The sequence below is a fragment of the Eucalyptus grandis genome, chromosome 7 (assembly GCF_016545825.1).
Source record: "Eucalyptus grandis isolate ANBG69807.140 chromosome 7, ASM1654582v1, whole genome shotgun sequence".
Taxonomy (NCBI): Eukaryota; Viridiplantae; Streptophyta; class Magnoliopsida; order Myrtales; family Myrtaceae; genus Eucalyptus; species Eucalyptus grandis.
Genome location: NC_052618.1, coordinates 37,096,662 through 37,167,022, shown reverse-complemented (window position 1 = coordinate 37,167,022; position 70,361 = coordinate 37,096,662). Strand labels below are relative to the sequence as shown.

General features: G+C 38.6%; 7 protein-coding genes across 13 annotated transcripts; 2 read left to right on the top strand and 5 right to left on the bottom strand.

Annotated features, from left to right (window-relative positions):
* Window positions 1-14,129: 14,129 nt before the first annotated feature.
* On the bottom strand, window positions 14,130-15,175 carry LOC104453430 (ubiquitin-conjugating enzyme E2 5B). Its single transcript, XM_010067980.3, has 4 exons — window positions 15,000-15,175; window positions 14,756-14,883; window positions 14,558-14,662; window positions 14,130-14,472 (listed from the first exon to the last, which is right to left on the bottom strand). The coding sequence occupies exons 1-4, from the start codon at window positions 15,067-15,069 to the stop codon at window positions 14,329-14,331; spliced, it is 447 nt and encodes a 148-aa protein (XP_010066282.1). The 5' UTR covers window positions 15,070-15,175; the 3' UTR covers window positions 14,130-14,328.
* A 1,068-nt stretch (window positions 15,176-16,243) lies between these two features.
* LOC104453429 (rac-like GTP-binding protein 5) lies at window positions 16,244-20,908 on the bottom strand. The gene is made up of 7 exons (XM_010067977.3): window positions 20,673-20,908; window positions 19,355-19,442; window positions 19,147-19,256; window positions 18,976-19,039; window positions 16,988-17,052; window positions 16,811-16,876; window positions 16,244-16,714 (listed from the first exon to the last, which is right to left on the bottom strand). The coding sequence occupies exons 1-7, from the start codon at window positions 20,769-20,771 to the stop codon at window positions 16,610-16,612; spliced, it is 597 nt and encodes a 198-aa protein (XP_010066279.2). The 5' UTR covers window positions 20,772-20,908; the 3' UTR covers window positions 16,244-16,609.
* A 17,490-nt stretch (window positions 20,909-38,398) lies between these two features.
* On the top strand, window positions 38,399-43,799 carry LOC104418530 (transmembrane 9 superfamily member 4). Of its 5 annotated transcripts, none has more exons than XR_005553200.1 (8): window positions 38,399-38,451; window positions 40,087-40,137; window positions 40,223-42,316; window positions 42,408-42,538; window positions 42,604-42,669; window positions 42,735-42,927; window positions 43,025-43,147; window positions 43,230-43,799. XR_005553200.1 is itself a non-coding variant. In XM_039318054.1 (3 exons), exons 2-3 carry the CDS (start codon window positions 40,123-40,125, stop codon window positions 43,677-43,679), a joined length of 465 nt encoding a protein of 154 aa, XP_039173988.1. In that variant the 5' UTR covers window positions 38,434-38,451; window positions 40,087-40,122; the 3' UTR covers window positions 43,680-43,799. The 5 variants fall into 5 exon arrangements, 2 of the variants coding, with proteins under 2 accessions (XP_039173988.1, XP_039173987.1); XR_005553201.1 differs by lacking the exon at window positions 38,399-38,451 and adding an exon at window positions 38,537-38,601 and having other exon boundaries at window positions 42,610-42,669; XR_005553199.1 differs by lacking the exon at window positions 38,399-38,451 and adding an exon at window positions 38,537-38,601.
* A 329-nt stretch (window positions 43,800-44,128) lies between these two features.
* Window positions 44,129-45,629, top strand: LOC120285919 (signal recognition particle 54 kDa protein 3-like). 2 transcript variants are annotated; one of them, XM_039318055.1, is made up of 4 exons: window positions 44,129-44,183; window positions 44,255-44,335; window positions 44,578-44,822; window positions 44,942-45,629. In XM_039318055.1, the coding sequence occupies exons 3-4, from the start codon at window positions 44,699-44,701 to the stop codon at window positions 45,268-45,270; spliced, it is 453 nt and encodes a 150-aa protein (XP_039173989.1). In that variant the 5' UTR covers window positions 44,129-44,183; window positions 44,255-44,335; window positions 44,578-44,698; the 3' UTR covers window positions 45,271-45,629. The 2 variants fall into 2 exon arrangements, with proteins under 2 accessions (XP_039173989.1, XP_039173990.1); XM_039318056.1 differs by having other exon boundaries at window positions 44,152-44,335.
* Window positions 45,630-46,576: 947 nt separating this feature from the next.
* Window positions 46,577-50,720, bottom strand: LOC104420411 (zinc finger BED domain-containing protein DAYSLEEPER-like). Its single transcript, XM_039317150.1, is given in 4 exon segments — window positions 46,577-47,634; window positions 47,637-49,138; window positions 49,799-49,895; window positions 50,121-50,720. Coding segments are annotated over 2 exon segments (2,379 nt in total). The 5' UTR covers window positions 49,123-49,138; window positions 49,799-49,895; window positions 50,121-50,720; the 3' UTR covers window positions 46,577-46,741.
* A 123-nt stretch (window positions 50,721-50,843) lies between these two features.
* On the bottom strand, window positions 50,844-55,030 carry LOC104453427 (receptor-like protein EIX1). Of its 2 annotated transcripts, none has more exons than XM_010067975.3 (2): window positions 51,875-55,030; window positions 50,844-51,788 (listed from the first exon to the last, which is right to left on the bottom strand). In XM_010067975.3, exon 1 carries the CDS (start codon window positions 54,723-54,725, stop codon window positions 51,885-51,887), a length of 2,841 nt encoding a protein of 946 aa, XP_010066277.2. In that variant the 5' UTR covers window positions 54,726-55,030; the 3' UTR covers window positions 50,844-51,788; window positions 51,875-51,884. The 2 variants fall into 2 exon arrangements, with proteins under 2 accessions (XP_010066277.2, XP_010066276.2); XM_010067974.3 differs by having other exon boundaries at window positions 50,844-51,760; window positions 51,875-55,029.
* Window positions 55,031-67,196: 12,166 nt separating this feature from the next.
* On the bottom strand, window positions 67,197-68,533 carry LOC104453425 (putative EG45-like domain containing protein 1). Its single transcript, XM_018876842.2, has 3 exons — window positions 68,146-68,533; window positions 67,702-68,018; window positions 67,197-67,373 (listed from the first exon to the last, which is right to left on the bottom strand). Exons 1-3 carry the CDS (start codon window positions 68,161-68,163, stop codon window positions 67,367-67,369), a joined length of 342 nt encoding a protein of 113 aa, XP_018732387.2. The 5' UTR covers window positions 68,164-68,533; the 3' UTR covers window positions 67,197-67,366.
* Between the last annotated feature and the right edge of the window lie 1,828 nt (window positions 68,534-70,361).

Genomic DNA, 70,361 nt, shown 5'->3' with positions numbered 1-70,361 from the left:
ACGGGGTGCGGACCCCGACACATATATCTAAATATCTGAGAAAGGCGATGACTTATTAAATTATTGGATCACCTGATGATTTTTGGTTCTTACGAACTGCAAGTTGAAAGTATAACTAAAGATATCTTTCTAACACTGCAAACGGGGCTGTCCGTACTTCAAAAATAATATTATTTTATCGTCAAGAAAAGATAATTGGAATACTGAATTCCTCAGCAGGGCAGGTACATATACTCTTTCTTTATGTCAGATGTCATGGTAAATGGCATAATCATCTTTCCGAGGAGAAAGTGGGCATGCTCCTGCTCAAGATTCTGCCGTGTGCAATGCTTCAGGGTCGGCTTATAAAGACGAGACGGGGGGTTTAAATAAGAGAGAGAGGTCAGTGCGTAGAATTACGAGAACACCTAGGCGCGTAAAACGTGAGTAATAATCTAATCCTCTCTAGAGTCCCCCCGCTATGAAAGTCTGACCTGATGTCCGTGACAGCGACTTCAATGGACCGTTTCAATGCCCTGAATCGCTGGGCAGCGGCACATAATGGAGCCACAACTGAAAAAAAACAAGAAAAGATGCCCAAATGAAAAAGGCCAAAATGGAAAAGGAAGAAAAGAAGGACAGATCCCCCGATTTCACCTTCATCTTTGGGGACTGTCCGATCGAGTTAATGAGAGGAAAAGTCGTACGTGCGTCTTTATGTTCACAAGACTTTTAGTTGCCTAGTCTGTCCCCTGCTTTGTCCTCGCTTGGGGCGGCAAGTCCTCATCTGCTTGTACTGATCTGGAACTTGTCCGCCACCGCAAGCAATGAAATTACACTGAGGACCGACGAATGTGGAGTGGAGTGGAGTACAAAAAATAAATCTTTCGATTCCATCGTTATCTCGGAGAGAGACCAGGTCACATGGTGATCGTGCAGACGTGCATTGTGTTCCATGAAAAAAATCCATAAAGCGACGGTCCATGGGATGGCGCCCCACAGGCTTGTCGCTATGCTTTTAATCCCTTCCTATTATTATTGAGGGTTTTTATAGAGGGAGTGTCAGCACGATTGCGGGTAGATGAGCAGATGTATGTGGCAGTGCCGTGGATTACGTATCATGCTTTGTCAGTTTGTTGGCTGATTTATAAAACGTAAATATTCTTCACATGCACTCACTGAATATCTTTCTAAATCTTACCATTTGTACTAGCAAAATAAAAAAAGAATTTTATTGTGAACCAATATTAGTTTAAAGATACGGCTTGATCGCACTCGAGAGGTGGAAAAATCTTTTGTATACACTAGGACCATATGGTTCCATTCCATCTTAGCTGTTGAAGGCATATGTTAGACTCACGTGACCTAATGTTTGAGATGAAATGAGTTCACATGTATTGTATATATGCAAAAATTCTTGGGTGGTATTTCGATTCTATCTTGTTAAAGAGTTCACATAGTCTTGCGATAGCACTTCCATCGTGCAAACTAAGCTGAAGAATTGATACTCATTCCTAATCCCGCTCGATTCAATTCCCATAAAGTACCTATTCCGTTCTTGCCTTATTCCATTCCGCAAACCAAACGATGCTTTATATTTGAAATGCTATAATATCTTTCAGAGGATTCTCAGTGCTTGACTTCTTCAGGACAAGATACGTACCTTAAAAGAAACCGGATTAGAGATAGTGTTGGAAAAATATGGCTTCGAAATATGGATGTCAAGACTGTTTTCTTAAATGGAGACTTAAATGAGGAGATTTACATGGAACAACCGGAGGGTTTTGTTCTTCTTCCGGAAATGAAAGTGATATCACGCCTCAAAGTCCAAGTTGTTTTACTCGATCCGATTTCATTGTTCAACCCATTTTGAAGCCATATTTTTCCAACAATTTTAAGGATTTATTTGTCCCACAACGTTACTAATGATCACTGAAAAAAATTGTGGTCATTTTTCAAGATACAACAAAGTCTCGGATGAGAATACTATATAACAATTCTAGTATTTCTCCAAGGCTTCTCTAGGAAACAACTGAAAAATTGGCTACAGTTTTTTTTTTAGAAAGAAGACTCGAAAAATGACCACAATTTTTTTTCTATTGAAAATTGACAAGTATATATATGAAACGGTCTTACAACTTTTCATGACTTGCCAAAGAATGAAAAACACGTCCTTTAGAAAAATTGTTCGGATAAACAAATGCGACTCTTCGAAGAAGTCGAAAAACGAACAATTGCAACATTTCGGGAAAAGTTAAAACTAAATAAATAATTTTCCAAAGGTTGTCTTGAAAATACACAAACAAAATTCGGAATTTCTTTTTTTTTTAAATAAAAAAATAAAATGAAAATAAAATGCAACCTTTGAATTTATTAAAAATTAATAACATAAAAAATAAAAATAAAATAAAGGGATTAGCGCTAATTAAACCGTGGGCGCGCAGGCGTGTTAAGTGCCAAATAATCGCGCACCCGCACGTGGGTATGATGGGGTTTAGCCTCATCCAATCATTCATTTAACTATAAAAAGGAAATCCCACATTTTTAAATTGGTCCACTTCCTCCCACTTTTTCGATGTGGGATAAAGAAAAAAGACACTCATTTTGTTTTAACAAACAAAACTCCAACAGATAGTCAATTATGCTACTTGGTGCTAATATACCCAAGTCATGTGAACTGTGTCGTTGTCTGGTGTGATCTTCAAATATTAATTTCCCCGTAAATAATAACAAAAGTGCAAAAACAATAGAAGAGAGAAAATAAAAAAGGTTCGGATTTGCTTCCCGTGCGATTACCTACTTCGACTGGGTGCAAGGCATGCATAGTCTGCTTTTCACCAGTCGGCCTATGTCGGTGAGTCACGTTATCTTCTTTGCAGTGCGTCGAGCGTTGCCTTGGTTTTTGTCTCGTTAGGCTTGCATTTTCCAGTTTAACGTTTTCCTTTTCCTTTAATGAAAAAGCCACCCCAGAACGCCTGCCTTTATAAAAGATCTTTTTGACTTGCTCTGCCTTCCCGGAAACTCACTTCCAAAGGCAATGGCACAGATTAACATAGACATCACCTTACCTGTAATCAGTTAAACGCGTGATGTTCATAACTTGAAATCATCTAATAGAAAATATGTTTCGTCATTCAGGGACAGGGGAAAATATAAACTTGTATTAGTCGCAATCATTCTTAATGCGTACCACTTAAATAGGGACATGATCGGGAAAAACTCTATTCTAGATCCGATGTCTAAGGCCCAAATAAAATCACGATCATTATTCTTGTGAGACTAATTGGTACCTCCAACATTAGACTTTTATAATCAACTGTTGTGATAGACTCCGTTCAATGCGCTTGGTGGTTGTAAGAAATCTGAAATAACGAATAATATTCAGATCTTTAAATGTGTGCAGCTGAGATGTAGACTATAAACAATTCCCGCGTTTCCTAAAACCTAACTAAGACACGCCAGTCTCCTATAAACCATCATCGTATCGGGCACGCCAATCGTTCGACAATGAATATAATAGAAAACAACACGTCGGGGTTTGAATTTTCGCGAGACTGTGCGTATGTTCATGCATGGCGCTGATCGATGCGGTGCATGCGTACCGATGGGGTCTTTGTCTGGCGTTGGTGCGTGAATAAAGTTGATGTGGATATGCTTACTGATGTATTGTCAGAAATTTCAAGGCCTTTGAAAACTGATCGCTCCGGGCTCTCGCATGTGAATGCGTGACTCCATGTAATTAAAGACAAGTCTAGATCGACAGAGGCGCGACAAGCCACGAATTTCATGCCGGTGCCGACGAAGCAAGGAAGTTTGAGAGATGTACACGCATTGACCTTTCATTATAAGAGATGGACCAGTCAAGATAGTAATTTTCTTAATTCATATGAGTGTTAAATGTTGTCATAAACATGTTAGTTATATTAAGTAAATAGATTATAAATGAGTTTGAACATAATAATAGTGTTAAATGGGTCACAAATGGATTTACAACTTATTTGGACCCAATGACCTCTATGACTCTCTCTTCGTTCTTTATTGTCTTCGCTTGATCTCGTGCTCATTCATTCTGCACTTTCATCTTAGTTTGAGTATCATTTTTGTAGATTTCGTTAAATATAAAAGTATATTTTAGTATTTAGTCAAGTTGAATGTGTGTTGAGTATAGGTCAAGTTAAATATGAGTTACTAGATCTATATTGAATTTAAACGGGTTAAATGGGTCTATTTGGGTTGATCTATTTTTGAACCGACCCAACCCATCTGTTAGACTGTTCTAATAAAAGAGAGCAAATAGCCTTGGTGCCTTAGTCTTATTAAAAAAAAAAAAAAGGAAATAGAAAGAGAAATTGTGTAATTTTTTTTCTTTTTTGTTTTTTTAGCCAAAGGGGTTTATTAATGTGAAAGAAAGCTATGTCACTTGGCAATGTATGAGAAGGGTTTCATATCACTTCTATTAGCTTTACTCTATTCGGATATTCTATGTTCCACATTTCACTTTCCCTCTAGAAATCCGAGAATAAGAACTACAATTTAAGCTTCGAAAAGTTATAGAAAAGTTATGTGCGTAATTCTACTAGTTAATATGTCGAATATATTGAAGAATCTCAACCTCCTCGAAACGAATAAAAGTCAAAGTGCTAGTTCCGCTAAATTAGCAAAAGTCTCGGGTCAGAAAGCAAAAAGTCGACTCAATTGCCGTACCCAAATTACTCTTGGACTTTGCAAAAGCTTAGACCAAGAGCCAAGGCCCATAAATTTCGTACCAAAAGTCTAGAAGGAGAATGAATGATAATGCCCCAAAAGTCTTGAGAGAATAGCGTGCTTTTGCTACGATCATTTTGCACGGCTAAGGAGAGGACTAACCCTACCCACAAGGCAAACCATGGACAAGTGTGAATAGAGCTAATTCACGTTCTTCATCGCCTCCCCCTTCCTCCTCCTTCGTCCGCACGCATTCTCTAACTTAAGCATCGTTGAGTTCCCTAGGGCTTACGCTTCATGAAGTTCCCTAGAGAAAAAAACCAACTTTGATTCTTGCCGTGCAGGTTTCCAAGATTTTGGCCGATGGCATCCGGACTACGAGTCCAACCCGTTTTGGATCTGCACATCATTCAATCTCTTCATGCTAATCAATCAAATTAAGAACGAAATGAATATTGGTGTTACGAAAAAGTTTGCCTTTAATGATTGAGAATTTCATTGGTCGCTTGAGAGAAAAGTGTCTAAAAAGTCCAAAATCTATTGTATTTATGTCAATTTAATCCTAAATCTTTTGACGTAATGTCAATTCAGTCTTTCCAATAATTTTGGCTCGATATTGCTGATATGGACACCGGCCAACCTACGTGGTACAATCATTGCTAATGTGAACAATTCTTAATAATATTTTAATATTTTTTTAATTCTTTTTTTCACTTTCTTGTTTTTTGCCAATGATAGGCCATTGGCCATGGCAAGGTGGGCTAGCCTCACTTGGGCAAGGGTCGCCATCACTCCCCACAAGTGAGGCTTGATCGAGCGTGACTTGGGTGAAGGCGATGCCTTTGCTTGGACAAGGGTTGGCCTCACCCCTCACCCAGCCCAACGAGGGTTTCCCTCGTCAGATTGGGCAAAGCTAGCCTTTGCCCAAGCTAGGGTCGGCCTCGCCAAATTTGGCAAGAGGAGCCCTGGCTGGGGCTTGCCCTCGTCTACTCGGCCAGGCGACAACAACCCTCACCTAGGCAAGGCCATCGCGCCCTTGCCATGGTTAGTGGTAGGTCACTAGCAAAAGGAAAAAGAAATGGACACAAAGAAAGAAAAAAGAAAAAAAATCAGAAAAAAAAAAAATTAAAAAATAAAGATATTGTTAAAAAAATTGTCCATGTTAGAGTCGGTCATGCCATGATCGGCCAACATCGATCTCTCAATAATATCTAGCAAAACTTAGCCGAAATGACTAAATTGACAAAATTAAGAGATTTACGACTAATTTGTCACAAATACAATAATGTTATAACTTTTCTGACACTTTTTTCCCAGTTTTGGCAGCCCAAGTTTTTGTCCACGGATGTTGGTTGGAATAGCTTGGTCGCATAAACTTCTGGCGACGGAATTTTGACGCCGAAACTGACTTTGTTGCCATCACTGACTAGCGGTTCAGATCCTGAAGATCCGCAATTAAATGGTTTAGCTAAACGTCATCTTGATCGAGAGACCTTACGTTACGATGGGAAACATTTCGAGTCTAACACGTGATTAATATTCATTGCGAAGATTTTCTTTAGTCAAACAAGCCATTGTAGAATAATTTCGAATCGTGAATAATGAAAATGCCCATTAAAGATAAGCTCCAAATTAAACAAAACTTAAAAGACAGCAAGAAACTTTTCAGGCTTTATTCGCAAGAAGACCTTGTGTTTTCTTGTGTACTTTTTCTTTGGGTTCGAGGATGAAGATGTTGTCAATTGCAAGACGTTCTCTGGGTTCGGGGATGAAGATCTTCTTGCTAATGAAGCGTGAAAACTTTCTTGTTGTCTTTTAATTTTGTTTAATATTAGAGTTTATCGTCAAAGGGCATTTTCATTATTCACGGTTCGAAATGACTTTAGGATGGCTTATTTGACTAAAGAAAATCTTCGCAATGAATGTTAGTCGCTTGTTAGCCTAGAAATGTTCCCGATCATGACATAAAATTTTATCCGTCCTAAATATGACCTTAAACTACTTCGTTGGAGGTCTCATGCAGACCTCGACATCCCTCTAACGTTAAACATCTAAAGAATATTTCCTCCTCCTAGGAAAGACAAATATATAAGGGATTTTGGGGTTGAGGCATGCAAGCACCAGCACGTAAAAATAAGGAACGTAATTCTATTAGCCCGTCAACGTTATATTCGTTGGACAGGTGGGGCAGCCTCAGTGGAATACTCGGGCTCTTGCTCTGTGATGGGGAACCCTCTAACCACCGAGGATCCACAGAGTACACTAGTTAGAGGGTTTAGATGCCCAAAGAAAAAGTGCACGTTGGGTTTGAGGATGAAGATGGTGTCAATAAGGTAGATTTCAATTTACTTACCTTTCTTGATAGAAAAAGAAATGGAATTTTGGGAAAATGTTTTCTTGTATACTATATTGTATACAAGTACATCGACCAATTTGTAATGTAAGAACAAAAGAATAAAATAGGAAAATTAATATACATGAATCACCATTTCCTATTTACTGTACTAATTAGAATCGGCTAGAATCAATCACAATTAGAATCAACTCCAAGATCTTGGATCTTATTTCCAGTACTCCCCCTCAACCTGGTGGCCTATATATGTCAAGGACACCAAGCTTACTTAATGAGAACTTGTGTTGTCTCTGGCATAAAGATTTAGTGAAGATATCTGCAGGTTGTTCCACTGTTCCAATTCCCTTTGTCATGGGAACTCCTTCCTTGATTTTGTCCCAAGTGAAATGACAATCAACTTTTATGCGTTTTGTTCACATGAAAAACTGGATTTGTTGCTAATTTAAGTGCAACATTATTATCACAGAACAATTCACTTGGTCCACTGACTTGTACTCCTAGGTTTGAAAGTAGTCCTTGTATCCAGACAATTTCATAGGTAGTTTTCACCATAGTTCAATATTCTGATTCAGCTTATGATAATGACATGTTAGACTGTTTTTTTTTTTTTTTTTTTGTCTTCCACAAAATCAATGACTTTTCCAATTCTATATAAAAACCAGTGATGTATCTCATAGTCATTGGGCAAGTGGCATAATCCGTCTTGCAAAATGATGTCATCTTCATATTACACTCTCAGATAAAAATATGCCGAGTCCTAGACATCCTTCCAAATATTTTACAACTTTCAAGGCTGCATTTATATGTGACTGTTTTGGCATGTGCAAAAATTGGCTGAGCATTTGTACTGTGCAGCATATATCAGGTCTTGTCATGGTAAGATATATTAACTTTCCAACAAGTCGACAATATCTTGATAGATCCCTAAGTAATGAATCCTTGCTAGGTGAAGATGAATTGAGGTCGTACTCATTTGTCATCAACTTGACATTTTGTTCAATGGGGACTACTGCTGGCTTGCAACCTAATAACCCTGCTTCAAAACGATTTTCAGGATAAATTTTCTCTAACTAAGGGAGATTCCTTTTACTAGATCAAACAATCTCAATGCCAAGGAAGTATTTGGGAAGTTCCAAATCCTTGATGTGGAAAGTGGAGTGCAAATATTCCTTGGATCTTGCAACATGAGAATCATTATTTCCCATAACTAGTATATCATCAACATATATTAGCAAATAAATCGATGAGTTCCCCACAATCCGTGTAAATAGACCATAATTATGCTTAGAATGCCGAAAACTTGCATTACTTAGGCTCCATTTGGTTTGGCTTTAGGCAAATGTCATTGAAAAATGCAAATACCTTTGGGCTAAAGGGGTTTTTGGAAATGTAAACAGCACTTGGTAAATTGTAATTTTAAAGTACAATGCGAAATGACTTTGGCTTAAATGTTGTTTGGTAAAAACTATATTTTGCAAAGGACTTTTACTAAGTTTTATATATATAAAAGGGCTTTAATTTTTTTTTTTAATCTAGCCACCGTCGGATAGATTCATCGGGCCTCAAACAGCGGTTCATTGGGTGGCCGCAGCCTCCGAGCAATGGTCACTGGCTCGAGCAACTCCTCCATTCATTTCTTCAGAGGAGATGAATAGTATCCATGGGAAGGGACTTGCATTCCGAATATGCAACTTTCCAAAGTATTTCATGAGCTACTTTGGGCTAAAGGTCCTTAGAGCCATTTGGAGATGCAATTGCATTTTGCCAAAGTCATCCAAAAAATTAAACCAAACGCGTTTGCATTTGGCCAAACCCCTTTAGAGCCCAAAAGCCCATTCCAAATGCCAAACCAAATGGGGCCTTGATGCGGCAATGAACTCGGCATGCCATTGTCTAGATACTTGCTTTAGTCCATACAAGGATTTGCGAAGGTGACATACTTGATACTCACCTCTATCTGCATAATCCTTGAGAAAGATCCATATAAATTTCTTCATCAAAATCACCATGAAGAAAAGCATTGTGTACATCCATTTGATGTAAGGACCAATTGCGTATAGTTGCAACAGATAAGAAGGAATGTACCGTAACTTCTTTTGCTACTAGAGAAAGGTTTCATGATAATCAAAGCATTCTTTTTGGGTGAAGCCTTTGGCTACCGATCGAACCTTGTAGCGTTCAATAGAACCATATGTTTTGAACTTGATCTTGTATACCCCATTTGCATCCGATCGGCTTCCAATGCGATGGTAATGGGACAACATCCTAAGTATGATTCTCCATGAGTGTAGCAAGTTCTAACTCCATTGCGTGTCGCCACCTAGGATTTTTTGTTGCCTTGGCAAACGAAGATGGTTCATGTTCTTCTTATACTCGACTAATATAACATATGTGTTCTGGCGATAATCAGCCAAAGGACATGTATGAGGAAACGGGATATTATTTACCTGAAGAACTTGTAGAGGAACATATATAGTCTTTAGTCTACATAGGTGGGCGAATCTCTCATCCAAAATGTAAGGGTTGTTCAACCATATATTCAAGAACTACTGATGATTCGGGATCAATCCTGAATATATCCATTGTTGAAAAGAATGGAGAATTTTCCTCTGACAAAACTGGTGATTCCATCTCCAGACTTGTAGATGCCATCGATGCTGATATCAAAAGTTCTAGTGTAATAGATGGTCCTGGCACCATAAGAAATCATGGTGCTAATAATAAATTTTCATCAAATAGAAAAGGTCGATTGCTTTCTGATAAAGTGTTTTGTGATGAAGGCAGCATCTCTTTGAAGGGAAATACATCTTCATGAAATACAACGTCCTTGCTTTTAAAGAAATTTCTGTAGAAATCTCCATAACTCAATATCCCTTTTGAATGGGAGGATATATCATAAAGACACATTGGGTTGCACGAGGATCCATTTTGTCCCGAGGACCCACATTGTTGCATAACATAAACAACCAAATACTCTAATATGACTATTATTTGGTTGTCTATTATAAGTATTTCAAATTGAGTTTTACCATTAAGTATCTAAGTTGGTATGCAATTAATCAAATAAGCTATTGTGACCATACAGTCTCTCCAAAATTGTTCGAGAATAGAAGCTTGGTATTTTAGGGCACAAGCTACTTCTAAGAGATGTTTGTGCTTGTGTTCAACAATTTCATTTTGTTGTGGAGTGTAAGTGCAAGAACTCTCATGAAGTATCCCATGAGTAGACAATAATGTTATCCAATCGGAAATAAAGAATTCATGCCCATTATCTTTACGATTTCAATGTACAGATTTACCAAACTGATTCCTAATTAAGCAAAGAAAATTTGATAAATGAGTAAATGTTTGGCCTTTTGATTGCATAAGATGTAACCTAGTGGCACGAATATAGTCATCAACGATTGAAAGAGATCCATCCCGATTGGGGGGGGTATGATAGGGACCCCAAATGTCCATATGAAGCAAAGAGAAATGATTTTTTGTTCAAGATGTGCTAATTCGAAAAGGTGCGTGAGACTATTTAGCTAAAGGACATATTGAACATTTTGGGTAGAGAAACCTTGCACTATGATCCAATCATTAATGAAAAAGAAAATTTTTATTCCGACTAATTGCATTACAAGAAATGCTTTTATTTAATAATTCTAAATCTCCCAAGGAGTTGATGCAAAATTAAAGTCCTTGTGCAACATTACCTAAGCCCATTACTTTGCCAGTTCAATGGTCTTTAAAGATACAATTTTCGGAATTGAATATGGCTTGACAAGAATTGTCCATACATACTTTTGAGACAGAGAAAAGATTAAACTCAAAAGTTGGAATATATAGGACATTTTTTAGGACAAAGTTCTAACCAAGATGTATGATACCAATTTTTGTAACATGTGTAATGTTCCCATTTAGAAGACATACCATAACAAGAGATTGTGTGCTTTTGTGAACATGGGAAAACATATATTCATTGCAAACTATGTGGTCACTAGTGCTTAAATCGATAATCCATGCATGAACTGAAAGTGAATTTCTTTTATAGAGAAAAGTACCAAAGAATCCTACACCATTGTCATTATTCTTGAGCTGGCTCAAAACTTGCACAATATTCTCATATTGTTCTTGGGTGATAGTTCGATGAGGTGTCCCATGGCTCCTCTATTCAGAGACTTGATAAACTATAGATTCCTTCTCTTTTTTATCTTTATCATTTGGTTTTCAATGTAATTTCCAACATGTATCAATAGTGTGGTGTGGATGTTTGTAGTATTCACATTATCTATTTTTAATTTTGGAAACTTGTCTACCAACCTTCCCTACTAATGTGGCATTTTGTGTGCCATAGGATCCCCTATAAGTTGGTGCTAACGTGGCAAAATATCGTTCGTCCGATTCGGCTAAAGAGATCGTCAATTGTGGGCCATCCGATTGCGCACATTGATCCTAACCATCCATTCTAGAGATCTGGTCCAAGCCGTTCATTCCAGCATGCTTCCCTTGACCATTAGATCCAATGATGTTATCCCAATCATCCGATCCAAATCTACGATCCCAACCATCCATTATTGAAGACCTAAGATTGTCTTCTTCTTTCCTCGTTGCCGTAGCCACGAAGCCCCTCACTTTTGACTATCGTCTTATGCTTCAATACCTCTACCGATGTTAGTCATCGTCTCCATCAAAGCAAAACTAGATAAGAACTCTGTGAAGCTCATTCCCTCACCAACCCTAGTCTATTCGGTTGCGGCAACTCACTAGTTTTCTTTTGGTATAGCTAAATGGAAGATCCGCCCGAGCAATAGCTAAGAATCCACTACAAGGATTTGCAATCAGAATGTCAAATACGACTCATTAAGGGTAAGCAAAAACTTGTAACCTTTTCCTTTTCCCTTATGGCGTGATACTGTTGAAGAGTGGCCTTTGGCCCCTCCAATTTTTCTTCAGCTGCTTCAATTTCATTCCACAAGGCCAAAAGCCGATTGAAGCACGTGGCATCAAAAGGTTGCCTTATTTTAGTTGAAACAAGGCCTTGGTTAGTGCGAATAATTTTGTGTAATATGAATTCTTGAACATTTCTCATATACTATCCCAAAATGTCTTCAAATCTTCCGTTGGGAGGCTAGCCACAACATTGAGTGCAAACAATTCCCGATCCAAGTGTGTACCAGTTGGTCACATTGTCACCAGTGCCTTTGTAGCCACTCGTCCATCGAGAAGGGGACAAGTCCTTCCATTAAACCCTCACTGTCCTTGGTGACAAGTGTTCATCGAAGGTTCTATGCCTAAGAATGGTAATTCACCAGTTCAATAAGTTATTGGTTGATTGGGCGTAATTCTAGCCTGTTCTTCGGTGAAGTGCATAGCGGATCTCCGAGCTCCGAGGATGGCCACCGTTGTTGAATGGAAATAGGTAAGGCAGCATGAGTGCGGTTAGAGGACCAAGTAGGGTTCTGTTCCTTGACCTAGTATGGATCCAAGTCTGTGACCCACATTTGTCTAGGCCAACTCACCACTCGATCATGTACAAAAAGGGAATTGGCCCTCTTTTGTGGGCTAAGTTCCAAAACCTTCAACATTTTCTCCTTCATATGGGTATTGGACCTATGTCTATCCCAGCCCAATGGCCCACTAGCTTTGGATGGGATGCCAATGGACCAGACGCCACTGAGATGGCTTAGGGATCTACACTAGAGTTGGGGTAGAAATTATGTTCACATTGTCATCTTGCCTTTCTTGATCAGTTGACTCAATCTGATCAGAAGGTGTGGGCATCTAGTTCTGAAGTGAAGAATCATCTATTAAGGAACTTTTTATACCCTTATCTTTTGCCATGGTATTATTAAAAACAAAAAAAAAAAACAAACAAACAAACAAATTCCTAATCGCTTTGCTGATTTGTTATGCAAGAAGAGATTTGTAGCAACAAAAAAAAAAAAAAAAAACTATGGCAATTCTAGGGTTGCGAAAATTAGGCCAGAAAGATGAGGTTTTGATACCATGACAAAAAGAGAAATGGAATTTGGGAAAATGTTTTCTTGTATTTTATTTTGTAGACAAGTACATTGACCAATTTATAATGTAAGAATGAAAGAATAAAATAAGAAAAATAATATACATGAATCACTATTTTCTATTTACTGTACTAATTAGTATCAACTAGAATCAATCACAATTTGAATTGACTCTAAGATCTTTGATCTTATTTTCAACATTTCCGAGCTAACTTAATTGCCAATTATCATTTAGGACATTTTGATCTTTTTAACCAACAGAGAGAGTCGCCTTTTTTTTTCTTTTTTAAATAGCGTTTCGCCCATTACCTCAATTTTTTTTTTTTTTTAAGATGATGTCAAGAAAATTAAGTTTGCATGAAGCGAAAGAGTTGGTGTCCACCCATTACCTCAATTTAATTTTCAAGTCCGAGGCATTTGAAAAGAAACCACCGAAAAAAAAAATGAAATTAGATAAAAGCATTTTTTTTGGTTTTACCCTCATCACAAATTCTATTGTTCTATTTTTAGTTGATGTATTTTAACACATAAATCCTTCCTATTCTCGGAATGGACATTGAATATGCTCGAGATATTAAAATAATTTGCGTTGGAATTCAATTTTGCCCTTTTCTCTTGCGCACGCGGCCAACATGTGCGTATTTCCTAATTTTATATATGTCAAACTTCATCAATCCAAAGAAAACTTCAATTTACTCTTCCAACATCGTGATAATTTATAAAATTTGTAAAATCTCAACCCGTTAAACCCTCTATGGTAAAAGCTTTTGGCCTAAATAGGAAAGGTGACTTGAAATTTGAAAAAAAATTGAACTAAACGCTTGTAGCTATGATATTTGTAATATTTGTTGGATTACAACAAACCGTTCTAAAAATTTAGTTTGTTGTGTTTTGTTATTTCAATACTGTAACATAAGCGATTCAAATTAAATTCTTCCTCCATCTAGTTGTTGATGGAGACTTTCTGATGGAGCCAACAATGTTATTGATGAATCTCACTGAGATGATCATAATCATATCTCCAGAAAGTGATTAGTATCTGCTGAACATGTAATGTAAAACAGCGCATGCAGAGAGAGGAGAGGATGTGTTCAAGAATCGAAACAGCCTCCACGCCAAATTTTATTTCAGAGATTCGCAAATTACAATTAACACAACCTCAGACAACAAGCTTGGAGTTCTTGACAACATATGTTCTTCGGATGGAGGGTGGCGATGAATTGAATGTGTCGTAGTATAATGAACATGATGGGGTCTTAGTTTAAATCTTGCACTTGTAAATCTACTTCAACCCATCGCATACTTATGGGTCCAACTGCGAGCCGTCGAGTCGTACTTAACTTTATCAGCCTTGCACATGTGGGCGATCTCCGGAACGAGCGGATCATCGGGGTTTGGATCCGTGAGCAACGAGCATATGGATAACAGTACCTGTATGAATCACTTGTATCTTGTTAAGGATTAACAGGGAATCAGTGAGAGTTGGACAACTTCTTCAGCTGTATATTGGATATACCTTGGAGATTGTAAGGGCAGGACTCCACTGCTCCTTAAGGATGTCCAAGCATATATTCCCATTGCTGTTGATATTTGGGTGGAACACCTTGGTCTTGAAAGCAACCTGCAAAGTTTTCCCCCGAGTTGATTCAAAAAATTCTTGGGTTTGAATTGAAAAAATTACCCAAGAAAAGAAGAATTGGCCTAATCTTGGCACCTTTGGAGGCTTGAAAGGATAGTCAGGTGGGAAATGGATGGTCACAAGGAAGACTCCACCAGCAAAAGGACTATCGTTTGGGCCAATTATTGTTGCTTGCCAATGAAACATGTCCTCACCCACAGGACCTGAAATACACAACTCAAGCAATTGTATAATTTTTTATTTTATTTTTGTGGGGAGCAATAAGATATTGTTTTGAGCATAGACCCCATTGCAATCAAGTCCCTGAATGTTCCTGTACCTGCACTGCAAGAAGATGGGGGGTCTCTTTGCAAGTCCTTGAGCTCCTTCAGAATTCTTTTGGATGCCATTGAAGCAAAATATGCTACAAGGTGAAGAAGATGTGCACTGAAGGGGAACAGGTTGTGATAAGTCAATAATGTGTACCTCTATGCAGTATGCAGAGCCAAATGGGAAGGGGTTGGTGTATATAATGGAGGAATTTAAGTTCGTGGTGAGGAAGAAGAGGGGAAGCAAATGTCAGGGATTGGCTGAATGATTCCTTTCGAAAAGAAGATGAGTGGGGAAAGAATCAATTCTTGCGGAAAAGAAAATGGGGGCAGGAATAATTCATTTAAAATTTGAGGAACATGATAGACATGGCCAAGTTCATCAGCAATACAATCAGGACTAATTTTATTGCCAATTGAGAGTGCAATCTCGTAATGATGCCATGCCGACATACACACGAGCGTGCATGTACAGGAACAGGGAGAGAGAGTGCCTAGCTATTACGGAGAATTGATTATCGGATCTGGTCATCACCCCAATAAAATAGCGGGTTTCATCAGGAGGATTATCCCGCCAATTAAGATCATGTTTCGATAGTGCATCTCTATTTTACACACGGTTGAGGGAATTTGGACCTCTGTTTTTTTAAGTGAAAAGAAGCAAAGAAGGGAAACAGATAGGATAGCTCCTGACAAAGCAAGAAAGGAACAAAGAAAGGAGGAGGAAATGCCCCAACTAGTAAAATATCCCTTGATTCCATTGAGAAATGCAAGATTTGGTTCGTTAGATACCTTCTAATGCACAACCCACCAATTGTCACAAATTGATTGTGCAAGCCATCTCTATGGGGAGGGCTCGAGACTCAATCCCTTGATCCTCAAGGAAAGGGCAATTTGTGGTAAGCTGTTGAGAATCTTGGGACTAGGCTGATCTGTCGCTGAAGATTAAAAGGGACGGTACTGATTCTGACATCTCAAAAATAGACCTCACATCGTGCGCCTTTACATCTGTCCCATTCACAATACATTCTCTTGGCACTTAATGGCCTCGCAATTCCGTGTGCCTCTTCCTCTAATGGAATTCAAACACCTTATTTAGATGCCATACTTTCAGAAACCATAGCATGTCTCATCCGGCAAGTTAGGTTTTAAGATTTTCGGAATTGGCGAATCAACTGCATGGGACAGGAAAGGTCCAAGGCATGCGAAGGATGGTCCTGATGTTAGAGAGAGAGAGAGAGAGAGAGAGAGAGAATCAGAGGGCCATGTCTACAAGACTACAACTACATCAACATGCCCACCAGTAGCAGTTACCAAGAAAAACACATGCACAATGCATACTAGTAGTAAACAATTCGACTTTTTCAACCAAAAGGAAAAACGATACAATCTAGAGCTTTTAAGAAATTTTCTGCCAGTTATCCACATCTAAATAAGCCCTTCATAATGATAGTAGACCACAGGCGAGGTGCAGCAAGCAGAACTGCAATGCTCTGTTGCAATCTCCCTAGGTTGTCAGTTAAGACTCTTAACATCACTCGTTTACTCCTTGTTTTGCGGTAATTAACTACTTCTCCATACCACAAAGAATTTCTTTCTTCTTGCTCTCCTTTCCACGTGCTCATAAGATAGAGCATGCCTTTTGAGCCTTCCTCTTCTTCCTTCGCTTCTGTTTAGGTGGCTGCAGGACCACCTTAATGGCAGCATCAAACACAACTTTCACATTCTGCGATCCCAAATTATCAAACTTTAAGGAAATGACAGATCATTCAATCCAACATGTAAATAATTTCAAATGTAAATAGAATTGGATGATACGGACCTGCTGCGTTTTTGAACTGCATTCTATGTAAGCAGCAGCCCCTATCAGTTTCTTTAGTTCCTCCCCCTGCAAATTAGAAAGAATTTAAATGTTTCAGTGAATATCATTTGAAAATAAGTCTAAAGGTGTCGATAACAGCCTATAAATTATTATATCTGAAGGGAGCATAGATGGTACCTGAGCTGTGGTAATGGGGACAGTGCCTGGGTGGTCTAAGAAGAAATGCTTATCATCTCGTAGATCTGTAAGAAATACTATATGTCACGCAAATGAACAAAAAGAGGTTGCTTGGGTTATCATAAAGGAGACTGCAGTTTCATTTTGCAGGGAATATCAGTGCTGATTAGTGAATATCCGGTACCATCTCATATAAGGCAAACAAGATCACGCAACAAGTATCGTTGCTTCCCAATTATCCACACAAGTATTGTGCAGGAAGGTTCACATGGATGATGAACCACTTTACAAGTTAACCTTTTTTTCAACAACAAACAGAGACCAGCAATCAGGTTATTCAGATGAGTGATCTCACATGAACCCATGCACTAACCATAATCACACTCAATGCAGACACTATGAGTTCAATTACTACCCTAGGATTCGCATGAATCCATGCGCTAACCAAGAGATTAGTTGGACAGGATACAGTCCCTGAGTTTACCAAACAAGGTGACTCTAAACTGGGAGCATTGTTGGTATATATTTGGGTGAAAAGAAGCAAAAAAAAAAAAGGAAGGGGTTGCAAGAGCAACTAAAATCAAAGTATAAAAAGCCACACTCTAAATCAAATTAAAAATTGAAACAAATTATCTTTAATGAAATACCAAACTAAATGGTAACAAAAGATATAAAGAAGTAGCAAGCTAGAGAATTGATTCAAAAGATATACCTTTAAATACAGAATATCCACAACGTATGGAAACACAAGCAATTGTACTTAATTTCAACATAACTTCAGAAGTTAATGCAGCAACATAAAAAGACCTGCTATAACTGATACCATACCTGTTTTAATTTCTTATTTTGAAGATAAAAGGTTTTTTGCTGGTAAGAAACCATATATTTGGTTCAGTGCTATAAATATTTTGAAGTCCCAGGACTGCAATATTTTCTTGTGACAACTGTTCCGATTTTCTGCTCCGTACATCCCCTCTTTACCATTAAATGATATAAGTTATTTGCTTTAGTTGCCACTGTTAATCAGTATCATCGTGTCATACTCAAACACATTCATTAGTACCATGCTATATGTAAGGAATAGGATCATAAGGGAAACTATAGGATCATAAGGGAAACTTAACCTGAAAAACTTTTGCACCACTTCAAGTATATAAGAGAAATTCACGAATTTTCAATTATAAGCAAGGTAGAATTCCCAAGTCTAAATTGACTTTAGCGTGTAGACCGTCATGGCTCTGTGTGTGTGTGTGTGTGTGTGTGTGTGTGTGTGTGTGTGAGAGAGAGAGAGAGAGAGAGAGAAAGAGAGAGAGAGAGAGAATTGTTTTGAAACCCAAATGGTTTAAGAACCAAGCAAGTGTTGGTCTGCAGTTCAACTGACTACCAGTTGAGCTTTTTGGTCCAATTAAAGTGACTAATTAGATTAAATAGTTATGTGTTTAAAAGAATGCACTCTTGAAACACAAGTTCAGAAATATCTCATAAATTTCAATAGAAGAGGAAAAAAGAAATATGCACATCGTTGCTGCCCAGATTGGATGACTAGGGAGCACCCCTTTGATCCTTGAGGTTGCTTATTCAAGACTCATCACCAGCAACTAAATTCTTTTTGTACAGAAATGAAGCCAACAGATGGTATCAACTACATATTTAACTTGGTTCACGGGGCCAAAACCGATTCTAAGAAAACCGGACCAGGTCCAATTCACCCCTATTTAACCAGTTGAACTGCTGAGTGGTCCACCAAAGACATGCAGGCCATACTCATTTTAAGATCAATATCATGTCACAAACCAGGTGAGAATAGATAATGCCATACAATGATGACATACATCTAATGGACAAGCAAAACTACAATCTCAAAAAAATGTATGGTATGTCATTGAGATAGATGCCAACAATTGAATTAACTCATATTATACTACTGACAAGGGTATGGTATCTTTACTAAGTAATAGGAAAATGAAGGGAAAGCCATAGACTCTAACCAAGCTTCGTCCCAACAAGAATAACCGGGACACCGGGTGCATAATGCCGCAACTCAGGAATCCACTGAACATTGAAGGGAAAAAACATAAGATCAACGCATGTTGTCTCATCATGCAGGCAAAGAGAGAATACAAAAGTCAAGAAAAGAACTTAAGATGGGCAAGACTTACCTTTTTGGCAACATTCTCATAGCTAGCCTTGCTTGTGAGAGAGAACGCCAGCAGGAAGACATCTGCTCCACGGTAACTTAAAGGTCTCAACCTATTGTAATCTTCCTGGCCTGCGGCATTGGAAATTGGCATCCCAGTAAGAAAAGGAAGAATGGAGCTCAGCCAAACATAGTGAAGGAAATTTCAGCATCAGAGATTGAGGACCAACCAGCAGTGTCCCACAAACCCAGATTAACGGTGCTTCCGTCGACAACCACGTTTGCACTAAAATTGTCAAATACAGTTGGCACATAATCCTGCTCCAGAGTAAAAAACATGAGAATCAAAAGATAGCTCTTAAATTCAACAAGATGCAGATCAATAATCACCACAGATATGATAAAATGATAAATTCATAACCGAACATAGTTTGGAGCACATCGTCCAGCATTCAGTTCATCAAGTGTAATGCATGCCCTAGCTAGGAAAAAACTCCCTCGATACATGCCACAAAGCAATGCATAAACTCCATAGTAAGTGCTACAACATAACTCATCCAATTGTCCACGGCAGAGACATAGTTTACCTTCAAAATACAAAGGCATCTTACAATATAATAACTTGGTTCATTAAGACACTAGTAATTTGTGTGGGATGAATAGATTGATCTTTCTCCAACAGTAAACAATCCTTTAGCAAATAATCTAACTGATCCACAATACAATGTCAGATTCCTTCAAAGCACCGGCATACGTCAAATAACACCTCCCACTACAGAGAAGAAAGGACACCAATATCACTTAGCAAAGTGGACAATTAGTGAGAGTATTTCAAATTTCACTCAAAAACAAACTCATCAAGAGCCAAACACTGATAAGTTTTGCAGAAATCCTCATGTCTTCATCAAAAGATTTCTCAAATCAAATCCGATTTCATCGTCCGCACTACAAATGGTAAGACTCAAGAGCGATTACCATTTGAGAGAAAGAATAGCAATATCTCCACATGAGGCTTTGTGTGAAAAATGAACCCACAATGAACCCATTAGCTATGGCCAGAGCAACCATGTTACTTGCAAAATTTAGTCCAAAAACACAGAGACATGACAAGCATAATCTCGAAAACAAAATTTATACGTAACGAAAGCAGCAAACTCCCCCAACGCACACAGCTTACCATGAACCTAGAACTACATCATCAAAATCCAATGCCGCTTTCTTTCTTCTCATTTCGTCACCCAGAACCAGTAGAGATTGAGGCCAAGAAACAAACACTCACCACTAAAATCAAAACCTAAAGAGTCCCAACAAATTATCAATATCAAATCCCTCTTGCAAACCCAAAATTCGAACCACTTCACCCCCCCCCCCTTCCTCAGCACCAGAATAAAGAAAAATTCACAGAAATGCAACCACCAAATCACACCGATCGAACCCACAAGAAGATTAAGTCCAATTACTGCAAGCAAGGATAAAACCAATAATGCGATTAAAGGGTAGAAGAAAAGAAGTTGAAAAAGCTCGAGTGTTGAGTGAATTTTTGCTTACGGTAGGGAAGGTGTTGCTGGTGTAGGAGATGAGCATGCAAGTCTTGCCAACCGCACCGTCGCCGACCGTGACGCACTTTATGAACCTCGACGCGCTCATTCTCCACCCGAGTCAAACCCACCTTCAGACAGGACAGCCTTCTTTTACTCCGAATTTTTCAAGAGATTATCTTCGGACACAGAAAGAGAAGAGAGAGAGAGAGAGAGAGAGAGAGACAAGCTGGGGAGAGGGGAGGGACTGCTCTTGCCAGTTTTGGATATTTATGGATACCTCAATGATCTTTTTATTTTTATTTTTTATCTTTCCCTCGCCCAATTTTATATTTTTGTTTTAATTTTGTTAATCTAATTTCATTTCTCTCTCCCAATTGGGAAAAGAGGTTAGTTTCCAATTAATTAAGAGTTAAAAGAAATTTTAATCAAAGAGTCATTGTGTTGCTCATGAGTGAATGACTATTTATATAATTCTCCTATTGCATTTCATTTTCGTTACAGTTGTGAGATCTCTAGTAAAAAAAATCAGATTTCGAGCTATTTGTGAAGTTTTATTCTAATTCTTTCTTTTGGTATTTTTTTGTAATAATTTTTCAAAGTAAATTTGATATGCAAACTTTCTCGAACTTAACTCAAAAAAAAAAAAAAAAAAAAACAGTCCTTTATTCTATTAATTTAGATTGATAGTAAGAAATATGAGACATTTGTTAATACTATTTTATTTACGTACCTATTGGGTATATACAAGAAATTGACAACTGAAAGATCGAATTTATTACAAAATAATGATATTATCCTGTAGTAAACTATGCTTAATGTTATTCTTAATATGAATTCCCTTTTTAGTCCTGTTAATGGGTTGTCATAGGGCACTTTAACCTTTCCCTTTATTGGCCAAACTCTTTTATAATTGTCTAACTTTAACTTGGATCCCAGTTTCGACCCATATTTTTTCTCTTATAAAAAAATACCAATTTAGGTCAAATCTCTATTTTGGCACAAAAGTTCTTTTTCGCACAAAAAAACATCAATTTTAGCTTGAATCCCAATTTTAGCCCAAATTTTTTGTCATTAAAAAAAACACAACTTCTAGTCCATATCCAAATCTAGTCTCGGCACGTTTCTATTTAATCATGTCCTTCAAGATTCAACATTTCATTACACTTGTACTTGGCGAGATATGGTTGTCATTGTTAGAACTTAGAACCGCCACAAGAATTTGAATTGTTTTGAACAAAGCAAGAGAAGCAAACGTGGACATTCAAATAGAATAGGCTTTTTGGCACTAAGGTTTCCTTCTTTTAGTCTAAAATTAGAGATAACTAGAATAACCTTTTCTTTATGAAGAACAAAAGTCTTCTACTTTTTCAGAATAAATAATTATATTGGTCTTTGTTTTTGAAATAACTGTTTTTATTTATATTAAGCCGCTCGGCATGTTCATTTGAAAATGGACTTTACTTTAAAAAAAAAAAAAGATTTACGCAAATGTTGAAATGGACTGAGCACAACAACAAAAGGGTGAATTGGTTGCTAAAGGAAAATTTGAAACATTATGGGATAATTAAACAGATGATCCCTAAATTTAACTCAAATATGCAATTTGGTCCATGAACTTTTAATTTATTTAATGTGGTCCTTGAATTTTAACCCAATGAGCAATGTGGTTTTGAATATCTAATTCGTTCAATGTGATTTTGGAAATTTTGATAAACATTCAATCTAGTTCAATGACTATATGTGTCATTTTCCCTTTTTGAGTAGAAGTGCAAAACTACATGCATGTGATGAAATAGTGTTTGAACACAAGGAATGCAATACAAAACAAGTATGTTCTTTCAATAGAAAGTCAAAGAAAATAAGACTGCATCTGTTTTATGAAAAATAATTGAATTGAAAAATATTTTAATAAAATTAATTATTGGTGTTGTTTGAAATAATTTGTCAATGAAGAATATATTTATTATCAATAGTGATTTATGTTTAAATATTTTTGTGGACATGAAAATATTTTTCGTTTACTCTTCTTTTTCTTTTTTGCAAATAATACAAGTGATCGTTTTAGGAAAATGTCTTTTAAATCATTCATTTTCTTGAAAACAAATGGAATTTAAGAGAAATACAAAGTAGATTTGTAATGGTGGTGGACATGGCCTTGACTACATTTACAGATGGAAATTGCCTCTCCACGAAGCACTTTTATTATTATTACGCATATCGCTCTCAGAGAACTATAATAGTAAATCATACGGTTTTTATCAAAGAATAAGCAAGGGAAGTACATGCAAAGCTTGAGAGTAGTAATTCGGCCAATCCGCAACAGCAACTTTGATGCGAATTTATAGCCCTTCATGTTAGCAATAATATAATTTTGTATGCAAAAATTCTAAATTAAAGATTCTTTTTTTTTTCCTGATGGAGAATAAACTGCAACTTTGTTATATTTGGCAGAGACAGGATCAAATTCTTTATATAGGCTATTAATAGGTAACTTCAATAAGGGCCTTCAATAGGTGCTTTCAAGGTGCCTTCCATTAAACTGCATTTTTGTATTTACAAGAGTTGCATCTTTTTAGAGGAGTTGCACCTTCGTATAGCCAATAGGTTTTTGTCATTTAAATAATTATTAAATCATTAATTGATAATATCATGTGGGCCATAATTATTCTTATATTTCAAATGCTAGCAAGATCCAAGTAGTCGTTACTTGGTTTGGTAGTGTTCAGAAGGTTTATCTACAACTTACTAATAAACGTTATCTGAAGTAGATAAATTTGCTTTTAGGGCTTCCTTGACATGTCCAAGGCTTGAAATTGGCTCCAAGACACCAATTTGAATTTGATTCTAAATGATAAAGAGCTAGGTCTTTTGTTCCAAGTTCTTGGAAAGTATTTACTTTGTCTATATCGAAACTTTCTCTACGACAAGGTTCTTCTAGACTTGTTGATTTTTTAAAATCCAAAGTATGTTTATCTAGCACATTGATGTGTTCATGTTCTCGAGGCTATACTCCTTTTTTGGTTCATTAAGTATGTTGACGGTCACACTTCCTCTAGCTTGTTCTCTAATTTAAAGTTCCCTCCGAATTTTAACATTTCTACTCCGTATCTTAACATGCATTTGCAAAGTGAGAGATGTCTTCACTTACATGGACCTCTTAGTAATAACATTGCGTATGATAGTGTTGACTAGAAATTATTTAAACTTTTGCACTTTTTTTTTGTAATGATCTTATCGCACTTATATTAATTCAATCATATACCTTTAAATTTGACTAATTTGCCAATGTAGTGTTTCTAACTAATTTTGGCAAAAAATCAATGATGTGGACAATTTTTTTAATTTTTAAAATTATATATTTTTGTTTGTTCTTTTCTTTTCTTTTCCACTATGGCCAGTAAGGATCACCAAGTTCTTGTGGACTTGCTAGGCAAGGAACTGCAAGCCCTCGACAGTCATTGGCGAGGACTACCTCCCTCGCTCAGGCCTCACCCAGGTCTAAATCAGGGCTGCTCGCCCATAGCTGACAAGGACAAGTCTTTCAAGCCATAGTGGAAAATTAAAAAATAATAAAAATAATAATTTTTTTAATAAAAATTATCTTTATCAGCACCAACCATACCATGTAAGAATGTATATGTCCACATCAGCGATTTTTGGCAAAAATTCATCAGAAGGACTGTATTGACAAATTGCAAAAAAAAAATTGATTAAATTGGCCAAATTGAAAGGTTTAAAATTGAATTGGCATAAATGTGTAATAGGGTTAGGACTTTTTTTATAATTATCCCAAATTATTTGATTTACATACTCAAACGTACATATTAATATATACGGATTGTCTAGTCATCTTCCAAGTATCATATTTTCTAATAAATATTTTCTAATAAATGTAACCAAAAGGGCTCTTAGGATCCTCAAATTTAGGACTAGATTTATGTTACACACAGGCTTAGTGATTTTGGAAACTTGAGATCTATTTATTGTCTTTATCCCTCCGCCCCCAAAAGGGCTCTTACTCTTAAGGGAAAAAACGGAAGTGACTTCATCATCCTCGCCAGAAAATGAGCGGGGCCATGAAATGCCACGTGACATAGAGGGTTACATGTTGAATAGGATCCCTCAAATTTAGGACTAGATTTATGTTACACACAGGCTTAGTGATTTTGGAAACTTGAGATCTATTTATTGTCTTTATCCCTCCGCCCCCCTTCTTTCTCTATGTTCCTTTCCTTTCTTTTCCTTCTGACCGTCCATTTCAAAAAATAATTGCTAGTATTTGAGTCATCAATATAATAAGTTTATTAATTGATGAGTTAGACTGTCACTAATTTTTAAATATGTCCCTAACTAGACGGCCATGTCAACAATTTTCCACCACAATTATCTGGGAAGACTAAATTGACAAATCTTTAAAAGGTGTAGGACTAAATTGGCAAATCATTAAAATGTTTAGGACTAAATTGACAAAATTGAAAGGTTTATGACTAAATTGGCAAGTTGTTAAAAAATTATAATTAAATTGAAAAGTCGATAATTAAATTGGGCATCGTATAATAGACTTAGGATTTTTTGGACAATTTTCTCATATAATGACATTATGATGAAGTTATAGTTTTTTTAGACATCCGATAAGGTATATAAATTTATGAAGTAACTATTGGTGCTTTTAATGGATTTTCCTTTGGAAACAAGTTTTATATTTAAAAAAGAGTAGATTAATCCATGTGAAAATGACCCCCGAGGGAAGTATTGATCTCAACGTAACTTACTCTATTTCCGACAATATCCTGGGGCACAATGAAGTTGCTTAACGAGATGGAAACTAGATTAACTTCCACTATTGAACATTGTTCAGAAACCTCAACTTGACCAACATATTTGGCAAGGTGTGGACATTTGAAGTGTCAAAACTTAGCACGAGAGGACACTTTAGTCCCAAAAGTTTCAAAAATATACTTAAGTGTCAAAATCGGAGAAAAATGGAACATTTAAGTGCAAACAGCGAGAAATTCCCACCAAATTGCTGATGTGTTATTTTTCTAGTAAGATAAGTGCAAAACGATGTTGTTTTGGTGTTGACATAACCCTCGAGTATAATTTTAATATACATATTAATTAAAATAAATTTAAAAAAAAAACAAAAAAAGAAGAAGGGGGAACAGATTTGGCAAGGGTTGAGGCCCTTGCCCCCATTGCTCCACCATTGCCGACCATTGCCCAGGGGCTGGCAATCTGAGCTAACCCTCGCCCCACCGTTGTCGGAACTTCCCAATGATGATGGGGCAACAACGGTGAGGGTTGTGCAAGAGAGCCCTCGCCGAAGCTCCCTACGTTCTCTCTCTCTCTCTCTCTCTCTCATTTTTTTTTATTTTAATTAATATTTATATTGAAATTCAATTTTGGGGCAAAACAACATCATTTTCACTAGATCATTGCTGAGTTGGCTTCAGGCAAGCCACAAACTATATATATTATTAAAAAAAGCCAAGTTGGATTTTTGGCTATTCTCGCAGGACTTGGCACTAAAGTATTATACTTTTCAAAAAAAGTTACACTTAAGTGTATCTTTTGAAATTTTTTATACTAAAATGTCTATCTTTGCCAAGTTTTTTCACTCTTGGTGTACTTTACCCCATGTTTGATAGTAGTTAGATGTCAAAACATAACTAGTTGGCTTCTTTCTTTCCTTTTTTTTTTCCTCTCCTTGGAGTATGGGAATATCAAACACGGGTTTTGTTGGTGTACAAATCCAATATCACTAGCCTCAAGTTTTGTTGGTGTACAAAATCCAATTTTGCAAGAGATTGGAGGAGTTTCATGAAGGTTTCGCTCTCACAGTTAGATTTGTGCTTGATCAACTTTTTTGCTGATGATGATGTTGGGGATGTAGAACCTAAGCGCACATCTCTAAAAGGAAAATTCATAGCAATAGATAGAGTGATCAGTGTGTGCTCATTACTAAAGACAAATTTAGTGATCAACTGCTATTTTGATTTGAAGAAGTCATGTATATGCTTTTTGAGCGTGCGATCCTTAACTTTGTTCTAATTATTCATTTTGTTATATGAAGCTTGTTTTGCTTTGTAGTGGGATTGCATTCTCTCTCTCTCTCTCATAAAGGTTTTACACCTAATATAAAATGCTTGATTTGAATCAAAACTACTCCGCGTTATCCGGACACGTGAAACTGTCGAGCCTAACACCGCAACTTGAGGAAGATGCTATTATCTCCTTGAATTATTGCTGAATAGAATAATTTATTATTAAAGAGCCCGTCCAATTAATTTGTTCCAAAGAAATAGGTTTAAATTAGAAACCATCGAGTACATGAATGTTTCTCACAAGGAAAAATCATATCCAAAGATTGGAGAAACAGATAATACAATCAATCATGACGTCATGAACTAAATTATTGTGTTACATCTCCAACTTTGATTGAAATCATGATTTGATGAGATGAGACCCTTCTTCTACGAGTATTAAAAAAATTGATATTGGACAAACAGTTCCAATCAAAGAAATACTTTTGATTTCATAAAAGTACACAATTTAGCTTACTCAGCCCCAATATGGGCAAGCATGCGTGCATCCGACAAAGATAGCAAAATAATCAAAGTTCTGAGAAATCAATCCTAACCCAGCAAGACAAATGTTGGTGAATGTGATCAATTAGTGGCACATAAAAAAATATGGACAGGTGCACCAAGCATTAATCGCAACAAAATGTTCGGCCCCATTTCATGTCACCAGACATAATGGAATAGTTTTCAGGTTCCACTGGAAATGATAAAGCACCGAGTGCGACTCCTAAGAGAGAAACCACATACTAGCATCGCGAGATATCCCAAAACTCCATCAAACTCTAAAAGTTTCTCGGATTTTTAGATGCACATGTTAATTGTATTAAATATGTCTCATGAAAATTGATCCAAATAGATATGTTGATAAGCTTGCACTTGGACTTCTTCTTGGTGATCTTTCCAAATGAGATATCTCAATTTTGTTGCACATGCCAACGTTGGTATCATAGCCAAGCCAGGTTAAGTTGAAGCAAATCAATGTGGAAAAAAAATGGAAAAGTGAAAATCTATTTGATTGGTATAATTTTGGATTTTAAAAGATGCAAATTGAGAGTTACTTGTATCAAAGAAATATGCACTTACTCCCATTTGGTGAGAAACCAGAATCAATGAAGCAAGCTGATTGAGATTTGATTGGAATAATTTTGATTTTTAGAAGATGCAGATTGATAATTACTTATATTGGAGGATTACGCAATCACCCTCATTTGGAAAGAGCCAGATTCAATGAAGCAAGCTAATTGGAATTGTTATAGAGACAAACAACATGTGTTATTCAACTTACTTTATCCCTTGATGTCACATTTAATAGGAAAATCACGGTGAGTTTTATGAATGCCCTATTGAACATGTATAAGAATCTTTTGGCAATCAATAAAGTTTATTTGATGTGATATCCCACTTAAAGATTTGTGAAAATGTGCTAGTTGTTGAGCATATCATTGTATTCAATGCGATCATCAATGAATTGAGTTTAGTCAAGATTGATTTTGCTAAAGAGTTACATCATTTTTCTTTTTTTTTTTTTTTGGTCGGTGAGGTACATCCTTTGATTTTAGGGAAAATTTCAAAAAATGGCCTAAAGTATCTTTATTTTCTTAAATAAGTATATAAAGTGTCATCATTTTCTCAAATGAGGATCTGAAATGGACAATGTTTCAAATAATGATCTGAAGTGACCATATCAATCTAAAAAAAAGGCTTGAACTCATTAGCTGGTGAAGGTTGATTTTGTCTTTTAAATTTTAAATTTTATTCCTTTTTTTCTTTCTTCTTTTTGTATTTTTTCAAAAAAAAAACTTAGAAAAAAAAAACACATAGTCGCTCCCCATTGCTGCTCCATCGCTGGTGAGCGGCGGCAATGGTCCATGGGATTGTCGAGTGAGGGTCGATGATCCTTGCCAAGTAGAGGCGAGAGCTGCTAGATTGGGCCAAGGGTCGCACACCCTCCCCCAAATATATTTATGTATAAAATTTATAATGCTTGTGGTGCCATATATTTACGTATATAATATAGATTCATTCTCTTAATGTTGTCTGGCATTGGAGATTGCATTAGTTAAATTTTTGTCTCCACGTTTAATAGCTCATTTTAAGGGAATAATTTATATAAAGAGCCAAACATTGTCGGCGACGCGCCGGAGATTTTGTGCATCATCAGTTAGCACCGTGTGCGGGAAACGCAGCAAAGAGTTCATGTCAAGAGGTGTTCGTCGTAAATTTTGGGGGGTTCGTCACTAAATGCCATGAAGAAACCTCTGTCAGGATTACCATCGAGCATCTGATGTGCATCCTGGTGTGGGCAATCTCGCCCAGTTTTCATGGTTATAATGACCATCTACAAGCATTTTCCTCGCCGAATTCTCCAATCTCACCGTCAACGATTTGTGCTTCTTCAAGTTTCAGAATCCCAAGATCACCATCACCTTCTCGTCTCTGTTCTTCACCAAATTGACGAAACAGACCGTCGTCATCAACGTTAATCTCAATCCACAGCAAACATGCATCTATCTCTTCCAAGATTCAAGCACTTTGCATCCAGTCCACAACCGGAAATCACTGAAGTCCGAGCTCATAGAAATCATGAACCGTCGTGATAGCTCAAAATGTCTTCGAGCTGTGATTGAACCAAGCTCGAGCAGCTCCACAATCGTGCTGAACCAGCCGAAATTGAGATCCCTAAGGATGTCAGTTTGAAGTCGTGGCTGGGTTATTTCCAAGTCAAGGTTGGATTGCTCCCTGGCTAGTGCCTTGGCCGGCCCGATTACTTTTAAATTTTTTTAATTATTTATTTTACGAAATTCTTTTGTCCAAATATTTATAAAAATTTAAACTTAATTAATAAATTAATGAAAAAGGTTCATTCAAATCAAATGGAAATACAAGTACATCTTCAAATGTTTTGAAAAGAAATTTACACGCAGTGGTTCCTCATAACAACTACGCACAAATTACACCAAGATAATGTCTAATAAATTCAGTGTCTCCAGTGTGGTGTCCTTCACCACAATCTGAATGATAAAGTGTTGTCATTGTCCTATTGTTCATATTGGACATGTTCTTCTGGAGTTGATTTTTGCAAAAACTAATCATGCCCTATGACAGCCGTTTCTAAATTTTTCATAGACAAGTTAGACCTATTGTCTTCCAATATCAGTTGGTTAGTACTCATTGATGGAAACATAGACACCGATGGGGTTAGTAACTCCGCAGCATAGTGGAAACAGTTGGAAAATTGGGGGCTTTCCTCCTCCATTATTTCAAGACATCCACACTATTTTTGCCAACTCTATCAATGTATTTGAAGTAGTACGTTTCCGAGTATGTTTCCAACTCATTGGTAGATCAAGATAAAAAGTCTAGCGAAAGACTGTAAGGTATTCTTGTTCTTAAAGACCACAGAGCATTTACGTTTCTACACACTACTCGATGAGGGCACCATCTTCCTTTGTGGGGGAGAAGTGTCAAAGTAAATCCTAAATCTTTTGCATTTGCACTAATTTAATCATAAACATTTTATTTGTGCCAATTTAGTTCAAAACATTTTCATTTCATGCCAATTCAGTCATTTCCGACTAATTTTGGCCAAATTTTGCTGACTGGGCATCGATCAGCTAACATAGAATAATTGGCACTAACGTAGATAACTTTTAATAATATTTTAATAATATTTTTTTTTTATTTTATTTTTTATTTTTCCTTTTTCCTCCTCTTTCCTCCAACCGGTCATCGGACCTTGGTGACCGGCAAGCCTCGTCGGCCACCGGCGAGGCTCGAGCCCTCACCAAGGTCGCAAGGGAAGCCTTGCCAGCCATGGGCAAGGCCAACTCGAGACCACCCGGGTCTCAAGGGCGACCTCATGCTGGGCTAGCAAGGGTCAAGCCTTGTCAACCATGGACAAGGCTCAACCTTGCCAAATTCGGTGAGGTCCCGATGAGGTCGAGCCTCGCTCGGTCTCTGGCGAGGCCTCCCAGCTTGTGAGGGCGGCCTTGCACTGGGCTGGCAAGGCTCGCCCTCACCCGGATCTGGCGAGGGTCAACCTTTACTGGCCATGGGTGAGGCTTGACCTCGCCAGATCTGTCATGGTTGCCCTCATGGCCTTAGCAACCTCGAGCTAGCCTTGCCAAAGGCTGGGTGAGGCTAGACCTCGCTAGATCTAGCAAGGTTGAGCCTCACCCATGGTTGGTGAGGGCTCGAGCCTCACCAGTGGTTAACGAGCCTTGCCAGGACGAGCCTTGCCAAGGGTTGGCAAGGTTGACCTCGACCTCATCGGCCATCACCTCTAGCTGGTTGCCAAGGTCCAACAACCTGCTAGAGAAAGAAAAAATAAAATAAAATAAAAAATTCAAAAAATATTAAAATATTATTAAAAGTTGTCCACGTCGGGAGTGAATTATGCCATGTCAATTGACTGGTGCCTAATCAGCAAAATCCGACCAAAATTAGTCGGAAATGACTGGATTGGCATAAAATGAAAATGTTTAGAACTAAATTGACACAAATGCAAAAGGTTTATGACTTCTTTGACACTTTTCCCTCCTTTGTAGTGTGGAACTTGTTGTATTACATCGGCGGCGTATAAAACATACATAGTTTGGATCTAATTCATTGCAATTGTCAATATCTATGCACTTGAACCTCCTCACCAAAATAAAAAAAAAAAAAAAAATTCCCAAATGTTCAGCTCTTTCTAACGATATAATTGATTATCAAAGAAATCATCTAGTATAATTTTATTTATTGTATTATTCCCAAATTATGCGGGTTTGATTTACTGCTGTTTGGAAATGAGTACACAGATAATTGAATTTTCTAGTATTGTTTGGTTGCTAAGGATAAAGACAATGGAAGTAATGTAATGAGGTCTTGATTCCTTTTCTAATGACGTTTGTTCAATTTGACTGAAAGGGAGTAAGTATCAAAATTTCAAATGAAAAGCATTTATTCATATGCTTTTATTGACATTGGGACGTGTGGGTAATGAATAAAAATAGTAATATGTAGATTCGCAATCATAAAGTTTATAATCATTTGAGAAGAAAATTTCATATGGTAAGTGTAGTTTATATGTTTATTTATTTATAATTGTAGTAATTCAAAATCACAATACTTCAAATGTTATCAAAGGCGGTAAGGTAAGCTTGCGTAGGGATGGCAATATCGCTGTTTTCGTGGTAACTCGCTCCATCGTGCTTGCTGTGAGGTGCAAGATCAGGATCCCAGTAATCTTGCCCCTCGTTAATTAATTTTAATTTGTTATGCACCATAATTAAGTTAACTTATTTATCATAGTTGGTAATTTCCAATGAGAATAGTAAATTTAGTAAATTTCTCAGTAACCTTGCCCTCGTAGGCATGAAATTTTTCCACACAACTCACTAGGGGTTAGTGTATGAAATAGTGTATGGAATAAGGTTTGCTTTTCACCATTCCAAAGTATCCCATTTGACACCTTCAATCTATCTCACACAATTCATCAAGGAAAGCATGCAAGATTTGTAATAAATTTGAACAATTGAATTTGCAACTCATCAAAGCAATTTATTCATCATAAAAATGCTTGCAGTTCAAAACATGACATAGTAAATTCAATCATGGGTAGTACTTCTTGATAGCATTAGAATTAACTGGAGTGAAAAACTCACGACCATCCATTTCTACCAAGATCAATGTACCTCCAGGAAGTACCTTCTTCACCACATATGGGCCGCTATAATTTGGAGCAAACTTGCCCCCAGGATCTTCCACCGGAGAATGATGGTCATCTTTTACTTGCCCCAAATCTTTTCTTTCATTGCAAGTAAGTTTTAAGCCCGTTGATCACAAGTCAAGTTTGTGATCATTGAAACTTGATACGATATTCTCAGATGTCCATTGTCATAACAAGTTATAGAATTATGCTCTGAAATAAGAAGTAAATAAGTTAGACAAACAAACCGGTTTAATTTGCTACAAGCTTTGGGAAAATGTTTTTTAACAGTGAAATGCTTTTGTTTTCGAAAAAGTCTTTGGGAATAAGCATGAGAAAATCCAACCCTCAGGATTTCTCCGTGGATAATATTTTCTTTTCATGGTTGGATATCGTCATTGGACTGGTTTGGTGTACTCCATCATGCCTTCAAAATTAGAAATAAAATTGTAATTTCATTGAATAAAGTCAAATGAATTACATTATTGGAATGGAAAATGCAAACAAGCAATCCAAATGAAATTTTAGAAAGCATGAAATCCTAAAAACTTGAAATCCTAGAGAGCATAAAAAAAAAAGGACTCATTTGCAGAGGAGTGTGAAGATAAGAACTTATTCACTCTGTGACAACATTTGCGCCTCTGTCATGGCTGGGCAGATGATTTTTCTGAATACTGCTGAAAGAGAACGCATTTGTATCCAAGAGGTTTTGGATCCGGTTCTTGAGGGTGGAACATTCATCAGCTGAATATCCTAATTCACCACTGTGATAATCACACTTCTTTGTTGAGTCATAACCACGAATGTTTTCGCGATTAGGCCACCTCAGCTCGCTAGTAAGCAAGCTTCTCTTTCGAAGGATTGCCAACACTTGGGATGGAGATCTAGGGAGAGGAGTGAATTGTCCTCTATTATTTGCTTGGGCAAACGATTGACGGCCAGCAGTTTATTGTTGCCTTGGATTCATTTGGATAGCCGGGGTGCGATTAGTACTTTCTAGGCTATAGTTCACATTCATATCTTCAGTAGCTTCCTTCTCCTTCTTTGTAGAAAATCTTTTGTTGGATAACTCAGTAAACCATCATTCCCTTATCCCCATCTCAATTTGTTCTCCCACGGGAATAAGTTGATTGAAGTTCTCAACATATGTGCTAGCTATTCGGTTACGAAACTTAGACGGAAGAGTCTTGACGAACAACTTCATCAACTCTTTGTTAGTAGGCTCATGAGTGATTTGAGCTGCTAGATTTCGTCACCTCACAATATTGAACTTATATTGCTTGAGGAACACGTCAGCCACTTCATTCCAAGTGTTGAGAAGGTTTACATTCTTCATTATGTACTAGTTCAGTGCGGGCCCAGTCAAATTCGCATGAAATGATTGCATCATGAGGGGCTCATTTTTGACATATTGAGCCATGCGTACGTGGTACATCTGCAAATGAGCTTTTGGGCAAGAAGTACCATCGTATTTCTCGAACTCCAGCATTTTGAACTTCTTTGACATTTTGACCTTTTCATAAACTGACAAGTCGAACAGGAGTGAGTTCTGTGATCCTTGCAATTGCTTCATTTTCTCCTCGAGTTTTGCAAAGCATTCATCTTGCTCCGTCTTAGGGACATTATCAAGCTTGGCATTTTCGGCGGTGGATCATCTTCCAGTTCAGGCATGTCGTCATCATCCACCTGGGCCTTGTTTGTTTGCTTTGAAACTACTATCTTGGGGAGAGCAGGTGCAAGAGTCGGATTCGCTTGGAGGGACTAGATCTGAGTTGTCAAAGTTGCATAAATGTGACTAACTATTAGAGTTGGTCTTCCATAGAGGTGATACGATCACGCATTTCAACTTGACCAGCCAATCTAGCTCTTTAATCGTGTAATAATAGACAAAGGTGAGGGATCCGTTATCACATAATTTAAATGAATGAAAATATATAAGTACAAGGTGCAAATAGAGAATCAATCCATGACAATGACCTATCAACTTTCTTTTTTTTTTTTTTTTTTTTTTGAAAAGTTCTTACAATAAGGAGTTTCCTAAAGAGAGCTAGAAAAATAGACACTCTAGCAAAATCAAATTTCCTAGACATGAATTGAAAACAAATTTTCCGAATTTTTTTTTTTTCCAAATCATTCATTGCATGGCAATTTCCTCATTTCATGTCTGAAAGGAATTAGATCAAATGACTATCCTAGATTGTTATGGACGGACCAAAAGCATGACAAAATAAATTGCATGGTATAAGGATAGAAAACTTACTTCAACAAGGAAAATTGACGACAATCACATAGACATGCGCATAATAAGTGACTCGATTTCTAATTTATAAAACTTATCAAAGTGGAGCCACAAGGATGATCGGACTAACCACGGGCGTGTGGACTATGTCAAGTCCTTATAACTCTGGCTTGGTCAAAGAGCCGACCTGGGTTACGGGCATGCGAACCGAGGTAGGTACTTTTGACACAAAAAAAGAAACTTCGGGATTAAGATTGGCGACTTGTACCACGGGCAGGTGGTCGGAGTGGCATTCATCTCAATACCATCCTAGATGATCCTATGCAGCCTAGGTCTGATGGCAAGTTATGTGTGCAAAAATATAGTGTAAATGCAAAGTATGTACGACAGTTTATATTAAGCAACACTTCATATATGAAAATAAATCATACATTCCTACACCTCCCTGCAAAACAAAGATTAGCAAACACTTCCCCGTATACCTCTCATTCTACAAAAATATTTAACACATTAAAATGTTAGGGATGTACATGAGATCCTCGCTACCAAACAAAAATATTTTTTTCAAATAAAAGAGAAAATTAGCCTAAGTCCACTAAGAGTATTAACTCAAGTTCCTAGCGGAGTCGCTAAACTGTCGCGACCAAATTTTCGGGTGTGTCACATAAGGTTTGGCTAATGGATTGTTAAGTTTAAACTTAACTTAAGCTCTCCCAAGCTCATACCAATTTACGACTTAAGTTCAAATTTCTTAACATGCAAATTGATTTTATCTAGGAGTTGCTACTAATCAATTTACGGTAAATCTATTATACATCTAAATAAAATAATATAATAATTATTTTACTCTTACGAACAAGAGACTTTGGTACAGGAACTTAGTTACACTAGATTTCTCTAATGCCCTTTCGGTACAATTTCTTTTTTACTTTTTAAAAATGTTTTTTGCAGGTAGCTTTGATTAATTTTAAATCTATTTCCCTAACATATGAGGCAATTATGCGGGTGCGCAAACCACCAATTTAACATCCAGATAAAACAATAAATAAATTATAGGACTTACCTCATAACAACAAAAGCATTCAGATTTCATATCAACAACCTAAATATGATTTCTAATTAACACGCAATTTCTTTTTATTTTCATTTTTTAATGAAAATCATGCTTTATGCAATGCAATATTATTAATCTAACATGAAATAATATAACATGAGAATATGACATAAATTCTATGAGATGAGTAAAAAAAAATGCAATAATTAAATGTGCAATCTAAATTAATCTAAATGACATAACTCTAATGACAAGCAATTTCCAATTAAATACACCTAACAACAATCACTAAATGACGTGCATTTTCATGAACCTAATTCTATATGACGTACGCATGATTTTTCAATTCTCCTAAAAAGAATGCAATCTATCTAGGAGAAATTATCTAAATCTATAATTCCTAAACATGTAATCCTAACATGCAATGACGTGCGATTCTATATGACACATGCATGATCATTTTTGTTTTTGTTTTTTTTTTATATGATTCGAAATAAAATCTTTATTCTAAATATGCAAGATAACAAGAAATATTCTAAAACAAACCTAATCTTAACTCGAATATATTTTTTGATTTTTCTTTTTACTAGAATAAAATTGATTCAATTTTCTTACCCTAAAAAAAAAAAAATTGATTCAACCAACATGACGTCAAATCAGATAAAATAGGATTGATATCCACAAATTGGCATATCATATTTTGCGTGTGAGATTGGATTGACTAATTTTTTAAATAAATTACGAATCGAATCTCAAGCGTAAAATCAGATTGACGATTTTGCGAGTCGAATTTCGAGCGCGAAAATCAAACTGTCAATCATAAGTCCTAATTTGAGAGGCTATTTCATGTCGAGAATCTCAATATACATCAAGGAATAATTCTACTAAAAAGTAAAATAAGATAAAATAATTTAAAAAAAAAAAAACAAAATAAAGTAAATAGAAAGAAAAACTACCTAATTTGCTTTTCTTTTCTTTCTTTTTTTTTCCAAATAGGGCTTGGCAGCCCAATCAAGTAGGGGCAACGCCGGTCGGAGCTCCGGCAGAGGGAAGACTAGCAGGCGAGCGGAGGCGAGCAGCGGCGGTGTGGGCTCCGGTGGCGTCGGGTCGCGGCAAGGACAGCGGCGCGGCAGCGGCGAGCGTTGGGCGGAGGCAAGCAGGCCGGCTCGGGTGGCTCACGGACAGAGCAGTCGCAGCGAGGCAAGACCGTAGATCTCGGCGCTCGGAGACTGAACGGGGCTTCGGATGGGCGACGAAAGTGGAACAGGAGCGGCGGTGTTGGAGGAGTGGACGGCAGCGTCACAAGAGGGCGAGTCGCGGCGACACAGGCAGAGCAGAGCCGGGTCGTCGGAGCAGAGCAGCAGCAGCGTCGCAGGGGGGGCCAGCAGAGGAGCTTCAGGCTACCGGAATCTCGATGGCTTGGCGAGGGACTCGGCAAAGGCGAGATCTGTGCTGGGCAGTCGCGGACGAGTGGCAGAGCAGGGCAGGAGTGGCTCCGGCGAGCGTCGGCGGGGCGAGATCAAACGGAGGCGGCGTCGGCGCTCGGGTGCGAGCGCGGCGGGGGGTCAGCGGATTCGCAGGCAGAACCAGAGCAAAGGCGGCGTCACGGAGGAGGGCTCGGCGGGGGAAGACGAGCAGCGGTACAGCAGGTTGCTGGCGCGCCAGCGACGACGGGTGAAAGCGGCGGAGTTCCGGAGAAGAGGGGTCGAGCAGCGGGCGACTCCTCCTTCTTCTTCCCTTCCGTTTTCTCTTCTTTTCTTTTGTGTTCGCACGTCACTCACGTCGCCTCCCTCTGCTCAGTCTCTGTCTCAGTACTCTCTCTCTCTCTGCTTTTCCTTCCCTGGAAGACGAGAAAATATTGGGTACGCCTTATGTATCAACGTGGCAAACAAAAAGGCCCTCGCAGCGCGACACGTGTCGTGCGGGACCCACGATTTCAGGCGCCATTTTGAAAATGTTTCTGCACTGTAGCTAGGGTTTTCGTACTTTCTCTTTCGTCTCTCTCTACACTCGCTCTCTCTCCCGAACGAACTCCCGACGAACTCTCTCTCGTGCCCTAGCTTTTTCCGACCGGTGAACCACCGCTAGCAACCGACAAACCAGAGTATACCGGCGAGACGACCACGAGCGACCGACCGGCGTGCGACCTTTCTCTCTCGCCCTCCCTCTTTCTGATTGGCGAACCACTGCGAGCAACTGACGAACTAGGAGGATACTAGCGAGACAACCGTGAGCAACAGACCGGCGTGCGACCTCCCTCTCTCGCCCTCCCTCGCTTTTTTCCGACCGGCGAACCACCGCGCCACCCCTCCGGCTCCGGATCTGGCCCCGACTCGTCCGTCCCCCGCTCTTCGCCGTCCGCCCTCCTTCTCTTCGCGGCGGACCACCGCGTGACCAGCGAACCACCGCGCCCCCTCCAGCTCTAGATCCGACACCGGCTTGTCTTGTACGCCGGAACTTGGTGCCCGACCGCCTCACACCCGCCGGCTGTTGATCTCCGGCCCGCCGCATCACGATCCCGCTCTTCTCTCTCCGCCCTCCCTCTCTTCGCGGTGAACCACCGCATGACCGGCGAACTACCGCGCCCCCCCTCTAGCTCCAGATCCGACACCGGCTTGTCTTGTACGCCGGAACGTTGGTGCCCGACCACCTCACACCCGCCGGCCTCGTTGATCTCCGGGGCCCGCTCGCATCACGATCCCGCCGAGTGCTTTGGTTCAGGTAAAAGTCTCGGGTAAAAGTCACAGGGGAAGGAATCGGTGACATATCAGATTGCGAGTGAAGGAGAGAGGGAGCTCGAAGGGCGGCTTTGCCGTCGCCGATCGTCCGCCCGAGAGCCGCCGTCCGCCGTAGCGCTCCCGTCCGAACCGGGTAGGTCATTCCCGAGTACGTTTGCCCTTTTTTTGGTGGGGCGTCGGGCCGGAGCTCGTGGTTGACCAGTTCGCACGATCTTCGGTCTCGGTCCTCGCCCGAAATTCCGTCGTGCTCGTGTTCATTCCTCGCACAGTATATGTGTGCTTATTGTACTGCTTTTTGCAAATATTCGTTTGTGTTACAAATGCAGTTTGATATGCTCCTTCTCGGTCTCATTGGCCATGTATTGATGCAAAATGCTTAGACGCCTGGTATAATTGCTTTCTTCTCGGTGCATGTGAAACCTATCAACTAATGAACTAGTGGACCCAAATCGAGGTGTCCCAAGACCACTTGACACTTGTTCTGTTCCGTAAGAATGGCCTTCAAGTTAATATTTCCCATTTGATCAAGAGCGATTACCATTCAAAGAGTCACTAGTATGTCAATCACTTGTTTTTAGTTTTCACTTAAAAACAGTTAAAGTGAAATCTGTTCCCCGTAGAAGGGCGAATGACGTGAAATATGTATAAACCTCGATGAATAAGGGATGGCATTATTCTATTTCGCCAAGTATAAGCTGTTTCACTTTGAGAAAAGTGGTGAAACATTCATTGATGTCTCTGGCAACAAGAACTTTCATTGGCTGTTGACTTCAAATATGCCACACGTTCAAGGTTTTGCTCATCTCCTTGGATCTGGTGTTACCATTTTCAACGTGACCGTATATAAGTCGCACCCATTTGCAGTTGTGTTTTCTGTGTCATCATTCAGGGAATCTGAACTCTCTTGTTTCCCTTGCTTTGAAAGATAAACTTTAGGTGCTAGCATGATTTAAACTTGGTCCCTTTAACATGAGGCATTTTGTGTAATTTGTTCTTATATCATGAATTGGTGGGAATTTGAAAACTGAAGCAAGTGTTGTGAGCGCTTCCTTTTGTGAGAATGTACTAATGTTATTTTAAGATAAAATAGTACGGAAGCCTGGTCATTTTCGTTTAGACAGTTCTAGAATCTGCTGTTTATTCATCTGTTTTTGAAGTTTGTCTAAATTAGCTTAAACATGACTTTGCGACTGCTTGAAGCAATCATTCTATAGCACCTGTCCAATCTGTCAAGCGTACTAAAAGAAGCATGGGGAAGCTGCTCTCATCTCTTGGGAATGTTTTTCTTGATGGATGTTGAAAGAAAAAGTGAAAATTCAAGTATTGTTGTTTATTGGCAAGAAAGATTGGACACCTTTTATAGTTTGAGTGCTAATTTTTCATTACTTCATATGTTCAAGATTGAATTATTGTGTAAAGACAAAACTGTGCAAACTAAAACAACAAAAGTGATAAACGAGATGTCGACTATCAAGTCATTTTGAAACAGTAAAACAAAAGAAATCAATTTTGTCGATGTATTTGATCAATTTGGAACTTATGTTGCATAGTTTTGAAGACTTTTTACTTTGAAGTAATGAAAAATTGTGGCTGATCGCATGTTGTTCCTCTTTAACAGGTCAAGCATTTGGTGTTACACGTGTAAATTTATTGGATGGCTGAATCGGAGGTAATTTTTTACTTGTATTATTCGAAACATATATTGTTTTCTTAAGTAAAAGTGGGATAATTATATTTTGTTCTTTTAATTGCAGCTTGAAACTTCCCATCTTGTACATGTAATGCGTGATATGGAAAAAGACTTTGAGTTTGCAATTGGAATGGTTTTTTCGAATGAACTTGAAGCATATAATAAGTATGTCGCTTATGCAATTATTAAAGGATTTGGAGTGAGGAAGGGTAGTTTGGTTAGAAATACTAAAGGAAAAGTAACTCGACAAACTTTCGTGTGCAATTGTGAGGGGTATTCAATCAACTCATCTGATGAAGAAAAGGAAAAGAAATTTGAGAGGTTTGACATTAGATGTGGCTGTCTTGCTCATATCAAGTTTAAAGTGGATAATAATGACGTCTTTGAAGTGATAGAGTATAATTCTGAGCATAATCATGCATTTGTTCCTGAAAATCAAAGGCATATGATTAGATGTGGAAGAATCATGTCTGAGACTTGCAAGGGTGTTTTAGTTGACATGATGAAAGCTGGCATTGGTGGAACAACGTCATATAAGTTTTTAGCAAATGAAGCAGGAGGAAGCAAAAACTTGGGTTTTAACCTGCGTGATTGTCAGAATTTCTTGCAGACAACAAGATCCAGTATTATAACTGGGGGAGATTGTCAAAAACTTTTGAATCATTTTCATAGCATGGAACAACAAAACCCAATGTTTTCCTATGCTGTACAAGTAGATCAAGATGGTAGATTAACAAATATATTTTGGAGAGATAGCTTATCCAAATTTGATTATGACTGTTTCGGTGATGTGCTAGTATTTGATACCACTTATCGCACCAACAGATATAATATGGTATGTGCACCTTTTGTTGGGGTTAATCACCATTGGAAAAATGTCTTGTTCGGCTGTGCATTTTTAGCAGACGAGACTGCTGAGTCATTTATTTGGTTATTTGATGCGTTTTTGAAGTCTATGGGAAATAAAGCTCCGAAAACCATGTTTACTGATCAAGACCAAGCCATGGCAAAAGCAATTATAATGGTATTTCCGAATACACAACATCGTTTATGCACTTGGCACATCATGAAAAATGCCAATGAAAACATCCCACATCTTTACCGCGACTCAGGTTTTAGGGATAAATATTTCTTAGCACTTATGTATAGATGCAAATCAGAGGATGAATTTGAAAGTACTTGGAAGGAAATGGAAGAGAAGTGGAATACTGAGGATAACAGTTGGCTTCGGAGATTATATGGTCTTAGACATAAATGGAGTTTAGCTTTTGGTCGTGATATTTTTACATGTGGTATAAGATCAAGTCAAAGAAGTGAAAGCACCAATAATGTCTTCCAAAAACTAGCGAGGAAGACATCGACACTTATACAATTTGTCCACTACTACGAAGAACAAGTAAAGCACATGAGAGAAGTAGAAAGCCAAGATGATTACAGTTGTCGTGGGATGCCTAGATTGACGATTCCGCACGACATCTTGATGCATGCAGCTTCAGTGTATACCCGTTCCATTTTCACAAGGTTCAATGATGAATTTTCCTTAAGCGTCTCTGAAAATATTGCTAGTAGTACATTTGATGGATCGATTTATTCATTCACTCTCAAGAGTAGGAGGTCTCAACGCGAACATATTGTTAAATTTGACCAGACTCTTCAATTTTTTGTGAATGTAAATTATTTGAATCGAAAGGGTGGTTGTGTCATCATGCCTTGAAAGTGTTGAGCGAGAACATGTCGATTAAATGCATTCCAGCTGCCTATGTTTTGAAAAGATGGACTAAGGGTGCAAAAGAGGGGATTGTGAGTAGTGAATTTCAGCAAATGTCATTGGATTCATCTAAGTTTAATCGGTTTTCCATGTTAATGCAACAATCTTTTGAAGTGATGAGTTTGGGAGCTGAAGATGACAATACTATGAGAATAGTGAGCAAACATATGCAAAATGCCAAGACTGAAATTTCTTCATACAAATCAAATGTGATTGTGACTGATGATGCTACTAATGAGGATAATGAGACTTCTGTGTGCAACATCTCGGTATTGGATCCCCTTCGAAAGAAAGGAAAGGGAATAACTTATGGAAGACTTAAAAGTTCTAGTGAGAAAAAGAAGAAGAAATCTAAGAAAGGAACACCTTCAATACGAAACGAAAGTCGAGGTGGGTGACATATTATTCTAATTATATGATCAGTTTAATTTTTTTTTATGTACGTTATTTGATGCAAATTTACATATTTATTATTTTGTAGAGTTGGTTGTCCAAGCAACACAAGATGAAACTCAATTTCCAGATTATTCAAGTTATTCAAATCAGTTTCATAGTGCCTTTCATCCTAGCAATATCGGTGGTCCTTCAATAAATTCAAATTTACATAATCAGGTATGTCACTTTTAATCTTCCATTTGAAATTATATTTTACTAATTTCGTCAATTTTTTTATATAGATGCAGCAATCACCATACATCATGCCGCCGGGAATTATGAGTGGATTTAGCCAATTCTCCAGTCAGGTATTTAATAGTTTGGTATATTAATCTAATTGCATTTTACTAATTGGATCATTTATTATATGTAGATGCGACCACCATATGTCATGCCATCAGGCATTATGAATAGTTTTTCCCCATTTAGTAATCAGGTACTAATTGTGAAATCATGTTATATCCTAATGTTATTTCATCTTATTATTACTACTGTAATATTCATTATTTATGGTTTATCTTGGATAGATGTGTAATCATGGAACTCATGGAACCATTTTAAGTCAGGTACAACTTTTGTTATCTCTTGTGGGATTATTTGAGACATTTTTGTCTTGGCATTTATTTAGTTTAATGTAAATAAATTCATTTTTCCTTTATACAGGGATCATCAAATTCTTTTAAGCATCCTGGGGTAAATGAATTGAACAATTCTGATGGAACACAAACAAATGCTCCCAATTAACGGCACATAACTCTTATCTATTGCATTGCGATGCTTCTTGTGGTAAGATCAGCGTCATTGATGTTGGGAGCGGCACTGGGCTTGCTGGTTTGCCTTTACATTGTGTGATTTTTCTTCACTGCAGTCTGTTGATTCATTTGTCCTTGTAAGATCTTTCCTTCCCAATGGTGGTCCAATTTTTTCCATGGCTGTTTACCCATCTGAGTTCGGGATCCAGCGCATGAAAGAGGCAGAAATTTATGGCCCTGTTGGGCTCTTTGATGATGAGGACGATAGGAATGAAGATCATTTGGACGAGAAACAGGAGACTCTTGGTGAGATATTGAATGGAGATCGCCTAGTAACTGCTCCATATGAAGTAAAATTTCTACAAGGGAAGGATCAGGAGGTTGCGTGTGCAAAGAAGTTGACAAGTGAAGAAGTCTCTCAAATCCAAGCTGCAATCAAGCAGTTTTATATATTTCAGATGTACTGTGATGACTTGCCAATCTGGGGATATAAAGGAAAGGTGGAAGAATCATCTACAAATATTTCAAAGCACAAATATCGAAGTTTACCAGCATTTCGAAATTGAAATATTTTTCAATAAGGATCAAATAATAGAGGCTCATTTGTTGATGCACCCTAATGAGGTAGTGGAGTTGGCTGAAGGCAGGAATATGGACATAGAGCTACAGTACAGCGTGCATTGGATGGTCCTGGCACGTTTCTTGTGAGACCTCAAAGTTTCCTAGAGAGGTCCCGTCACTCCAATGGTACAGGGGCACATTTCAACAGATGGTCCTGGCAGGTTTCTTGCCTTTTTGTACAATCTACATGCAGCTGCATTACATGTTAATGAGCATGTGGGGTAATAGGGTCTATACCCTTTATAGCACGATATTTGTCATCTTCATTATTCTGCTCATCACAATTTCATTAATCACCGTGGCTCGACGCACTTTCAGCTAGCTGCCGAAGATCATCGATGGTGGTGGAGCTACATCTCTCTCTCGACATGTTGATGTACTTTCGATCAAGGTCACAAATGAAGCTCAAGGGGAAAATGTCCTATTTGGAGATGTTGGTGCAATCCCAGGTAACTAATTCGTTTCTATATTTGTTTGATTTTTCATGTCTCTATTGACATCTTATTTGGTTTAACCTCAGCGCTTGCAGCTTGTGCATCCATAACTCTTTCTTCCACTGTTTCTCCCGGATTCATGACTCAGCTGGAGCGATGATTGCAAAGTACGTCCTTTGTCATGCAATGGATTGATTTAAAAGATGAACGCCCATCTAAATAAGAAGAATAAATTTAAATGTCAAAATGATGCCGCATTGAATGAGGGAAGTTGTGCAGACACTCTTAGCTAAACAACGTTCACTTTTGTTTTTGAAAACAGAAAACTAAAAGTTTTATTCGATAAACTAAAGGGTTTATTTGCCAGCATTCTTATTCTAAATTTCGTGCTGCATCTGTCATATTGCAGGTGAAGGAAAAGATCTAAAATTGGTGGACGCCCCTGTTTCTGGTCATGTTAAAAGAGGTGCTGAGGGAAGTCGATGACTTCTCATATGGATGTGGACAGGCTTTAAAGAGTTACGGACTTGATGCCAAAGGTTTTTTCAATGCTACCGGGGTTCAGTTCAGAATTGATGCCAAAGGGTCAAGAGAAAGAAAGCCAGGCAAAGATCAAAAGATACATGACCATGATGGACTCAATGACAAATGAAGGCAAGTCATGCAGTAATATATAGTTTAGCTGTTTATTATTTTGGCTTATGGCTGCAGTGAAAGTTTTAAATTCAAATCCTTGCCTCTGAGCCTGATTAAACAAGTTTGATTTGTTTCAGAGTTAGACAGTTCAAATCCAAAGATCATGAATGACTCTAGAATCATGCGGATAGCAAGGGGTTCTGGTCGCCATGTCAGAGAAGTTATGGAAATGTTGGAAGAGTATAAGCGGCTTGCCAAGATTTGGAGCAAAATGAAGGGACTTAAGATCCCAACGCGGGGTGATATGAACATGCGGTCTCGAAACATGAATGCACAGCACATGAGCAGAGTTCTTCCACCTCAGATGCTAAAGCAGATTAGTGGCATGGGTGGTTTACAGAACTTGATGAAGCAAATGGGTTCTGGCAAGGATATGATGGGTATGTTTGGAGGTGGCGAGTCATAATGGCTGATTTGTTAAGTGTATCATTCAGTTGTAACCTCTGGGCGAAATTAAGCAGCCACAGTTTGGTTCCACTAAGAATTAGACGGGCCTTATTTCCTCAAGTGACAAGCCATACAGCTATGAATAGACATGGGAGAGTGAGTTCTAGTGGAAGGGTCGATGCATTTGATTTGCGTTCTTATGTAGCTAGTCAAAATGCTGGCTTGGAATAATTACAGGATTTTTTGTTTTTTGAGTTAGGATTATGGGAGAGCAGGTGTACCTTTTGGTTTTTTTATAAGTCAGCTGAAATGCATTACTGAAGTTTTTTGTGTGTTTCCTCCCTTTCTCGGTTGAATTTATTGATTCCATATGACAAATCTTACCTTGGAGCGCCTGGAATGGATGTTTGAAGAGCTGTCGGCTTGTTTCTCTTTTATGGCTTAACGGCACCCTTTCCTACGGTCTTGCTAATTGACAGTAGGTTTGCTCCCAAGGTGAAGTTGGTCCATCAACGGACACCGCTTTGTTGCTAGAAAGGCGGTAAGTAACTAGTCTGTGAAGCTGTTCTTGAAACATCAAAATACTGAGGGAGACTCGGACATTCCTAGAGACAAAAACACAGAATGGGAAGCTTCAGCTCGTTGCGTAACTAGTGTAAGTTGCTCTTCCGTAACATTGAGAAAGCCATCAAAGCAAAATTAACTTTTGTTACTAAGAAGCAGACCTCTAATTTATAAATAATCGTGTATGCATTAGCATCAGTCTTAACAACGCAGAAGATGGGAATTAAATGAACCTCCTTCATCGATGAGTCCAGTTGAATGTAAAAGAGAGAACTAAGCTCATGGGCAAAGAAAAGCTTTAGTAATCATCCTTTTACGTGAAATTAAGATTGTTTAACTCCACTTGTGCACGTACTCATCCTCAAAAACACAAGCGGTTCATCAAATCGCAACCCATTAGTTTTTTGATGGAGGAGAATTGCTTTTCATTTGGTTGCGTTCGCTCTTCATGCAGGACAAATTGACGAGGCAGCCAAGTTTACCATCGACCAAGAATTTGGCAGGTTCATGGTACGCTTTATTTGGCCGATCCTGTCTTGTAGGGAAGACAAGATTTTGGGATATAAATTCCGAATGATCAAGATCCGTAGTTGACAATATCATCTGCATCACAGCATGTGTGTCCAAGTGCAAACTCACATGACATGCAGCATTTCTGTGGGAGACGGCCATAATAGTCAGATAAAGAGGGATGCTGTTTTTAACAGATCCCAAATTAGCTGAACTATTAAACAAAATGAAAATCTAAATTGCAAGCACAATGCAAAAATACTATGATTAATTTGATTGGAAAGGGGGACGATCTAACACATGAGCGCAAATCAAGAATCCACCAGTCAGCATCTACTGATTCAACCTCTGAATAATCATCCACACAAAGATAAGCTAAACTAAAAAAGTAGAAAAGAAAATTCGAAATTCTAAACCTAAACTTCAGCTTTCACAAATGCATTAGAAGTCTCGGACGATCCAGACTGGAGCCAGTTCCTGGCGCAAACAAGAGCTTCAAGTGTAACTGGACGCAATGAACTGCGATAACTGTCAATCTTCTTGCTTTGGGTGTCAAAGACAGCACCAGGATCAACAATCGAGATTGGTATGGACAAAACATCAGCAGCCATCTTGGAAAGAATGGGGTACTTCAGGTTATTTAATTTCCACCAACCCAATAGATCGAAGTCCTGTACCCTCGGCAGAAGAGACTCCTCCAAATATTGATCTAACTCGGACTTTGTTTGCTGGCCACTAGTGATCTCTGAAATGTAGACATCAAAATCAGAAAGCCCATCCCCAAAGGAGATGACCGTACCATCATGTGGCAGCTCTTCATGAGACACTCCTTCCTCAGGCATTCCTTCATTTGGCAGCTCTGATTTTATGATGCTCTCAGTGCCGTTCTCCATTGGAGCTTCCGGAAGAGGAAGCATGGGTGAAAAATAATCAAGAAAGAGTTCGTGAATACCATCATCAACAAGTCCAATCCATGTTTCAGCATCCTCGCCAAAAATTCTCGAGAAACTAAATTCTACAAGTTTCATCTTGAATCTTGGATCCATGACTACTGCAACAGCCAATATAAGGCAGCATCCCCTCCAATATTTGTCGAACTTTTCTTGTAAAGGCTTGATTAGGTTGCTTACAAATGGGTCCTGGCTCGTTGCAGCATGTGTGAGATCCAACTGAAGTTTAGACACTTCATGGAAGAAGGTACTGGCAGTTGGGTAGGTCGGGCCAGTCAATATATTTGCGGCATCAAACAATATCTTCAAATAAGAACAGAGAGTCTCTACTTGCTTCCAATCATCCATTGAAGGGTTAATTTATAATCAGGATCGGACGCATCGAAGCAGGCAAATACTTCCTTGAGCTCAGAAGCAGCTACAAGCATATGATAAGTTGTATCCCACCTTGTTTGGTCATCAATCAGCAGGTCCTTGGTACTAGGTACTTGAAGTTGTTGCTTGAGTTCATCAAACTTCTCTTCATGAGCTTCTGAAGTCTTCACATACTTCACACTATCCCGGATTTTCTTAATGGTATCTACCATTGACCCAAAAGCATCTTGTGCAAGACCACTTAACAGATGCGCATAGCAACTCCCAATCAGTATCTGGCCATTGAGCAACTGTGGATTCTTTACTGAGGTCGAACCTCTCAGATTCGCAATAACAGCTTCGCTGGAGAAGGACTGATCAACAGTGAGGGTGAACAACCTACCTTCCAAATTCCAATCAGATAAGCAAGCCACAACAGCCTGATTAAAAGCATGATCTGAATCAGGATAAGCCACCATTACAACATTAAGAATGTGGCGATGTACCTTCCAATCACTATCAATGAAGTCTCCAGTCAAGAAAACATAACCTAGGTTCTGGTTTGAAGTCTGAAGATCCAGTGTCAGTGTCAGATTGACTCTTTCTGGTATTGTACTGATGAGGTTCAAAAGTCTTTGCTTTTCCCTCAGGTATAGAGCTACACAATCACCTTGAACAGTATTGAAGCTCACCATATTGTAATGGGGATTGAGAGTCCGTACAAAGTCGATGAAACCTGGATGTTCGACAATGTGTAGAGGATACTCATGCATGATAATCATCTTGGCAATCTCAAGACTGCATCGCTCTTGGTCAAGAGGTACATTTGTTATTGCAGGAGTGGTCATGTACCGCCGTTTTGGTGGATCTGTTGCACTTCCATAAGCACCAGCAGACTTGGAAGCTGGTGTATATGTAACAGGAGGTTGACTCCTCTGGCGGCTGACGGGACAGATACCCAAGGCAATGTGCCGTTTTAGGTGACTCGTGCCTGCCAGCTTGGAGCCAGTTATATAGGCAAATGACTTCTTGCACTGCTTACAGCAAGCCCTCGTATGTCCAGGACCCACAGTTTCTACAGTGAAGTGTTCCCAAACAATAGATTTCTTTCTTCTGCGCTTATTAGGCTGTGTCTTTGAACCAGGCTGCTCATTACCAAGAGGGGTAGCAGGAATAGCAGGGACAATAGCCATATCTGAATCAGGGGCGAAATCCATATCTGTTTCAGGGATAAGAGCATCATCTGTTTCAGGAATATTAGCATGATCTGCTTCAGGGATGATAGCAAGCTCTGTTTCAGGGATGATAGCATGCTCTGTTTCAGGGTTGATAGCATGCTCTGTTTCAGGGATGACAGCAGCATCTGTTTGAGGATTGATAGCAGCATCTGTTTCTGGGAGAACAGCAGCCTCTGTTTCCTGGACATGGGTGGTATCTGTTTGAGGAATGATAGCAGTATCTACTTCCGAAACGATTGTGGTATCGGTTTCCATGGGAGAAGGTGCATCCCTGCAACCATATGCAGGCATACCTTTAAAACTTTAAGCATGAGACAATAAGGAATTCTTTGTAGCACAGAAATAAGCAAAAGACACATATTATGGGTAATAGTACATGAAAAGGAACCGACGCCAGATTGATGGAATCGGCAAACAGAGACAATCCACAACGAATGATATATAAGCATCGCGAGAAGCAAAAATTATTGCCCACATCGATGCCTTAATCTCCTCTAAATTTCTATATCCCTGTGCCGTCACAGTTTCAAATATGAAAATATAGCAGGAAGAATAACAAACTGACATCCATGTGGCAAACACTTCTGATCTGTCAGTCAAGTCGACAGCATGAACAGGTGCCTCAGTAGTCAATCAAAGAGAAAAACCATAATAGTGAGCCAGCTGACAATTCCCCCCTCCCCCAAAAAATAAAAATAAAAATAAACAAATAAAACCCACACCTGCACATATAATGTCCCATATGTAAGTACCTAAACTAAACCCTCATCAAATTTTTTTTTTAACATCGGATCAGTCATCAAATCAAAGAAAAGAGGAAACAATCTCTAATTACGCTGAAATTACTAACATGTAGCTCTAGATAGTCTAGCGTAGAGACAACTATATTTATTTTATGAAATCAGTAGTATAGCATGATAAGTAGAAGCACCAACAGCTGAAGCCGGTTGCTGCCCTAGAATTGAAGGTTGAGGATTCATCATCAGGGTGTTGGGGATTGTGTAGTCTCTGCTCCGATCATTGTTAACCTGGAAAAATAGTTAGCATATCAGTCAATTAACAATCTCCCACCTACTTTCTTCGAAAGTAAAAATGTAAGAGAACAATATCAGCAAATTTATGTTCGCATATATTCAAAGGCAAGACAAAATTATTATGACACGCCGTATATATCTAACATAGAAACTGAAATGTAACACAAAATACTAAGACAATTATTTCCAGCCAAAGTGGTCAATCTCAAAAGGGCCAACCTTGCTTTCTACAGCCCCCATGTCCTTTCTGGTGCTGAACTGGTGCTCACTGTCACTGCTCAGCAAATTGCATTCTTTACTAAGCCCATGATCTGCATTACCTCACCAGAACCACAAGACAGAGAAGTGGTCGGGTGGTGGGTGTGAGGCGGTCGGGCGCGAACGTTCCTGCGTACAGGACAAGCCGGTGCCGGATCTCGAGCCGGAGGGGGGCGCGGTGGTTCGCCGGTCGGAAAGAAGGAGGGCAGCAGAGAGAGAGGGAAGTCGCGGTCCTCTCGCCGGTCCCGTGCGGTGGTTCGTCGGTTTCAGGTAATCGTTCGCCGGTCGGAAAGAAGGAGGGCAGCAGAGAGAGATGGAAGTCGCGTTCCTCTCGCCGGTCCCGTGCAGTGGTTCGTCGGTTGCAGGCAATCGTTCGCCGGTCGGAAAGAGAGAGGGCAGAGAGAGAGGGAGGTCGCAGAGAGGGACTTCGTCGGGAGAGAGAGCGAGTGTAGAGAGAGAGGCGCAATAAAAGAACCCGCGGCAGAGCTACAGTAGAGGAAAATTTTCAAAATGGGCGCCCCTGAAATCGTGGGTCCCGCACGACACGTGTCGCGCTGCGAGGGCCTTTCTTGTTTGCCACGTTGATACATAAGGCGTACCCAATATTTTCTCCTGGAAGACCGGCGATGGTTCTCTCTCTGTCTTCTCTTTTTTCTCTTTTTCACTTCTTGACTTTTTCTGTTCTTTTTTTTTTTTTCAACGAAGAGAAGCCCCAACAAAACCCTATTTCGTTTTTCTTTTTATAGGCAATGAGTTAGGGTTTTAATTTTTCCAAATCCATATCCACAAAAAGAAAATTTCTAAATGCAATATTTGATATCACATCTACCATATCCAAAAAATTTCATCATATCAATCTTTATTTTTCACGAGAAAAAAAAGAAGCTTGTGCCAATTCGCTCGCTTTGTGGGCTTAATCCGGCCTGCCAAGTTAAAGCTCAGAACCACTAATTCAAACCCATCAATCACTGGTCCAATAAATAAAATGCAAAAAATGTAAATTAAAAGTAAATGTACCTAAATTTATATGTTATGCAATTATTATTTTTTAGGGATAAAATTAATCCATAATTTTTTAATATGATAAATGACTAAACGGATTGCCAAAATTTAGGTGTCGACATAAACAAATGATGGTAAATTATTGAATTAGACAGTAATTTAAGATAATCTAGTAACTGTTGGGATTTTCGTAAAAGTGTTGGTAACTTGCGAACTGTAATCAACTAAACAAGTTGATAGTCAAACTATTCTTGCTTACGAGTTTTGATAGTTATCAACGCTTTTCACATTTTACGAGCACAAAACAATGTTCCAATTTTTACCCAATAGAACAATAGACTCGTCTAATTTCGGCTCACATAGTTATCTCATTATAAATTAAACATACTTGTCTTTTGTTTCACCGGCTGCTTTTATAAAACCAAACAGAAAGAAAGAAAAAAATGTTGCAAAATAACGCTCACTTTAATGGAACCTTCAATGGCAATCTTTCTTAATCTTCCATCGTGAAGAAAGGAACTACTAGTTTCACAGCAGATGTAGTGGCGCATGTCTCTGAAATTGGATAAGTTAATTCGTACTTTCACGCAAGAAATCACCTGCGACTCACAAATGTGAGGACAAATGCTATAAACCATTAGCATCGTCAATCAACCAAATAAATGGGTAGGAAAAAAGGAAAATATGGAGAGAGAGAGAGAGATTTTGCTTACTATGTAACTTTTAATTTCGCAGTGGGAAATGAAAAGTTCTCTTGAACCAAAGCACGATCATTACCCTGGCAATTGATAATGTTTCGACAATCTTATCCGCCGCCCGAAAATAGGAGAACCTCCAAGATTGCTTGAAAAACATGCCACAGAATCCCAAGATTGCCATTGCAAAACCCACTACCAACCTTGTGTAAAACCACGAAACAACAGAGTCTCCTTTATTAGACTCATCTTCGCTCGTACTATGACTATCTTGTTTGTCCATATCATTATGCTCATCTCCAGTACAATTTTTCAAAAGAGGAGCTCCACAAAGTCCATTGTTGCCACGATAAACAGATTGGTCATTTAGAGTACTTAGATGATTGTTTGACTGAATAGGACCAAATAAACTGTTGAAGGAAAGATCCAAATAACTTAAAGAGTCTAAATTGGATATGCTAGGAGGGATTTCACCGGATAGCTTGTTATTGGATAGATCTAGTGATTCTAAGTCTCTCAAGTTGCCAATATCTAAAGGGATTTCTCCAATCAACTTATTTCGAGAGAGGTTTAAATTCTGAAGTCGAGCAAGCCTAGTCAGCCCTTTTGGTATTTGTCCATCTAATGCATTGCTTGAAAGGTCAATGGAAAATAAATAACGAAGGCTGGTGGTGAATTCTAGGCTTGTACCTTTTGTGTTAACCATAACAGAAAACCCCAACGGGAATCTTCCATGTGGAGTAAAAGTGGAGTTGGTCCACATTTGCGAGAAGTTGTTGAAACAAAGAGGAATGCCTCCAAAAATGTTGTTATGCGCTAGGCTTAAATATTGGAGATTAGCAAGATGGCATAGCTGCAAAGGAATGTCCCCGGTCAAGTAATTTCTCTCAAGATTGATTATCCTAAATGATTGAGAGTGCCATCCAAATGGAGGTATGCCACCAGTTAATTGATTGTCACTGAGATCGAGGTATACCAAATCTAGCTTTAGTAAACATTTTGGAAGCACTCCATTCAAGCCATTAGCATGTAGGCCTAGAACTCCTAATCGCTTCAAATGACATAGAGAGTCTGGAATCTGACCATTTAACCTGTTGCCTCCCAATGAAATCCACTCCAAATTCACTTGCGACTTCCTCCAACACAGCGGAAGTCTCCCGAACAACTGGTTCTTAGAGAGATCGAGAAAAGACAATTCAACTGACATGCATAATGAATTTGGAATGCTACCACTAAGGTTATTTCCAAAAAGTGACACCAGCCTTAGTAGTGGCATCTTTTTTCCAAGAATTCGGGATATGTCACCTCTCAACATGTTGCTCGAGAGATCCAACCGTTCAATGTTGGTTAAAATGTCAGGTAGCCAATAAGGAACTTCATCTGAGATGCTAACATTTGACATGTACAAAACTGAAATGTTCCTCTGTGTTTGAAGCCAGCTTGGGAATCTTGGTCCCACTTTGCAATTGGACATGAATATCACTTGAATTTGGAAAGGAGGAACCCAAGATGCATTAACATTTATAACAAGCTCATTCGAATAAAAGTACAATGCAATCAAGCTGGTGAGATTGACAAAGTGAAGTTCGCTGACAATTCCATCCAATTGATTATTATGAATGTCAATCACCTCTAGATTGGATAGTCGCCCAATACTTTCTGGAACATTCCCACTCAATTTGTTAGAAGAGAGGTACAATTTTCTCAAAGATGATAGCTGGCCCACACTAGCAGGAATAGGACCTGAAATCGAGTTCCATGAAAGATCAAGGAATTCAAGATTTTTGAAGTTCCCAATTTTATTGGGAATGTGACCAGTGAAATTGTTGCCGGAAACATCAATAGTCTTCATGTAACTTTGCCCACAAGTCAAAGCACCATCTTTGATGTCCGAAATCGTCCCACTAAATTCGTTAGAACGCAAGTCTAGTACTTGCAGATTGCAAAAAATGCTCATGTTTTTCAAAAGTTCACCCTCGAGCCTATTTCCAGAGACATCGAGGAAGCTAAGCCACCGACTATTTTCAAGTATGACGGTGGGGAATATGCCCTGGAGATTATTAAAATTTAAATCAAGATGTTCAAGTTTGCTCAAGTTTTGAAACCAAGAAGGAATAGATGACTTCATGGAGTTGTGACTCAAATCAAGAAATCTAAGAGAAGAGAAATTGACATGCAGAGAGGTGGAAACATCTTCCAAATTACATCCCCTCAATATTAAAAACTCCAAGGAGGAAAGCATGTCAATAGAACTTAACCATTGGTTAGAGTTGAGAAGGGGGACATAAGATAGATCCAAATATTTCAAGTTAAGAAATGTCGAAAGCCATCGAAGATTCTCTATTTTAATAGAGGGCCACCACCACGAATTACTAAGATCCAAGTATTGTAAGCTAGAAAGGTTATTAAGTTGATTGGAAACATGTCCATGGAAGCCTACCGATGAGAGGTTGAGATACTCTAGTTTCTGAAGAGAAGCTAAGAATTTTGGGATTCTTTGGGTTGAAAAATTATTGTAGCTAAGGTCTAGATACTTCAAATGCTTCAGTTCTTTTAAAGCATGATGTATCTTACCTCCCAAGCTACACTCTAAGCCATCACAAGGATTACGAAGATTGAGCTTCAAGACATGGCCATTCTTCTCGCTGCATTCAACTCCTTCCCACTCACAACAATCTTCGATGATCCATGACTGCAAACGTCTTGAAGGATCAATGAGATCCCGCTTGAATTCTAGAAGAGCTTTCCTCTCAGTGCCAATGCAACTTATATTCATTAAGACTTTGCAATGACTGAATTCCATGACTTGAATGACAAAGAGTGCATTCAAGAGTGAAGGCACAAGCCTAATGTAGAAGTTGAACGCCATTGTTGTTCAAAATTAGTCTGAGAACTTCTGTTTATGTTGGCAATAAAAGCGAAGACATTAACATCTTTTCTAAGTCCTTTTCCACGACAAAGTCGTTGGGTAAAGAGAAAGTTATGTCATAGTGGTCCCACTAATTAGACCCCTATAAAGATATCAAGCGAAGCTTCCGGGCATATTGTCCAAATAGAATGAACATTAACATCTTTTCTAAGTCCTTTTCCACAACAAAGTTGTTGGGTAAAGAGAAAGTTATGTCATAGTGGTCCCACTAATTAGACCACTATAAAGATATCCAGCGAAGCTTCCAGGCATATTGTCCAAATAGAATGAAAGAAGCATTTGTGCACAAAAAGTATTTTGTATTAATTTCTCTAACCTCTAGCGTGCAAAAAAAAAAAAAACCTCTAGTGTGCATTTTTTTCGCAATCTTGGTCTTTGTTTGATGTTTTTGGTAGGTGAAAAGTCTTCGTCTTCATGGACTTCATAGGTTTTCTCTCTCCAATGGCTCGCTATCACTTTGCTATAGCTACCCAAAGGACTTGAAAAATTCCAAGTCTTGCCAAAACCCGGCAATTGCGGAGAAAATTACCAAGAAAGTCTTAAACTTATTGTAATTTCTTCAATTCAATCTTCCGGGCGGACATTGACATGGATGCCGGAAAACATTGACGTGAACGATATTTTTTTTTCTTTCTCTTTCTTTTTTTCTTCACTTCCTACTTCCTCCAACTAGTCTCAAACGGCGACTAACCAAAGGCGGGGCTCGTGAGGGACCTCATCAGCCTCAATGAAGCCTAGCCTTGACTAGGCGACCTCGTCCAGGCCGCCTGTTGGATTGGTGAGGGTCAAACCTTGCCAACCATGAGTGAGGCTCGACCTTGTTAAAGGCCACGGCCTCGCACAATTTTTGGCAAGGGTTACTAGTGGTTGGGCAAGGCTCGTCCTTGTTAGATCTAGCGAGGGTTAAGCCTCGCTGGCCATGGGCGATGCCCGACCTTGCCATAGCTCACAACCTTGTGTGGTCTCTAGCCTAGTTGAGCCTTGCTGACTATGGACAGGTTGTGACGTCGCTATTACTAGGCAAGGCTTGCCCTCACCAGAGGCCGACAGGGGCAAGCCTCAACACTTGCCTTTGATAAGAGGAAAGAGGAAGAAGGAGAGAAAAAAGAAAAAAAATTAATAAAAGTTCGAAAAAATATTATTAAAAAATACTCGCATTAACACTAGCGGTTAAAATTGGCTGGATAGATTGTATTGATATAATTATAGAATATTTAAGACTAAATTGAAAAAAAAAAAAAGATTTATGACTGAATTGGAAAAATTATAATAAATTTAAAACTATTTCCATAATTTTCCCATCAAATGTGCACAAATATATACAGTGTTAGTCATTATCTACCTTTGAGGGACCACAAATAAATAATAAAACTTTGCTAACCATAAACAAAAAAAAATATAAATTCATGAACTATTTTAAAGAAAGACGCGAACCTTGCGTTCAAATCTATTGACTAGACTCTCCCGACAAAATATTAGGTGAGCTTGGATCTCCACGTCAGGCACGCTCCACTCCATTCATTGATCGCCGTGTACTCAGATTAGCCTCAATTGTCACTCTCTTGCTTCTTTCTTCCGCAACTTGTATCTCTCTTTTCCTTCTTCCTTTCTCTCTCTTCTTTTTCCTTTCTTCAGTTCAGGCGGCCATTGCCAATGTCAATAGCCATGCCCACAAAGCCCCCACCACCAACCACCCTGACCTCACCCTGGCCTGAGTTGGTGAGAAAAATCTGGTATTTCTTTATGATTTCAGGTGTTTGTGGAATTGAAAAGGAGATTTTGATGGGCACGTTGATTTCTTTCTCATTGGATGGCGGTTCCACCACGCCCTCCGCCGTTGCTCTACCCTCGCCGCCAAGCCGGATCGCCGCCCATGGTCGGCAAGCTTCAGGTTGTCGCGCAACTCGAGTAGGACCTTGTCGGACATCACGTTGCGAGTGGCAGTGAGACGGCGGAGAGGAGCTGTTTGACGAAATGGCAGGCCTGGGGCTCAGAGAACGGGGTGATGGGCGATGAGTTCAAAGGGGTTATGGTGGTCGCAAAGCTCAAGGAGAGGCAGCCCGGGGAGTTGAAGGTGGGGGGAGAGACGAGACCGATGAGTGGGCCAATATAGGTTCTACTTGGACACGTGGCATCCGATTAATGGAATGTCAAGATGACGACGTGAGAAGACGGTCCATCTATTTTTATTTATTTATTTTATTGGTATAGGTATGATTTATAAGCAAAGGTGGGGTGGAGCAAGGTCTGATGTGGAGATTCAGGACGACTCATATTTCGTCGGGCTTCCCCCACAAGGTCCAGATGACTTGGAGCATTGGCATTGGCTTGAGCATCCAATATTTCCTCTTGGTTTCAATAGAGGAACGGAGAAGATAAAGAGTTGCACAAAAACAAGTCAAAAGAAGTAAATATAACAGGTTAAGATTATGAAATACACCAACTAATACATACAATAAATTTACTTCAAATCCAAACTAATATATTTATGACAAATTTACTTTATATTAATTTTCATTAAATGTTATCATCACACGTGATAATTAATAGTATATCAGTTTGAGATTTTATCATTTATTTATCATAAGTATACCTGTTTGTTATTTTTCATGGTGTTAATATAATTAAACAGAAATTAACGAAAAATAAATTTGTCAAAAATGTATTAATTTTGGGTTTTTGGTAGTCAAAAACTATTTTGGAGTAAATTTATAATAAATATATCAATTTAAAGTTTTTTTATTTGTATTAACCCAAAAAAGAAACGGAGAAAAAAACATCTGTACGAAGATCCAAGACGACATCTTTCCTCTCACTGCTCAACCCTCACACTCGCCGGGTCCATCCTTTTAAATTAATGCCCTCCGTGTGTGTTTGCGGAAAAGCAGCTCTTGGCACATTCTCCTCGCAAGGAAAATTAGTGAGAACATCTCAAATTTAACCCAGAAACAAACTCATGAAGAGCCAAACGCTGAGAAGCTTTGCAGAAATCCTTATTTCTTCATGGAAAGGTTTCTCAAATCAAATCTGATTTTGTAGTCCTAAGTACAGATGGTAAGACGTAAGAGTCATTACCATTCAAGAGAATGAATAACAATAGCTCCCCAGGTGGCTTAGTCTGAAAAATTAACCTATTAGCTATGGCCATAGCGACTACAAAACTTGCTTAATTGAAAAGAAAACAAAAAACAGAGATAACACTAGCATAATTTCGAAAGCAAAACTCATGTAATTAGAGGTGAAAAATGAATTAAAAACACATTTATTAACCCATATACGATGATGGGTTTTTTTTTTCTTTTTTTTTTTTGTCGAAACTACCCATATATAAGATCAACAGGAGATACAACCTGATGCTAAAGCATCACTAAATACAATATCCTGGAAGATAAAGGGAGGGAAAATAAGCTAGTTACGGACTGGGCCTTGATCCCGGTGGTCTTTGGCAGCCCAATTAGCTGCTAGGTTTGCTTCTTTGCGAACATGCTGGAGTGAGAGATTAGGGCATCAAGAGATCACATCGTGAAGAACAGCGAAGAGGTGGCGCTCCGTCCATGGCGGCGATTGCTTCTCCAGAACGATCTCCACTAGCAACAAGCAGTCCGACTCAACCACAATGCGTTCGAGATGAAGCCCCTACTGGATCAGATGTTGGATGGCCAAAATAAGAACGTAGATCTCAGCTTGGAAGGCCAAATGAGTTGGAACATTTCGTGTAAACACATCAGTAAGTACTCCTTTGAAATTCCTGTAAATACACGCTACTGATCCTTCCTCTCTCCCTGGTATAAAAGCCCCATCAATATTACATTTGAGGCTACCTTTTTCTGGAGGTTTTCCATCTTCGATATGGGCTTACAATTGATTTTTGAATCCAATGTGCAGAGTGGTCAACAAGCATCAATATTCGACTCTGGGCTAGGGCGTTATCCACGGCTTGGATAGGATCTGGGTTCTGTTGCCTGAAGATTGCATTATTTCATTGGCGCCAAATCTCCCACAACAAACTGGCGAGCACTTCAAAAATAGGGGAAGCCTTAGGAACGATGGCTCTAGCTGCAACCCACTCATCAAAATGACGCACAGAGGTAGGTGAAATCGAAACCCTAACCTTATAATGAGTCCAGATATCTCTTGTCCAAGTGCAAAAGAAAAATAGGTGTTCGATTGTTTCTGGAACCTTGTGGTTGCAAAGGGTGTAGAAGGGGGTAGGGGAAATATGTCTTTGATAGAGGTTTGCTTTAGTAGTAAGGGTATTTTTACACGCTAACCACATAAAAACACGAATCTTAGGAGCAGTTTTCATGTGCCAAATCTTCCTCCATAACTTAATAGGATTCTGATAAGAGGATGAAGCTATATTAAGTGGGGTATGTTGGGTCAAAGACACATAATGGTAACAACTTTTAACTGTATAGTCACTTGAGGAAGTTGCAGTCCAAACTAATTGATCATTTAGAAGTGAAGGATTTATAGGTATGTTTAATATCACTTCACTAACCTAGGCATCAAAGAGGGTAGTGATAAGATTCGCATTCCATTCTGCATTAGATGATACGATGATGGGTTGGGTCATATATATGTTAGCTAAATCTTACTAAATGGGTTGATATTGATTTGAGTAATAAAGTTCAATAAAATGTGAATTTTTAGTGGGTCTAAAGCTCAACCCACCTACAGTCCCTCTTCACTTGTCTTTACATTCAAGTTGTGGGTTTTCGAGTGGGCAACTTAGGGGGTGCGTGACAAACCAAAATTTTTGTTCCGAAAACAATTTTTCTCCATTTGATAAAATTCTTTTATTTTTCTATTTCTGAAATAGATTTTTGTTTCATAAATAGGTTTGAAACATAAATCAGAAGTAAAAATTTTTTACTTTTCTATTTCTGGAACAGAAATGAGAAATAAAAATTATTCTCATCATTCGTCCTTGCTGAAAACCGGTCGTCCATCCATCGTTGTCAACCATCGTTCGTCGTTTACTACTGCCCGTTGCCATCCACTGGCCGTCATTCGCTAATCGTCGTCGTGCCGTCTGTCAGTCGCTGGTCGCCAGTCACCAGTTGACGCTGTTTGCCATTCACCGATCACCAGCTGTAAGTCACCACCGACCACTACCGATCACCGTCAACCACTATCGGTCACCAGTCGCCGATCTTCATTTGCTGGTCGCCGCCGCCCCAATCGCTGGCCACCAGTCGCCACCGCCCCGATCGCCGGCCATCACCATCGTAGCCGATCAATGGTCGTCGATCGCCACTGACCATTATTGATCACCGCCGTCCGAAAGAGAGAAATTTTGTGTTGTTATCAAATGAATTTCTATTTTGGGAGTAAAAATTTTGTGTCATTATCAAACGAATATTTTTATTTAGAAACTCATCTAGAAATAGATATAGAAAAATCTATTTCTCTTCCAGAAATCAATTTCTAACCATAATGGTTATCATTCGCGCCCTTACTTTCTAGTTTTTTCTTCTACTTTGAATGGGCAATGGATGGCCAAGAATAGAACTTCATAAGGATTGATGACATAGTGTGGTTGTTTTGTACTAATGGGAAATGACAATTTGATAAATAAAGGGAAAGGGGGTCGACTATGCTTGTGGGCTGAATGGGCTTGAAATTTCATCCAATTGGGCCAAATAGCTCTAATTAGGTGTTGGCCCAATAGGTCGAACCAGGCCAGTCAAGCCAGGTTGACTCAAGATCTACCAATTGTCTTAATTTTCTCTAGATTGTTCCATGGGCTTGGCTATTACCTTTGGTCCGATCCATTGGGTTGAACTAGGTTGACCCGACTTGATCTTATTGCTCACCATTCGTCCGTTTTGCTTAATTTCCCCAAACCATCCTAACTGTGCTGAAATTGATGTTAAAATCAAATTAATTGGGCCTAAGCAAATTTATAATATGCAAATTAATTTTGTTGTGAAAGGCTAATCATATCCCTAAATTTGCATCATATGTTGGCCGATCCAATTGGGCTCAAAATCTTGAAATTGGGCTTGAAGTGTTAAATTGTTCTTATCCCTAGATCAAATGTTTAAAGAAAAGGAATCAAATCAATGAATTTTGGAATTTTTTTTATCAAGGGTAAAAAATTCTCAATTTAACCACAAACTTAAATCTTGACCGTTTTTGTAAAAATTCAAAATTAGAAGTCTAATTGTGTTCACAAAGATACAAATGATGATTTTTTTTTTATAATGATTTTCACAAATTTTGTGAAATGTTGACCAAGAGTTGACTTTCTGATTTGACTAAAAGTCAACCTAAAAATCAACATTTGACTTATTATAATTAAATTGAAGTTGTACTCGAAGACACTAAAAAGACTTTTTCTATCGCGATCGGGAACTTCGATTCTCGAGTTTTCACCTAGTCTTATTGGTAAAAATTCAGTTGTCTACACCCAACCATTCAAAGTTCAAATAAATCCAAACTCATGACTTCACTCTGGAAATTCCTCCGATCAGATGAGTAAAGGGTTGGAATCCTTACAGGACTCCACTAAACGAATTTAATTCGACTCACAGATTCTTGGAGCACGCACGCAGAACCCCTCTTCCTTCTCTATCTCGGCAAACTCTCTCTCTCTCCTCTTCCGCCGAACGTTTTTGCAAAAAATGAAGAAGGAGGAGGCTTATATTTGGGCTGAAGTGGGACTTGCACTTGGGCTTTTCATTTTGTTTTTCCTATATCAGCCCAACTGTTAGAAAATAATCATGTATTGTGTGTGCGCGTTCTGGAGTCTCGTCTGTGTGGTTGAGTAAGCATGTAAGAGGCCCGGGACGACGGAGAGAGGCCGCGAAGCTGCAAAGATACAGTGAGTCGAGCTGCAACTTGCGGCTTTACAAGAACTGATTCAGGAGCTACCATGATCAAAGTTGAGTCGGTCTTTTTTTATTCAGGTTATGTAATTGCATTGCCGTTTGTATACAATGCCGCTGGCGCTCGGGATTAAAATTCGAGACCCCCTTGCGTCATTGGTTTTTAAGAGTTGCTTTGGATCATTAGAAGTAGGAGTTTGCATTTCTTGACTCACCTGCCCAGATTTTAGAATTGCACCACTGCCGTTTTATGTTTGTGAGGGTATTCTCTTTGACTGTATGTGTTGCGTGTCGTTTGGGGTTACGATTTGTGCACATACTATATAGCGTCATGAGCTGCGAATTGCTGCGAGTTTGCAGCTCATGATATTGATTTGCGTTAAAAAAATCGAGGCTGGGAACATAATTTGGTTGTGACATTTCATCAAATGGTTGGTGTTCGTTCTATAAATAGTTTAAATTAACCTCAGTTAGTTTCATTTTTCTTTAAATCATAGCTTACTATTCGTTTGATGGCTTTTAGAATAACCATTAAGGACGCGCACGACAAAATTTCTGAAACAGAAATCAATTTATGGACAGAAATTGATTTCTCAATTTCTATTTCATGGGCAAGTTTCTGAGTAAAGAAATGCATTTGATAACAATTCAAAATTTCTATTTCTGAAATAAAAATTTGTTTGATAACAAAATAAAATTTATATTTTTAGGAGGGGTAACAACTGGCTTCCAGTGGCCGGAGTCCAACGTTCAGTGACTGGCGGTGGGTGGCCGAAGTCCAAAGTCCGACGTTCAACGTCTAGTGCCAAGTCCGGTGATCGGCGGTGGGCAATAAGCCTTCGGCATCCAATGATTGGCGATGAGCGGCCAACGACCGGTAGGCGTCCGACATCTGGCAACCGGCAATTAGTGACAAGCGGCCGGAGTGCGGTGGCCAACGGCCAACGTCTGGTGGCCGGCAATCGGCAACTAGTGGCCGGGGCTAGTGGCGAGCAACCAGCAACCAGCAGCGGTCATCCAACATCCCACGAGTGGCAAGTGGGCAACAAGTAGTGATGAGAGTGAACGATGAGAAAATTTTTGATTTCTCATTTCTGTTTCAGAAATAAAAAAGCTAAAAAATTTAACTACTGATTTCTGCTCCAAATCTATTTCTGGAATATAAATTTGTTCCAAAAATAGAAAAATAAAATTGCATTACCAAATGAATTTCAATTCCAAACTTGTTCCGGGGAACAATAAAACAGAGAAATAGATAAACAAAAATTTTGTCATGTGCGCCCTAAGTGTTTTTGTTCGTATGAAACCATTAAGCATAATTTATGTCATTCCTTGTTATCAAAACACACATATGCGCACGCGCGTGCACACAAACACAACATAAAAAAAAAAAATTAAATAAAAAACAAAACATGGGCATTCGCATTAAGATGGTAATTGATTTTTACAAATAAATTTAGGTAAATCTCATTTAGTTTCATATTTGTTCATCATTTAGAGTCACACCTATAAGTTATCATTATCTTCTAAAATCCAATTTAGATCATTTCTGTAATAAAAAAATGGATAAATGAAAAAGAAAATTTTTGATATGCTTCTTTAGGTAGTAGTTGCATTTTAGGAGTAATTTTGATTATAGCATATATATATATATATATATATATATATATATATATATATATATATATATATATTTTTTTTTTTTTTTTTTTGGGGAAAAACTTCATGATAAAGAAAAACACTTTCCGAAAAAATCATCTTTAGGGACTTAGATAGTTTTCCTTTGTTTAGTAATATATGACCAAAACATCTTTTTTAGTATTTGGATATCATTTGGAAAACAATTTCAATCTCATCACTTTATAATATGGAAAAATAAAAAAATTCAAGTTTTATATAATTTTATTTTTTCTTCCTCTCCACTGGTTGCCAAGCCTCAGTGACAACTACTTATCGGCTACAGCCATAGGTTGGTGAGGTTTGAGCCTCACTAGCCTCAAGTGAGGCTCAAGCCTAGGCTCATCGACCTTGGGTGAGGCTGGAGCTCTCCAAAAATAATGAGGCTTGAGCTCACTTGTGGCTAGTTGCCAGCCTTTGCTGTGGCTAGCGACTTGTTGAGGAAAAAGAAGGAAATGTTTGAGATGAGCAATTTACGAAATGTGTTTTCACCTCTTTAAATTTGGGAATTTACTTTTCTAATTTATGTATGAATGATTTCATAGAAGGGAAAGTGTTTTCAGTTGACTAGTAATTTTCCGTGAGCCAAACAGGTGAGAGTCCAGAAAATTAATTTCCGGAAAATGTTTTCCCAAACAAATGCATCCTTAATCTCATTACATTTAGTATAATATTTATTATTAGCATTCAGGTTAGGTCACAAAAATTTTATGTCACTGCACATTGTAAAAAAATGCGTTTAATCGGAAAATTCTGACCAATTCGTTCACCTTATAGGAGGATATTTGAAATTGCTTTAGGCACGCATGTTACGTCCATAACTACTTCCTTTTACAAAAAAAAAAAAAAAAAAAAAAAATGTGGACTAGCGGTAGAGAAGCTTCCGAAAAGAAGCCATCTTCGGAATCCTAATCCGTTTTGCAGTTGGACATTAAGTCACTTGAACTAGGAAAGGAGGAACCCGATAAGTGCTACCATAACAAGCTCGTTTAAATAAAAGTACAGCACGATCAATCTGGTGAAATTGGCAATCAGAAATTCACTGACAATTCCATCTAGTTGATTATAATGAATGTCCATTACCTCTAGATTAGATAGTTGCTCAATACTTTTTGGAATATTTTCACTCGATTTGTTAGAAGAGACACAATTTTCTCAAAGATGATAGCTGGCTCACAGCAATGGGAATAGGACTTGAAATCAAGTTTCTTAATAGATCAAGGAATTCGAGACCTTTGAAATTCCCAAATTGATTGGGTAAGTGACCACAAAAATTATTGTTGGAAACATCAATAGCCTCCATTTAACTTCGCCCACAAATTAAAGGACCGTCTTTGGTTTTTTGAAATCCTCCCACTAAATTTGTGAGGACACAGTTTGTACTTGTAGGTTGTAGAAAATACTTGTGTTTTTAAAAGTTCACCTTCTAGTCTATTTCCAAAAACATCAAGAATCTAAGCTACTGAGCATTTCTAAGGATGACAATGGGGAATATGCCTTGAAGATAACTTAAATCAAAATGTTCAAGTTTACTCAAGCTTCAAAACTAAGGAGGAATAGGTGAATTCATAGAGTTCTATAGATAAAGGAATTTAAGAGAAGTGAAATGGACATGCGGAAAGGCTGAATCATCTTCCAAATTGCATCCCCTCAATATTAAAACTCCAGGGAGGAAAGCATGTTGATAGGACTCAACTATTTTTTGGGGTTGAGAAGGCAAACATAAGACAAATCCAAGTACTTCAAGTTAGAAAATGTCAGAGTTGCCTCAGGTTCTCTATTTTCATGGAGGGCCACCACCACCAATTACTAGGATCCAAGTACCATAAACTAGAAAAAGTTACTAAGTTGATTGGAAAAATGTCCATAGAAGCCTTCAGATGAGAGGTGGAGATAGTTCAATTTTTGAAGACTAGCTAAGAACTTTGAGATTGTTTGGGTTGAAAATTTAATGAAGCTAAGGTCTAGACACTTCAAATGCTTCTATTTGTATTACTTCCTTGGCTATGCTCAGCTTTGAGACATGGTGAGTCTTCTAGTTGCACTCGACTTCTTCCATTCACAATAACCCTTGTCGATCCATGACCATAGACATCTTGAAGGATTGGTGAGATCCTGTTTGAACTTCAAAAGAGCTTTCCTTTCGGGGCCAATATAGCTTACATTTGTTAAGGCTTTGGAATGATCAAATTGCATTGATTGAATGCCAAAGAGTGCATACGAGTGACGAGAGTGAAGGCACGAAGCTAGTGTAGAAGGAGAACGCCAATTGGGTTAAAAAGTGAGGACATTAGCATCTTTTCAATCTCCTTTTTCCACGACAAAGGAGTTGGGTAAAGAGAAAATCATATTATAAGGGTCCACTAGTTGGAATTAGACCTACTTTAAAGGTATTCAATTAGAATTTGACTTCAAGTGGGAGCATATTCTGAAAGAGATTCCTTGTCAAGTCGGTCAAATCATTGAAAACACTGGCAACCTTTTACCTTGATTGAGCTAATTATGAAAACGATAAGGTACGGCTGGAATCGACCTTTGAGAACCATAAACAAATAATAAAACTTCATCAAATGCATGCAAAAAGAAGATGACCTATTGACTAGGCTACCGCCACTAGGTGATGGAAAACGTGGGCCGGAGAAGAGAGAGATGCCCGAAAGCAAGTCAGCTACGACCAATGTCGCCCTCGATCTTCCACTCAACCTTCACTCCCGCGTGAGTCCATCCTCTTGCCATTGTACAAATTACTTTTCCTAAAGTGCGCAACCTTACTTGATACCAACTGTAAAGGTCAAGTAAATCTCTAACATCAATTGAGGGTATTCAGAGAAAAATCTCTAATATCACTTGTTGAGTTGTAATAAACAACTTTATATGCACTTTTTATAGCAAACTATAGTTAAGTAGAACACTCAAATATTATCTCACACAATTATTGTACTCTACTTACTCTTTACCACATTCCACTTGCTTATATAGAGGCACTCAACTAATCTACTTATGATGGAGACAGTTCAAATAGTTCAAATGATAACATTAAATAATCATTTCATAGAAACGACATGTGAAGGTATTGGTCAATGCAAAAGATTTGGCTTGAGTGACCATAACAAAGTACTATTCACGACACTGTAGTAATATTGTTTATAGCACTGTAACTGTAATGTTTAGATTCTCCTTAAGGCATACAAGAAGATGGAATAAATGGCAATTATTGTGAGGGAGTAATTCTCTATATCTACTATCTACTTAGGCTGTGTTGCCTCTCTCTTTGAAGCTCACCTTCACATCCGGTGACTTCCTTTATTCTAAAATTCTCAATTGCTGGATGCTTTCCTGAAGCTCATCCCTTTATTCTCATCCTCTCTGGCTACCTATGGCTTTCCTGAAGCTCACCTTTGCTATGGGGGATTGAGGTCCTCTCTGGCCTGAGGCTCTTTGGCCTGACTCTCTTGCTTTGTTAATTCCCTTACTTATAGGCTAAGATTTACGGTTCAAATGGTGGCTCGTCATTGCTTTTCTTGCGTTCTCCCACTAGTGAAGACCAATTTGGACTTCTCTTCAGCCGACTTCAACAAGTTGGACTCTAGTTGTTTTCCATTTTTACCAGAAAGTCAAAGACTTATTCGAGAAGCAATCCAAAGTCCAATAGGGGACACTGCAAGCTGGCGCCCACTTCTTGGCCTCCATTTTCTCCCAATGGAGAGGCATTGAATCTCCTACTCTGGCCCATTTAATTAATCTTAAAGGAGGATATGTAAAGTTGGTCTAGGAAAATGCAGTTCAGGTCCTAACTACTTTCTTTTGCACCAAATAGAAGCCTCCTATAAGATTCACTTCCTCTCTGTAATTGATGCACGTGAAATGAGGTGCAATTATAGAAAAATTGAAAGCAAAAAAGCGAAAATAAAGGGGGAAATAGGAATAAGAAGAAAGGTTTTTACAAAACAATCAATCATAAATCTACATACACGATCAATCACCAATTTATATACGATGTACGAATCAACTCAAATCGTCATCATCCCTTGCGTTCCTTTCGCTTCTTCGTCCGGAGCCTTCATCCTTCGATCAGACCCTGCAAGTTCCATACACAAAAGATGATTTTAGAGACTGCATTACTATTGAAACGGTCAACGGAACGTGGGTTATCGTCTCGAGTCCCACTTATTCTGTTCACCTCGCCACACCTAATCACCCCACAAAACCCTAGCAACCCATCTTTCTTCTCCCGCTCGTCTCTTTCCCTTCCGCCTACCATCGACCGTGGCATTCGCCGCCGCACCACCAGCTCCATAAAGGCCGGCGGCGGGCACTGGTCCAGATCTCGAGCCGTGCCTCCCCAGAATTCGATCAAGTCACGATCTCTCGACAAAACGGAAACAGAAGAAAGTGGAGTTCCTTACACTTGAAATTCGACCCTGATTGAATCCCTGAACGGATTGGCGATAGCTCCAAAAGCGGTCTGCGACAGGACCAAGGCGGCGCCAGTGACGGACTGCTTGTACGCGGCGGCGGCGGACGTGGTCGAGAGCGCGTAGTCGACGATCATGACCTGGATGGTGCGGCCGGGGACGCAGGCATGGAACCGCGACGCGTTGACGCACCGGACCTGGTACGGCCTCCCGCAGGCCGCGCCGTTGTCCCATATCTGGTCACCCGCCGCCGCGAACAGGTTGCTCGGAAGGGAACTGCGATGGGTCTCCGCCATAGCACTCGGTAGCTAAATCAATGGCGAGAAGAAAATTCCAAAGCTTTCACGTCAGCCAATCAGACAAGTTCTTTTCTTTCTAAAAAGATGGAGAAACTTTTTCTCTTTTTGTTCCTGTCTTTTTTGGGTTGGGACTTACGTTGGTATGGAGGGCCATAGTACGCGGCCGTGCCGACGTCGACGCGGGCCACGGAGACGGCCGCCGGGAGGATGCAGGCGAGGAGGAGGAGGAGATAGGAAAGGGCTTTTGCGGATTGGCTGTTTCCGATCGTCATTTTTGGAGGAGATTTCAGTTTCAAGCGAAAGCTTTTAATTTTTATGAAGGAGAATAAATGATGATGCACATGAGTGGCAGGAATTTAAGAAGTGGAATCTCCAATCGCCCTCGAGAAGGTCAGAGCCCTGAAATCGCCCATCATTTGTGTGCTTCTTCTAGAGGTGATAATAATCGCCGCGGCCAGCAAATCACCAAAGAAGAAGGGAAAAAAATAATTAAAAATTTGAACTTTAAAATAAAAAAGAAAATAAATAATAATTAAAAGAAGTACATGGAGAGGAACTTGTGGGCGTGTGATCTGGGTAAAAGAAAAGGGAGGGAAGATAATTTCCTTTCTTTTTCTATTTTTTTCAGAAAGAGGAAATCATTTCCCCTAATTTTAGATGTCTTTTCTGATGGAGATTCTTGCTAGAATTTTGATCCCGTGCAGGGTCCATTATGGAGGGCAGCTGTGCTTGGCACAGTTGACAAAATTAGATTTTACCCCCCATACTTTTCATATTGACATCATTTGGCCCTGGAGATTTCAAAAGTTTTGTAATGATTTCCATGATCTTTGAATTATGTTGCAATGTTTCCACGATAATCCTTGAATTATGTTGCATTGTTTTCATGATATTTTAATTTCCATGAAGGGAGAACGAATGATGATGATGCACGCGAGTGACATTTAAGAAGAGTTGAGTCTCCAATCGTGCTCGTCAAAGTCAAAGCCCTGAAATGGCCCGCCATTTGTGTGCTTCTTCTAGAAGTGATAATCGCTGTGGCCAGCAAACGCCAAAGAAGAAGGAAAAAAGTTTAAAAAAATAATTAAAATTTTGAATTTTAAGATAATGATGATAATAATAATAATAATAATAATAATAATAATAATAATAATAATAATAATAATAATAATAATAATAATTAAATGGAGTACATGGAGACGAACGTGTCTGTGTGGTCCGGGTAAAAGAAAAATGAGGGAAGATAATTTCCTTTTCTTTAAGAAAGAGGAAATCATTTTCCCTAATTTTAGATGTCTTTTCTGATGGAGATTCTTGCTAGAATTTTGATCCCGTGCAGGGTCCATTCTGGAGGGCAGTTGTGCGTGGCATAGTTAACAAAATTAGATTTTACACCCCCATCATTTTCATATTGACATCATTTGACCCTTGAGATTTCAAAAGTTTTGTAAAGATCTCCATTATCTTTGAATTATGTCACAATGTTTCCACGATAGTATCGCAAGTCATTACAATTAAGGGGAAAATATCCCAATGGAAAAAATGTAGAAAGAAACAAAGAGGATAAGAGAGAGAGAGAGGAATGAAGGGGTAAAGGCATGGGACTAAGACCTAATGTTGATGATTGTTACTAGCAAAATTCCCAAACGGTTGCATATATGACAAATTTATTATAAACTAATTTTTTTATTATAAAAAAATATAAACTAGTATATTTGTAACAAACATACATCCTATTAAATTATATTAATATTACAAAAAACCGCAAAACCAATATACATATAACATGCAGAGAATAAAATTCCAAATTAGTATATTCGTCAACTGTTACATAATATCAAATTCAGTAATTTAACAATAATTTTTTTTTTTAAAAGTAACAAAGGGTATATATACCACACATACCAATTCGGATGTTCTTCATAATATTAACCTTAGAAAATATCAAAGCCACTTGAGATTCTCTGTTTTTTCACAAGGCCATCATCACAATTAGTAGGATCCAAGTACCATAAGCTATGAAGGTTACTAAATTGAGACGTCGAGATTCTCCGATTTTTGAAGAGATGCTAACGACTCTGGGAGGATTGAACATTTATTGAAGCTAAGACCTAGATATTTCTAAGGTATCAGGACAGAGGTATAGAGTAAAGAGAAAATCATCTCATATTTTATGGTCCACCAATCAGACCCACACCTACTTTAAAGACATTTAATCAGAAATAAATTGAAGTGGGAGCATATTCCAAAAAAAAATTCCTTGATAGGTCAATAAAATCATTAAAAACACTGGCCACCTTCTATCTTGACGAAAATCATTTTGCACAAGATAAGGTACGGATAGGACCTGAG

What these genes read in the sequence shown, in the direction of transcription:
- LOC120285919 (XM_039318055.1), top strand. Translation starts at nt 44,699, where the DNA reads ATGCCAAAGGTTTTTTCAATGCTACCGGGGTTCAGTTCAGAATTGATG. An exon ending in GGACTCAATGACAAATGAAG is followed by an intron (nt 44,823 to 44,941) that starts GCAAGTCATGCA and finishes GATTTGTTTCAG; the next exon opens with AGTTAGACAGTTCAAATCCA.
- LOC104453430 (XM_010067980.3), bottom strand. Translation starts at nt 15,069, where the DNA reads ATGGCATCCAAAAGAATTCTGAAGGAGCTCAAGGACTTGCAAAGAGAC. An exon ending in CCCATCTTCTTGCAGTGCAG is followed by an intron (nt 14,884 to 14,999) that starts GTACAGGAACAT and finishes TGTGTATTTCAG; the next exon opens with GTCCTGTGGGTGAGGACATG. An exon ending in CTGCCCTTACAATCTCCAAG is followed by an intron (nt 14,473 to 14,557) that starts GTATATCCAATA and finishes TGATTCATACAG; the next exon opens with GTACTGTTATCCATATGCTC.
- LOC104453429 (XM_010067977.3), bottom strand. Translation starts at nt 20,771, where the DNA reads ATGAGCGCGTCGAGGTTCATAAAGTGCGTCACGGTCGGCGACGGTGCG. An exon ending in GGGTTTGTGGGACACTGCTG is followed by an intron (nt 19,257 to 19,354) that starts GTTGGTCCTCAA and finishes CCAATGCCGCAG; the next exon opens with GCCAGGAAGATTACAATAGG. An exon ending in ATGAGAATGTTGCCAAAAAG is followed by an intron (nt 19,040 to 19,146) that starts GTAAGTCTTGCC and finishes TTCAATGTTCAG; the next exon opens with TGGATTCCTGAGTTGCGGCA.
- LOC104453427 (XM_010067975.3), bottom strand. Translation starts at nt 54,725, where the DNA reads ATGGCGTTCAACTTCTACATTAGGCTTGTGCCTTCACTCTTGAATGCA.